Source organism: Rhinichthys klamathensis, unplaced genomic scaffold (genome assembly GCF_029890125.1).
Source record: "Rhinichthys klamathensis goyatoka isolate OS25496 unplaced genomic scaffold, OSU_Roscu_1.1 h1tg000243l_1, whole genome shotgun sequence".
Taxonomy (NCBI): Eukaryota; Metazoa; Chordata; class Actinopteri; order Cypriniformes; family Leuciscidae; genus Rhinichthys; species Rhinichthys klamathensis.
In genome coordinates this window covers 42,001-102,948 of record NW_026606765.1, presented here as the reverse complement: position 1 = coordinate 102,948, position 60,948 = coordinate 42,001, and the positions used below count along the sequence as shown (strand labels likewise).

Genomic DNA, 60,948 nt, shown 5'->3' with positions numbered 1-60,948 from the left:
TCTTGCTAGAAAAAAAAAAAAGAAATGCTTTATATTGAAAACAAGACCAAAATATCGCGACCAGCACCTGCCCACTGTAATATTTCCATAAACTTGATCGCATTACTAACCAAACCCAACAAGCCCAAAACGTGTATAATAAGTGGACATGGCAACACACCAAGAGCGCCCTCTGCATAGCATCCTTAAGGCCAGTTCACACCAAGGACAGTAACTATAAAGATAACGATATAGTTCTCAATATTTAAGAAAACAGCTAAAACGATAACGACACAGAGAAACGATACACTCTAAAAAATGCTGGGTTGTTTCAACCCTATTTGGGGTCAAATATGGACAAACCCAAACGTTGGATTAAAAATGCAATTTAAAAAATGAACCCAATGGCTGGGTTTGTCCATATTTGACCCAAAATTGGGTTGAAACAAGCCAGCATTTTTTAGAGTGTATCATTGGAATCACTTTTCAGAACGATTTTATCCAACTGAGGAACGATAAAAACATTGAAAGCCAATCAGAATCCATCCTGCTGTAACGAGCTCGAGCATTTAAAGTGACAGGCGAGCACACGCTTAGAATAAACAGAGCGATATCGTCCGCTCGTGTGGACGCTAATATAGTTCCCTATCAGTCAGTCACGCTCGACGTTACTTCAGAATTAAAACAACAAATTGAGATCTTGTCTGTGAGCGACGATATATATTATATAATCTGATTTAGATTCTGTTATATATTTTCTTTTCAGGGACGGTGTTTTGTAGGGTTTACCTGCCCTTTTCTTTGAAATCACGTTCGTTCTGTTTTGTTAGTGTATTGAGGGTAATTTGCTTGATTTTGATTTGGATACATTGGATACCTACTGATGAAGGACACGATACAGCCAATATAAAGTCAGGGTTTCATCATGTCTCGATTCTCCCTCGACACAGACCATTCCTGTGCTTTGCGTTCGAGGGTTAAGCATATCAGTACAAAGTCCTCCCCTGCGGGCTGTCCCTGTCGCCTCGTGTCTTCACAAACGTTCTGGATGCGGCCCTTGTTCCTATATATGGTTATCGTTGTTGGTGTGAACGGGCCTTTACAAACATAAACAAAACATGACGCCTCAGGAGATTGTGGTACAGTTAAAATAGCAGGACATAACGAGTCTTTGGTCGCTGTAACATTACATTAGTCAAATTACTTTTGTTTTACTATTTAAATGCGGCTCTCACTCCTGAAAATTTACAGTGTGTATGTGGCCAATGTTTTACATGTATCTGAAATTCTAAAGACGTGGTTGTTGTTGGATGTAATCAAGTGCCTGAATGATATCAATTTTTTTTTATGCATTTCAATGCATGTTTTCTTTAAATGATTTGTAGGCAAATACCAGAAATTTAAATATCATTATAAAATGGCTCTAAAAACACATAAAATCTAAGAGTGGCATTGCATTAGATAATAAAATATCAAACCACATGGGCCATGGCAACTGTAAACAAATGATTCTAGATCTTATCTTAGAGCCAGTGTTATTTTAGTATCCTTGATATACTTTATTTTACATATTTTTAAATTACATTTTATTTGAATGTTTTCTGTTTTAATTTTAAAGTTTTAGTAGCTTTGTTGTTTGTTTTATTACTATTAGTTTAGAGGTTTTTTTTCAGGTTTAGGTTTTACTTTTAGTTTATTTACTTTTAGTTTGATTTATGACTTATATTTAAACTATTTCAGTTGTTTATTTTATTTCTAATAATGAAAATAATGTTTTTTTTTATGCTTTTAGCTTTAGTTTCAGCTAACAATAACACTGCTCAGAGCTAACTTCACATTACTGAGCCGTTTTTGCAGATTTTTAGTGGATGTATAAACGAACTTCTTTTTGTGCTGCTTGGCTTGATTATTTAGTTATCTAATGCAAAGACATTCATAAATATTTGAGTGTGGCTTAAGTGTCAAAATACTTTTTGGAGTCACTGTAGAATTGCCAATTGTGGCATCCCTTTGTGCTACAGCCGGACTATGAAAGATCCACAGCGAAAGGAAACTGTAATGTCCCCAGCTAGACTGGAAACTACAGGGTGTTTTCATCAGCCGTTTGAAATGGTGAGTGTTAATTGTTTCAGTGATTGACAGAATGAATGCTCCGTCAGCGGACCGATTGAAAGCGAGAGTTCCTCGCTCCCGCCTCCCCGCTGCGAGATAAGAACCCTTCTCTCTCGCAGACACACGAGCATCTCCAGGTTCACCGCCACACATGGTCTGAATAGCTGGAGAGGCTCAGATGTGCCTTGCCTGGTCAGCTGTAAACAAACCGGATGGTGCTTTTCTGAAGGCTCCTGTTGAGAAGTGCTAGTCGCTGCGGTTGGATGACATGTGCAGGGGAAGAAGTAGAACAAAAGAGCCGGTCAGTACATGAGATCCGCAGCTCCTGTGCTAACGTCGGACTCTTTGGCCTCCTGAAAGGGGAACTGGATCCCAGCGAGGCGGATGAGCAAGATGTTGAGACCGTGCGTGAGGAAGGCGAGGAAGATGAGCCAGAAGGATCTGTCGTACCTCTCACTTTGGGTTTTGTAGACGAAGCTGACCTCGTTGAAGTTGAAGATGATCTCGGTCAGGTGATGCAGCTTGACCTCAGAGGAGAACAGAATAAGGACCAAGCAGCCACAGAAACCTGGCAGGAGAGAGAATAATACTGCTAAAAGCTGTTCTTTATGGAAGTCTGTTTCCACCACAGAATAAAAAAATGAAAAAGTAATTTTCTTGCAATTGCGAGTTTATATCTCACAATTCTGAGAGGAAATAAGTAAGAATTAAGAGTTTTTAAACTCATTATTTATAAACTCGGGATTGCGAGTATTAAACACAGAATTTCCTCTAGCTCAAACAGTAGAGCATTTGTGCTTGCAACCATAGATATCCATAATAAAGGCTAGATGTCTCGTCCGCGCTGCTGGCCAATGGAGGTCGACGTCCGCACCTGGCGGCCATCTTGTCACAGGCAGCTCGCTCAGTCGTAACATTGTGTTTTAATGGTGCATGTACTTTTTAAATAACCATTACTTGCTCAATTTTCTATCGGTTTTCAAACGGTTTGGTTTGTTATAAACGTCAGAGATGTAGTTATGACACTGCATACTTATGAATAATAAGTGTATAAATAATCATCCAGAATTATAGCCACGTTAATAACGTTTGTAACAAACCAAACCGTTTGTAAATCCGTCAAGATTTCAACGAGATAAGAGTATTTGTGTTCGTGCTGACCACTCATCTTACATCAGGTACCACAGAGCCCGCCAGAAAGCTTGCCTGTGACAAGATGGCCGCCGGTGATGACGATAGAGACTCCGCCGTAAGACATCTAGCCTTTATTATGGATATCTATGCTTGCAACGCCAAGGACATGGGTTCCATTCCCAGGGAAAGCAAGAACTGATAAGAATGTAAATGTGTACCTTGAAATGCAATGTAAGTCGCTTTGGATAAAAGCGTCTGCCAAATGCATAAATGTAAATGTAGTATTGTAAGATATAAACTCGAAATCATAAGATATAAAGTCACAATTATGAGAAAAAAAGTGTTCATTGTGAGAGATTTATTTTATTCTGTGGCAGAACAACGCTATCTCACGACCAATTCGTACGAATTCGTATGAGTGAGTAAAAGGTGGCTAATTCGTATGAATTCATACGATTTGTCTAAACCCACGTGATGCGTAGGTTTAGGGGCGGGGTCAGGGGTAGGTCATTCGTACGAATTCATACGAATTGGGAAACTCGTAAAATATGTACGATTTACCAAAAATCGTAAGAGTGAGGTCGTTTGAATTCGTACGAATTAGCCACCTTGTAAAATTCGTACGAATTGCCGTGAGATTGGGTTGGGCAGAAACAAGCTTCCCTAATTCTTAAAAGGTTAGTTCACCTAAAAATGAAAATTAGGTCATCATTCTCATGTTTTTGAGCTACAATGAATGTCAATGGGGTCCAAAACAACATTGGACTTTTATTGACTTCCATTGCACGGACAATGTATGTTGTTTTGTGTTTCCCTGAAAAAAGAAAGTCATATAGGCTTGTAATGTCATGAGTAAATGATTCATATTTGTGTGATCCATTTAAAGTCACCTTGAAATCAAAATGGACAATTCTTAATTTATTATGGAAAACTGCAATATTTATTATAAATGATTTATCCATGCACATCATTATTAATGTATCCTCGTAATGTTTAATCAAAAGCTTCCCCTCCCTCTTGCAGCTCATTTCTTCTCTTCTCTGATGATGTCACTCACACAGTGGCGGATTTAGCAAATTGGGGGCCCAAGGCGAAGGTAGTATGGGGCCCCCCATCCGATCTTTAAAAGAGAACGAAACTTTTTTTTTTTTTTTGAAAAATAAACCATTAAATGGCACTTTCTGGAGAGTTTTGTGCAAAGAAATATAGAAATAAAGTAGGTCTAGAAAGTCTTATATTTCTGTAATTCACACAGATCAAACACAAATATGCTGACTGAATAGATTGCTAGTTGAGAAACACTGGTTTAATTAATGTTTTTATGATGACTTTGTGAAAGGTTAACTAAACAGCATGAGCCGTCTTCCAGCTGGCCAGTAAGTTATTTGGCAAATTTCATTCATACAGATCTGTATTATGCTTTAGTTTTTGATAGTGTTATACATTTCTTACAGATAATCACAATGTTCATTGCGTTTGTCTTACCGAATGTGGTAGCTTTATGCAATTACAGTTTGTCTATAAGCTTTTTTTTATTAATGCCGACAGTAAAATGTTGCCAGATATTGCTACGAAAAACAAAACAAAATAATAATAATAATCCGAAATAAGTTCAAAGCTTGTGTTTTGGAAATAAGGTTAATATATCACTAACCCTAACATGCAACTTTCCACTTTAATAACTTCCTAAAGTGTCACATTAAATCAGAAAAACCGGTTACGACTACTGCCACCTCTTCATTAGGTGGATCTGGCAACACGGAGGCTGCACCCGCGCCCTCACTCACAGCGCGCTCTCAAGCCCCGTTCACTGCGCTAGCTTCTCGCAGCAACATCAATTTCAAACACTCATATGAGGTGGTTTAAACGGCTAATTAATCATTCAGAGAGCTTGACATTTTTTTTTTAATGTCAAAAAAATGACAGAGTTCAGGACCTCGGTCACCTAATAGCTTGCTACGACCATGGACTAGTAACATATCGTTAGCATTGTTGTCATTGTCAGCGGGCATCACAAAAAAGTTTGTTACCTTCTGCAATTTTTCTGCACCGCTTGGGTAAGCTTTGCTTCATTTTTACTCTTGTGTACTACTCTGTACACTCTGTACACTGTCTGTTAATCACTTATTTTTCTCCGTCAGTTTTTTTTTGGCGCATTACAGCCTTGTCACTTTCGCACGCAGAAAGTGAGATAATGTAATAGTCCAATGTAGTGAGGTGGGGGGCCCCCTCCTGTCTGCGACACTAATGATTTGATGCTTTTTTTCGCAAATGTTTTTTAGAAATATATAATTTGCGAAAAAAAAAAAAAAAGAAAAAGCTTAAGCATAATTTAATGGGGCATTTTGGGGGCCCCTAGGTAGCTCGGGGCCCAAGGCAATTGCCAACCTTTGCCTAATGGTTAAGTCCGCCCCTGCACTCACACGAGATCCACCAATAGCAAACCACGACCATCCAATCAATTCCTAATTGACAAAATCAAGTCCCGCCCTACATTTGTCCTTGTTCGAGAAGCCGTTTCACTACGTCACAATAAAGAAGAAAAGAAAATTACAACTTCCGTTTCATGCTGGCTTTAAATGAAAGAAGTCTCAGAGCCACCATCGTTGAGTTTAGCTGTATTCTTGAAGCTTGGGTTTTTACCACATCCCTTTACTGTAAAGGAACTTTGCTTAACTTGCCATTTATAAGTGCACTTTATCTGGCCAAGTATAAGAGATACTTTATCTGCATTTTACGGTGGCCGAGACAGCTCAACGCGCTGCAACTGAAGCAAACAGACAAAAACGCATGCAAATAGAAAAACACGCGTGCAAATAGAAAAACACGCGTGCAAATAGAAAAAAACACCAGCAAATTAAAAAAACATCTTCATCAGTTTCACAACACACGTGTGCTCCAAATAAGGAAACGCTCTGCAAAAGTTCACAACACAACCAAATACAGAAACGCGCTGCAAATAACACAGACCACAACGGAAATGTTTCCAGGGGAACCAAATAAGTGACGAACCCGGCTGAGACGTGCTTATTGCTCGTGAGCTTCCCTATGCCATACTCCCTTCGAAGGGCAGATTGCAGAGCCCTTTTGGAGTGAGCAAGGCTCTAGTGTGCTGTTAGGCAGCCGTGTGGAGCGCACTTGATGAAGGGAGCAACGAAAGACAACGTGGGATGTTCCCATGACAACGCAGCACGGTGTCCATCAGCTGGTCTTACGACAGAAATATGATGCTGTTAACATAACGGATGCAAATACATTTTTATTTTAGTTTACAAAAAAAAGCTTTTAAAATATGCGTTATATATCTGTCTCAACTTTAAAATTTTGGACCCTACATTACCTAACATTTCTTACGAAACTTTTCTTTATGAAAATGTAATAACATGAAACAATTTGTACAGTGTAACTGATGTATAGATAAATATCTTTCCTTCATGTTTTTCTTCTTTATCTTTTTTATTTATTTATTTTAGTTTCCAGCTCATTGTTCTTTTCTCATTTGTATTCTGATGACATTGAACATATTGTTAATACATTTTGTACATTGTATACAAGTTGTATGTCATAAAAAAAATTAATCTCTGTATGTTTTGCACAAACAAATAAATAAATAAACAAATAAATAAAGTATAATTTTAAGCTGTAAGCACCAGCACGCATAGATTTATGGATATCAATGCCGGCACGTCCCAGCCGGGTTCGTCACTTATTTGGTTCCCCTGGAAACATTTCCGTTGTGGTCTGTGTTATTTGCAGCGCGTTTATGTATTTGGTGGTGTTGTGAGTATTTGGAGCACACGTGTCTTGTGAAACTGATGAAGATGTTTTCTTAATTTGCAGGTGTTTTTTTTATTTGCACGTTTTTTTCTATTTGCATGCGTTTTATTTTATTTGCATGTGTTTTTTTCTATTTGCACGTGTTGTTTTCTATTTGCATGTGTTGTTTTCTATTTGCATGTGTTTTTTTCTATTTGCACGTGTTGTTTTCTATTTGCATGTGTTTTCTTCTATTTGCACGTGTTGTTTTCTTTTTGCATGTGTTTTCTTCTATTTGCACGTGTTGTTTTCTATTTGCATGTGTTCCCTTTCGAAGGGAACTCAACAATACGTCATCGACGTTATGGGGAACGCCTCAGGCGTGACAGGTGTCTGAAATCACTATCAAATCACGTCAATCACATTGACCGGCGACAGCCCGTGAATCATTAGCGTGAATGATTAACATGCGACCTGGAAGTATATAAGGGCGCCTTGCAAACATGACAAATCATCTTTTCGTCTTCAGGGACTGTTTTGTCTGTAACTGCTTTGAAAATCAGGTAATTATGAAATGCTTTCAGAAGTGTGCAGACCCGTGCTCAAGATATCTGAAGCCGGGTGACACACGCGAACTGTGCATTTTTCTGTTTGGGAAGGAAGACGCGCACAGGCAGTTCTCGAGGGAACTGCCTGTACAATTGTGATCGCGCCTGTCCCTCTTCTCGAGAGAAGAGGGTTCAGCGTCTGGATGTCACAGATTAAGCTCGCCGGTCGCCTTGAGAGGGGTGTAATCCTCTCAGACGATGCGGCGGCTGACGAGAAGCTGCAATTGGATGAAGTTTTTCAAAAAAAAAAAAAAAAGGGAAAACTTAGTCCGGCAGCAAGCGCTCTCCCGGACAAACAGGAGATGGCTGATGAGGGTGGTAATAATAAGATATTTTCCTGTATCTTCTCAGCCACCCTGCCCCGTGTATGCTGAGCTGGTTGGTATTATTGAACGCGCCGCGGGCAGGCTGCAGCTGCCGTGGCTGCTCGTTTGGGGAGAAATCGCTCGCGATGAGAGCGGTTTTTCCCCGGTCATAGAACCACCAGCTCAGGTGAGCCTTTCATTTCTTCCTGATCTCATACTGAGATCGAGAGGACATGGAAGAACCCATACTCTGCCTTATCCACCAACATCAGCGGGCTAGTCTCGCTGATGTTGAGAGGATAGGAGAGCGTGGGTATGCGTCGATGGGAAAACAATCGACACTGAGAGCTCAAACCCTGCCAGTTGAATGACAGAGCATACACGTCAGCGGGTCAGGCCGGTGCTAGCCTGCACATCATGGCGGTGTTGCAGGTACACCAGGCCGATCTGCTGGGGGATCTCGACCAGGGGGTGGGGCCCCTGAGGCGGTTACTGAGCTGCGCCGCAAATGAAAAATATATATATATATAGCTCTCCGGGGTGGCGACGATACTGGCCACGGAGAGACATTTGTGGTTGAACCTGGCCGATATCGGGAAGAAAGAGAAAGGCTTTCTCCTCGATTCGCTGGTTTCGCCCTCTGAGCTTTTCGGCACCTCCGTGTTGGCGGTGGTTGGAAAGTTCAGAGAGGCAAAGGCGCGCTCAGCTGTATCCAGGACATATATACCGCTGAGATCCGTGTCCACGCCCAGACAGATGGGAGGGCCTGGCCTATCATGGTCCGAGGACCTTAGATGAGGCCAGAGAGCCAGTGTCACCTCTCGTGCGCCTCCTCCGTGGAGTAGTAGGTCGCAGAGGAGGTGCGACTCCCGCAAGAAGAGGGATCTGAGGGAGGTGATCCGCCACAAACGCACGTTGCGTCGGTCATGGATCATCTTCCCTGAGGGCGTGATTTATATCTTAGCCCTTTCCTCTCTTCCCCGACTCCCCAGGCGCTTCTTACATCAGGCCTGAGGCTGGGCTCATGGTTAGAACAATGTTCTGATGGCCCGCCTCGGCTTGGTTAGTGAGAGTGCCTCTTTCAGGTATGTAAAGGTGGTAGACCCCATGTTCATGAAGAACTGTCTGGTGAGTCTTCACTTCGCACGCCGCAGGTGAGCTGCTGGTCTTTCAAAGAGTATTTTTTGTGATTCAAAAATAATATTTTTCTCTTTACAGACTTCGTTCCCTGTATAGAGTTATGGGGCCATGTCAAGGTAATAAGGTAAGAGAACTTTTTTGGATTATCAGGGCCCTGAAGTTCCCCGTTAGGTGGCCAGAACGATAACTGTGTTAGCCTTCGGGCTATTAGCCACCTCAGGGTAGAGTAGTTGGTCTCTCTCTGATAGAATGTTTTACTTAGAGTGTTGACTGACGCTAGAGCTTCAGATAGATCTTATGTCCGGCCCATGGGACCGTTTTGACTTTTCTGAGTATTTCGCCCCTTGAGCTCTGTTGAGTTTTCATTAGGTTGAGCGTTCTGCAGCCCTTTGTATGGAATAATACAGACTATATTCTTTAGTAGGCTGTGGCTCCTCTGAGCCCTCAGATAGATCTATGCTTACAGGTTGGCCCTCACCAGGGCCGCCTCTGTAGCTGGCCTAGGCTGTGCCAGGGATATTAGAGGCGTTCTGCTAAAATTAGCATTTCTTCCTCTGACCCTTCACTTTGTGAATGTAGGTTTTTGGCATCCCTGTATAATCAGCCTCCTCCCATGGGAGTCGTTAGGCCAAGGCCCGCCCCCTTCTCTGCATTCTGGGGTGACTAGAGTAATGCAGCGTGGTGCAGAGGATGGTTTATAAGGACATGGTAGGCCTCAGTTAGGCCTCCGTGGTATATAAGTCCTTTTGAGCAGGGTTAGGCCGTCTTTCGCTTCACGAAGAAGACTGAGTCTCCTGCCCGACCTTGCCGTGCAGAACTGGCCTACGGATTTAGGCCGCCAGTATGGGCTCACTTACCTCGCTGAGCTACTGCTCGAGCGCCGGGTTGTAGGTGGTTGGCTTTCATTCAAGCCCCACTCCCCTAGGTTGGGCACAGATACATTTCTGTCACCCCTAGAGCCGTTGGCAGGCCCGCCCCCTGGTAACCTCAGGGTGAGGTGTGAGTATTCCCCTGTGATTCAGGGTAGGTCTGAGTACTTCACTCCCAGTTCTGTTTATCCTACCTCGCACCACTATGGCTCGGGTTGAGTATGAAGTAAGCCTTCACTTCTTCTCTGGTCGAAGTACGCTCCCCTGTAGCCAGAGCATTGCCCTGAGCTGACGCCCATGCATAGATGGTAGGCCCCTGACTAACTGGGGCCTCCGTTGAGGCAGAGTGGCGTATGTTGTACTCCCCTTGTTTAAGGGTGCTAAGCTCTCTTGCTGAGTACACTGCCATGGGCAATGTGATTAGGCACCAGGATGCTGTAGGCGCTGTGTAAACAGCTTATCTGCCAACGAAGGCTGCGCCATCAGGTAGTAGGCCTCAGCAGGCCTCCTTGTACGGGCAGCCCCCGAGAGGGCGCTGTAGGCCAGCTTACTTCTCGTGGTTGGCCTTGGTGGTTCGGGCAGTTGACTCACCGAGGTGTAGTAGGCCTTAAACAGGCCTCCTAGGAGGTGAGTCCCAACATTGTGGGACATACTCTGTAGCCGCTACCAGGTAGTTAGCCGTATTAGGCCTCCTGTGGGTGGGCCCAATAGTTATGTTGGTGTAGTGTGCTTCCCAACAGTGTTCCTTTGTAGCAGAATTGACTTGCTATCAGCTAGTAGGCCCAACCAGGCCTCCCTGAAAGGCGAGTCCCCAGCTGGTTGGCCTTAGCAGGCCGCCTTGGAACTGTCACCCGAACTCAGCTACCAGTTGCTATCAGGTAGTAGGCCACTCAGGCCTCCCTGAAGGTGAATTCCCACTTAAGATGGTTATCAGGTAGTAGGCCTCACCGGCCTCCTTGAAATACGAATCCTCACCGACATTGGCTATCAGGTAGTAGGCCTCACCAGGCCTCCCTGGAGACAAGCCCAAGGACAGACAACTGGACAGCTAGCCTGACTTTCTATCGGGTAGCAGGAAAAGCTCCCAGATATTATGGCTGTCAGGTAGTAGGCCTCACCAGGCCTCCCTGAAGACGAGTTCCCACATGCTGTGATTATCAGGTAGTAGGCCTCACCAGGCCTCCCTGAGGGTGAGTTCTGCACGTACTATCATTATCGGGTAGTAGGCCTCTCTAGGCCTCCCTGTAGGTGACCACATACTATTGCTATCAGGTAGTAGGCCTCACCAGGCCTCCTTGTGAGTGGTTCCCTAGCGGTGCTGGGTTCAGGAAGCTAGTGGCCTCTTGCTATCATTTCAGCTGGCCTTATCAGGCAGCTGCTGAAGGCGAGCTTGCGCCCTGGCTCGACTAAAGTGTTCATTCTCTGCTACTGGTTCCCTCTCGGAACCTCTTTCCTGCCTACAGCCTGGTTTTGCCTACCAGGGGGACCATATGCTCCCCTCATTGAGGGTCACTGTGAGCACGCGGACTCCTGAGTCTGGTCAGACGGTCGTAGGCCTCTCGTGAGGCCTCCCAGTTAGATCAGTCCTTAGGCCTTCACAGGCCTCCTCAGTGTTTTGAAACACAGACACTGGGTTGATCCGTGGATCGAGTAGAGAAACTCCCCTCGCTAGCAAGGGTTGGAAAGCACTATGCTGAGTCATACTCTCCGGGATATCCCGTCTCTGAGATCCGGGCCGAGTGGTTCACTGCCAGCGTCGCAGTCCCTCGGGTTGGATGCCTTACTTAAGGCTTTTTTCCAGAGGCTCTGTCTTCGGACAGACAGGAAGTGGCCAGACTAAGTGTCTATGTATCTGACGCCAGGTCAGGCCGTCCTGGTGGCATATCGGGGTGAGTACGTTCCCCTGAATAGTGACTGGCTGGGGTTCCTTCGGATTCCCTAGCCACATTCCCTAGAAGGGGCCCCTTCTAATTGAAGTTGTGGTCCTAGGCCTTTGAGCAGGCCCAGGTAGGCTTTCATTTAACTATGTTTATGGAGGTTTTCCTGTTAGGCTTATAGCTTGGGCTATGACCGTAGGGAATGCTGTCACTGACAGCCCAGTGTGACCTGAGGGTGAGTGGTTCTAGCATTTCATTTGAATTTGCTGGTTCGGACAGTTGTCACTGCCTGAGGGCATGCACTCCCCTCAGCATGGCGGCGTGGGTATATCGTTCCCCATAACGTCGATGACGTATTGTTGAGTTCCCTTCGAAAGGGAACGTCTCAGGTTACAAATGTAACCTTTGTTCCCTGAGAACAGGGAACGAGACAATACGTCTCCCTGCCATGCCTCGGGGCTTGCCTGCCGTACAGTCCCTTCAGACGATAAGGTGATTTGTCATGTTTGCAAGGCGCCCTTATATACTTCCAGGTCGCATGTTAATCATTCACGCTAATGATTCACGGGCTGTCGCCGGTCAATGTGATTGACGTGATTTGATAGTGATTTCAGACACCTGTCACGCCTGAGGCGTTCCCCATAACGTCGATGACGTATTGTCTCGTTCCCTGTTCTCAGGGAACAAAGGTTACATTTGTAACCTGAGACGTTTTCTTCAGTTGCAGCGCGTTGAGCTCTCTCGGCCACCGTAACATTTAGCCTTTTATTAGAGCCTTCAATTACAGCCCAAAACAACAGTTCGGTCTGTTCTTTTTCATTCAATGCTAGTGATTTATACTGCCAGTCTCCAAAAAGGGCAGAAAAGTACCTTAAAGGTGCCCTAGAATGTTTTTTTAAATTATTTTATAATGTTTCCTGGGTTACCCTTATAATGTTAGTATGTTTTTAAGATCAAAAATAGTCCTAATTTAGAAATAAAAGGCATTTTTCCTAGCCTGATTTTAGCCTCTGATTTGAACACTCTGTTTGAAGGGGCGTGTCTGCTGTGAGAACCGGCCTCTGCTGTGATTGGCTGACATGCTTGCATATGAAATTGCTATGTACATGTGAAACTCTCTCGAATACTTTTACTACAGATATTATACGTTTTTACAGCTATCGAGATTAACGAATCGTGAGATGTTTTTAAAGTATTTAGATCTATTCCCATCACAAAATGTTGCCGTGATGAGCATTGAGCAGATGACAGTCTGTTGATCGCGGACTGAAGATCTAATCATTGCAAAGCAGTTTCTGCACTCTCTCTAAATGCTTTCACCAATGCAAACACGATGATGTAAATACAGTAAGAGCTTCGTTGTGCAGTAACGTGCGTCATTGATTTCATAACGAGTTTGGCAAGTGTCCAGATAAACTCACGGTGTGTGGAAAGATTGTTCTTTGATCGCTTTCTGTATATATTTTATTCACTATAAAAAAAGTTTGTTTTCATCCAACTAAAAAAAACGATGTGAAGTTGATATTTTAGTCACTGGTTTGACTTACTGATGCATAAACAGTATTGAATGATTTTGAGAGAAAGATTACCTGTCTGAACTTAAACAATTACACATCAGAAAGTGTTGCTTGGTAGCTCGATCCGAGGCCAGCTCTGTATTGGCCCAAGTTGAGGAAACCGTCGTCGGTGAAATGTTTGGAAATTTCAAGAGAAAATAAAATTAATTGTTTCTTCAGAGGCTCGGATGAAGGAACTAAAAAATACTTTTGTGTTCATGTGTACATCCACACTGAGCAACTGCCATGCTTCAGCTGCGCAGATCCGCCCTCCGCCTGGCATTGAGGGCTGGCATATGCAAATCTTCGGAGTCGTACATATTAATGATCCCGACTATTGCGTCACAGTCGGTATTATGTGGAGATTCGCCTGTTTTTCAGGGGTGTTTTTTAAAAACGAGATTTAAATAAGAAGGAGAAAACAATGGTGTTTGAGACTCACTGTATGTCATGTCCATGTACTGAACTCTTGTTATTTAACTATGCCAACATAAATTCAATTTCACATTCTACACAGCAAAATCCCCAGTGTTAAATTAACACTCTGAGTGTGGACTCATATAAACACTGAAGCAGTGTTAAAGTTAACACTGAAGCAGTGTTAAAGTTAATGAGATAATTGAGTGAATAATTGAGGGATGATTGAGCATCATTGAAGACAGCTGATGATAACAAGCAGAATCACTGAAGGAGAAAACCGTAATTTTAAGTCACCATTATGGTGATCAGTATTTGCTTTAGTTGGGCTCTCGGCCCTTTAATCATTAACTTCAGATTTTGTTTGGCTGCTGTACGTGAGTTATAACAGCCAGATGAACATATAGAAAAGGTGATCTGATTGTGTTGGTTGTGTTTTAACATAATAATTATTTCACAATCATTTGACCTGAATTACTGAACACATATAGAGCCCAAATTAGGTTTACTTTATCAATTATAGCAGCACTATTCTTGCACAGCATAGTGTTTTAAACTTTTACAAAGTAATCCACAGAAATTCATTTTATACACGTCTCATATACAAAAAAAAAAAAATTCATTTATTTGATACAGTTTTTAGACATCAAGAATCAGCCTGTGAATCTCAACAATGGTGACAATTATTAAAGCATGTTGCAGTGCATTCTGGGTGCCACCAATAAAAACTCATTCATGGCTCCAATCATGCATTGCTGCATGAATAAATAATGAGCTTATGTTCAGAAGTGATCGGTTTGTCACCATTGCTGAGATTCATATGCTAATTCTTGATGTCTGTGTGTGCCAACATAAATAATTTTTGACGTTTTTTTTTTTGTTGATCATTTGGTTTCATTGAAAAGGCTAAAAATATGATGCCATACAAGGACAGTGCTGCTATAATTAATAAAGTAAACCTAATTCAGAAATTGGCCTATATATGAGTTCAGTGACTCAGGTCAAATGATTGTGAAATAATGATTATGTTAAAACACAACCAACACCATCAGATCACCTTTTCTATATGTTCATCTGGCTGTTATAATTCACGTACAGCAGCCAAACAAAATCTGAAGTTAATGATTAAAGGGTCAAGAGCCCAACTAAAGCAAATACTGATCACCATAATGGTGACTTAAAATTACGGTTTTCTCCTTCAGTGATTCTGCTTGTTATCATCAGGTGTCTTCAATGATGCTCAATCATCCCTCAATTATTCACTTAATTATCTCATTAACTTTAACACTGCTTCAGTGTTAACTTTAACACTGCTTCAGTGTTTATATGAGTCCACACTCAGAGTGTTAATTTAACACTGGGGATTTTGCTGTGTAGGGCACCTTTAAGAAGTTCATATGACTAACACAGATAAGTCTTGTGAAGAATAGTCCAAATCATTACTTACTGAAAGTCTTGCCCTTTGGAGTTGCTATTTAATGCTTTTAATGATCAGTCATGAGACACACAGACGCGGAACAAATGACATTTACCGTCATTGATGTCTTGGTGCAACATATTTAAATGCACACAAGGTTTTCAGTACAATTACTTCACTACACTATTGACAACCGACAACGGATATTTTTTGCCTGCAGAATTTCGCTAACGAAACCAAACCATTACGGTACCTTTTGACCCTTTTGGAACTCAAAGGTAGAAATCATCATCCACTTTCATTGCATGGAAAACAGTAGCCAATATATTCAACCACACATCTCCTTTTGTTAACTTCATGGACAAAGGGTTTAGAAAAACACAAGGGTGAGGAAATCATAACAGAATTTAAATAATATTAACATTTCACAAATTATTTAATTAAAAGAGGTACTGAATGGGTTCAAATTATACTTTGAATGGAATATACACTCAACTAAAGGATTATTAGGAACACTTGTTCAATTTCTCATTAATGCAATTATCTAATCAACCAATCACATGGCAGTTGCGTCAATGCATTTAGGGGTGTGGTCCTGGTCAAGACAATCTCCTGAACTCCAAACTGAATGTCAGAATGGGAAAGAAAGGCGATTTAAGCAATTTTGAGCATGGCATGGTTCTTGGTGCCAGACGGGCCGGTCTGAGTATTTCACAATCTGCTCAGTTACTGGGATTTTCACGCACAACCATTTCTAGAGTTTACAAAGAATGGTGTGAAAAGGGAAAAACATCCAGTATGCGGCAGTCCTGTGGGCGAAAATGCCTTGTTGATGCTAGAGGTCAGAGGAGAATGGGCAGACTGATTCAAGCTGATAGAAGAGCAACTTTGACTGAAATAACCACTCGTTACAACCGAGGTATGCAGCAAAGCATTTGTGAAGCCACAACACAGCAGAAGACCCCACCGGGTACCACTCATCTCCACTACAAATGGGAAAAAGAGGCTACAATTTGCAAGACCTCACCAAAATTGGACAGTTGAAGACTGGAAAAATGTTGCATGGTCTGATGAGTCTCGATTTCTGTTGAGACATTCAGATGGTAGAGTCGGAATTTGGCGTAAACAGAATGAGAACATGGATCCATCATGCCTTGTTACCACTGTGCAGGCTGGTGGTGGTGGTGTAATGGTGTGGGGGATGTTTTCTTGGCACACTTCTGGCCCCTTAGTGCCAATTGGGCATCATTTAAATGCCACGATGCCATGGTGGCCATAAAGGGATGGACATGGTCAGAAACAATGCTACCTTAGCATTGTTTCTGACCATGTCCATCCCTTTATGGCCACCATGTACCCATCCTCTGATGGCTACTTCCAGCAAGATAACGCACCATGTCACAAAGCTCGAATCATTTCAAATTGGTTTCTTGAACATGACAATGAGTACACTGTACTAAAATGGCCCTCATAGTCTCCAGATCTCAACCCAATAGAGCATCTTTGGGATGTGGTGGAACGGGAGCTTCGTGCCCTGGATGTGCATCCCAGAAATCTCCATCAACTGCAAGATGCTATCCTATCAATATGGGCCAACATTTCTAAAGAATGCTTTCAGCACCTTGTTGAATCAATGCCACGTAGAATTAAGGCAGTTCTGAAGGCGAAAGGGGGTCAAACACAGTATTAGTATGGTGTTCCTAATAATCCTTTAGGTGACTATATATATATGCTGTACACTACTTCAGAATTGCTATTAATCTCCAAAGTCTAACACAGTATTCTCTCTTCCCATCACTGCAGGTGATCCTGCTTTATTTTTGGACTTAATGGTTTAATTGTGTGGACAGGTAAAATGGCCTCCATCAGTACAAACACAACAGAGGCACCTGACACTAGAGATGGAGTGGAAATCTGGCCAGTTCCACCAAGCGCATTCATTTCCATCACTTTATTTATTTATGATGTCATTTATCAATTCTCTCTCGATGGTATAGCTGAGCTCACTTTCTCACTACTAACAGATAAACAATCGCAGAGGCTCGTTCCTGTCGTGGTTCAGTATAGACCCAGTGGATGTATGTGTGAAATATTCATCACATACTGTCTTCAGGATCTGGATTTTCTCTCAAGACAAAAGAATTCAAGCATCTATTGACCTGGTAAAAAAAAAAACTAAAAAAAAACTTTACATTGCTAATGACTTTCTAAATAAAATAAAAAAATGTGTAAATGGTGTAATTTAGTTTTATATTGTTTAATATTACATATTGTTTTTCTTATGAATTAAGTAAATGTTTAATGTTATTATATTTACTAATTAATTGTATTTACTAAATAAATGTATTTACTGTTTTTTTTTTTGTGTTGTTTTTTTATTGAAAAAGTTAAGGGAATCTGGCATCCCATGACGCTTACAAAGCATCCCGGGATGAACTTCATGGAGTTTGTTGAGAGAATGTCCAGAGTGAGAATCATGTGTGTGTGTGTCTTACAGGTTATCATGTTCCAGAGGTAAAGGCCCTGGGGTCCATGCAGCGTCTCATATGGGCTTCCGAAGGCATTGTAGAAGAAGAACCCACAGGACACCGAGGAGAAGACGATGAGCACTGCGCAGAAGAAGATGACGCTCACATGTAGACTGGCTGGAACCACGTCCATCAGGTCAGGAAAGACTACAGAGTAAAGAGATTTCTAGAGTTCAAACTGTAGGTGAGGGTAAGAATCATTATGATTCATACAGGAGTAAAATGTGCGGTGAGACAGTTTTTCATTTGTCATCATCGTCTACAATCTTAGAGACTGTTGCATGTGTTTCCTTTTGAGTGATCATTATAAGATTCAGTGAAATTTTCACTCAGAAATTGCAAGTAAATTTCACAAATAATTACAAAGAATTTGCAGGTGAAACAACGAATTAAACATGACATTTTGAAGTAGAAAGACTTAAATTTGTATTCACATTTTTTCATATGTGGAAAACTAAAACATTTCTTAAAGTTATTTTTTACAGTTTGAGTGTGTATGAAATGAAAATGATTCAAAGTAATCTCTGTTAATTTAATATTAGCAGTATTATCTTTTTAATATTATTGTGGGATGCTTGGACATGTGTCAAGGAATTATGCAGTTGATTAATTCGGTGTTTGTGTCGATATGTAAGAATTTATTTATGGGATAAATTTATGGATATATGCAAAACCAGAGTCAAAGACAATTTACTCTCTGTGACAAACAGAATGGACAATAAAATTAAACTTTCTGTCCCCAATTTTTATGCGTCTCCTTGTGAGTAAAAAAAAATGTATAATGACAAAATTTTAAAGGTGCCAGTCATGGCCTAATGGTTAGAGAATTAGACTTGTAACCTGAAGGTTGCAGGTTCGATTCTCAATGCAAGCAGGAAATGACAAACACCCCACCAATCACTCCTTGGGTGCCACAGCAAAAATGGCTGCCCAGTGCTCCGGGTGTGTGCTCACGGTTTGCAGTGTGTTCACTACTCACTACTCCTAATGTGTGAGCACTAACTTGGATGGGTTAAATGCAGTGAGATATTCTGAGGTTGCCATACTTGGCTTTCACCTCACTTCACTTTTGTTCTGCTAAATGTTTGGCTCTGGTATCTGGGCCTTTTCCAGATCTCATTAGGAAAGAATGCTGTTGTACATGAAGTGTCATAAAAGATCCATCAGTTGAGCCCCATTCAATGAGACTAGTGCCTCCCAAAACTCAAAAAAACTGAAAAGCTACATATTACTTGGTTCTAAATGAATCAGATGTCTCTTAAAGCCGCCCCTTTGACTCTTACATTACAAGTACTTTCAATGGGATTTACTTGCTATGCATGTGTGATGACTTTTGGAGGATGCAGGAACGATTTTCCAAAGCATTAGGTTGATGACTGAAAAGGTGGTGTGTGTGTGTGTGTGTGTGTGTGTGTGTGTGTGTGTGTGTGTGTGTGTGTGTGTGTGTGGCCTGGTAAACCCTACATTGGTTTACACAGTTTATTTGGTCCCCATGAGAAAAACAGCGTGATGTTTTTTGAAAATGTAAAGTTTTTTGTGATGGCAAGAGTTAGATTTAGGGGAAAAAATTTGGCCTACAGTTTCTACAGTATAAAAATAAATATGAAAGTCCCCGTAAAACATGAAAACACAATGTGTGTGTGTGTGTGTGTGTGTGTGTGTGTGTGCGCGCGCGCGTGTGTGTGTGTGTGTGTGTATGCGCACACGTTCATTTAATTGTTTATTTTTGGTGGTGTTGTCTTTATACTGGGACAACTGATAGTTTATATAATTTGAAAGAGGTGTGTTACATGTCAGTGTCTTTCTTCTATAGCACACAAAAGGAGACAATTTGAATAATATATTGGTTGCTCTTTTCCAAGCTTTAATTTGGATCTTTTAAGGCTTCAAAAATAAAATAAAAATCATAAAGGTAGTCCATATAACCCATGCACTATATACCAGCCTTCTGATACCATATAATAACTTAAGGGGAGCCACATTCAAAAAGATATAAATGTCATTGCATTTGATACAAATTCACAAATAACAAAAAAAAAGTGGAACCTGCAAACAAATGATGCAAGAGCTTTTCTTATTATGTGCAACTGCAACCACAAAGACTTCCTTTGTTTTGTACAGCATATCTTTTGTTTTATGATTTACCAAATATTTGTGAATTGTTATAGGCTATAAAGGCATTGGTAGAATTTGAGAGTCCGAATACTTTTGAAGGCTCATGGCAATTTGTCTTGTATTGCATTGCAATGAGAACCCCTAAAGAACTCTTTGTATTTCTGGTGTGTTTTTTAGACTTTTACTGTCAGTATCTTGAGATGATTAAGTTACTCACAAGAGAAATAAAAGCGTCTGTCTCCCAGACCACACTGTTTCATCCCCTTCCCGTGGAAAAGCCCGTAGGTCGCGCTCCCGATGAATTTCTCCAGCTCTGCTCCCGACGCGTTGACGATCTGTGCGCCCGTCTGACACAGAACAGCCGCTTGAACCCAAAACTGAGTCCCCATCGCAGCTGCCACGACCAGGACACAGCCAAAGCAGAGCACCCCTGCGATGGAGAATATGATTTTCTTCTGACGGCTAGGCATTGTGTTTGGACACGGCGACGAGCACAGACTCAGTAATCAATGGATATCCACACGTCAATCTTCCCGTAATCCAGTATGGGGAAAGACATTGTGCTGTTGTCGACTTCCCCTCATGTCTAAAACATGAATGCTATAAAGTGACCTGAAATGCTCAAATACACATGTTGAGAGAGTAAAGTTGTATCCCAATGTCTTCTCTGGATAGTGTTACGCCAAGCGCGTTCACTGCACTCCGTCACCAAGCAACGGGGTTGAATGTCTCGCACCAGTGATCGGGCATGATGTGACCTTACACTGGATTGGTTACTGGATCAACATCTCTTTCGCCAATTAATAAAGCAATTTCACTGCTACAGTTGAACTTTAAATGTGGAGTTCATCGTGTGTGATATGATGGATGATTTAAGAGACTGTACATGGGTAAATTCATTTAGTTAAAATTAGTTCCCATAAACTAAAAATAAACAATAGTTCTACAGCATTTATTCATCTTAGTCCATGTTCATTTCAGCAAATAGGCTACTAATATTTTTTTTTAAATCAAGTTGCATTTGTTGACGTTAGCTAATCCATCTGAAATTAACAATGACAACAAACAAACAATGAACAATTATATAATATAATAAATGCTTAAAAATTCAAAATTGAATTTTGTTAGCTAATGCATTAATGTTTGATATATATATATATATATATATATCCTCCTGGGACCCAAGAATAGACTTTTGTCCACTGTAGTGGACATTATATTTTAGTGAATTTCTCTGACATCATACATGTCACATGACACAACCTGGGTGTCCTGTAAAGAGCACATTCAGGACTTTTCAGAGATACCAAATGTTTGGAGGTTTCACCATGAAAACAACTTCTCCTTGGTCTTTAAAAATGTCTGACATTAATTTAGTGATCAAATGTAGCATTCTTATGGAAATATGATAATATAGTGTAATTATAATATAAATTGGACTACTTTTCAAATTGTATTTCATAAAACAACATCTCAGGAAAATGTTAAGGGGTTTAAAAAAAAAAAAAAACTTTCTGTTACAGAACAGGGCATTGATTTCAAACGTGTCCACTGTAGAGGACATCAGGACTAAAATCATGTTTATCAGGCATTCTGGGAGACACAACAAGTGAATATGGAAATAAATTATACATCAATATTCCTATGAAATGTTAGATATTATTATTAAAATGTTGCCAATTATTACTCCAATTATTACCCTTTATTCTTTCATTAAATGTTGCTCCCAGAACACATTAATGTGCAAATTAGATACAGTGTATAGATACATTGCATTGAATGGGAATATTAACTTATGGCCATTTTACCCACATATTGCAAAAAGTAAAATGGTGTATCAATTCATTCCATTATTTCTTTCATAACATAGGTGAGAATAATCTTTATACAAATTTTGGTTGAAAAAATCCTGAAACCCCAAAATGTATTGGTGATTGAAAAAAAAATCCCATTGTTTTTGCCTATACATATAATTTCATGTCATTTTATTTTTTAAACAACTTAGTCCTGGCGTCCACTACAGAGGACATAGCATAACGTATGAATAAAATATTATTTTATATATATGTTTTTTTACCATTTGTTTATTGTGCTCTAAACAGTGTGATGACATGGAAAAAAACTAAATTCAAAAAACTTTTTTTTTCTGGGTCTCAGGAGGTTTTATATATATATATATATATATATATGCGACTGTTGCACTCAACTGAATATATACTGTATATATATATATATATATATAGGCAAGATAAAAAAATAATCGAGATAGCATTGTTCCTCCTCCTTCCCCTCGAATACCTTTTATTTCCAGGCCAATAACCCTGGATAAGGTTTCTCCGATAACATTAGAAGATCTCACTAAACTAATTAGCTCTAAGCTCCTCTAGTCCTCTGGATGTGGTAGCCTACCCACTGATTTTTTATAAAAATGTTATCGACACTTTTAGCCCTTGTGTGCTTTCTATAATTATTAATTCACTAACATCTGCTCAGGCTCCAATTTATTTTAAACAAGCTGTTGTTCACACTTGAACCAACAAAAATAAAGTTAGAGGTCAGAATTATGCCTCATCAACCGCATCCCAGGGTCCTGTTTTAGCCCCTTTGCATTATATTTGCTGCCACATGAAATTATGAAATTGTCTGTTCTTTTCTATTGTATAAACTCTATAAAAGTTTGAATGGCAAAAAAATGAAATACTGAAAAAAACAGAAGCACTTATTTCGGATCCTGCTGGTGTTTTCCCTAAGGTAAGGGAAAGTTTCGGCGCTTTATCTCTCTCTGTTAACCTTACCCTTCATAATTTATGTTTTGATCAACAAGCTAACTCTCTGGTTCATACCAGTTTTTATCAGTCGAGAAACATTGCGAAACTGAGGTCAGTCTACAGTGGAGATGGAGAGGATCGCTTTCATTTCCTCCTGCCTTGATTATTGTAATTCTCTTTTTACTTATCTTCTTAGTAATTCATCCTTGAAACGATTACAAGTGGTTCAAAATGCTGCCGCTACGCTTTTAACTAAGTCATCAAAGAGATCACATGTAAGACCAATTTAAATGTCCTTACAATGGCTCCCATGTCAGATTTACAATTCAATATTCTTGTGATTGTGTTTAGAGCATTGCAGGGCCAAGCTCCCTATAAAAGAGTTGTTTTAACCTTATAACTCCAGTAGGAATCTGAGATCCTCCAAACTGGTCTTGCAAAACACATTGTGACGTTTGTGTGGAATCATACACAAAAACATTCTTTCTTGTCCATGTTTTGACATAACCTTCTAACTCAGCCTACGCTAGATTTACTGACACAGTCATATCATCAGAGACATGACTCACAGAACTGACATCAATGGCCCCTCTTTCACTCATTTCTGGGAATAATGAGGTAACTGAAAATACAACAAAAAAAGGTCATTAATCAAATAAGAGACAAGACAGAGACATTATTAACAATGGTAACATTGATTTATTAAAAAATCTTAAAGTCCCCCTGTGGTGAAATTCAAGCTTTTAATGTTGTTTACCTGTCTATGTGGTGTTTTTAATATGCTTTAAGACAAACCATGTGTAAATTAATAAGTCAGCACCATTGCTGAGTATTGTCTCAAAAACGTGGTTTGAAATCGCTGGTGTTTCTGATGTCACAAACTAACCAATCAGGTCAACGTGTGATTGTCAACAAGTGGATCTCTGAGCTGGTGTGAGTGAGTGGAGGCGGGGCTAATTTGCATATTTATAGAAACGCATATACTAAATGAGGCAAGGGTGTAAAGTTACATTCAAGCTAAAAAACATTTAAATATGCTATTTTGGTGATCAAATATAAGTTTGAACGGGATACAATTATTGACTACAGGAGGACTTTATGAGTTAAAAGAACCCTTACAATTTAAATGATTCTTAATTTGTAGATTTTTATTAGGAATTTTGGATCTGGAATACAATTTACTCTGAATGATCAATGCTTACATAAATAAAACTTTAAAACAAATTTAAACATGCTGTTGCCCTTTGGATGATGCAAGTTCAAGTCCCGTCACCCATCTTTTCAACGCATTCTCATCCCAAGGCGTCATAAACTGACGCTTTTGACATTTCGTCTAAATCCAACGCACATGGCACCCTTTAGCGTCAATATAGTTATGGGTAGGTTTAGGTCTGGGGTAGGGTTAAGGTTAGACCACTAGGAGGCGCCTTCTGGCCAAAAAAAAATGATGAAATGTCAAACGAAATGAAATGTCAAAAGCGTCCGTTTATGACGCCTTGGGATGAGAACGGGCTCATCTTTTCCCCCACTTTGCTTCCTAACAGTTGTCCCAATATTAAGACAAAACATGGGTTTTCATGTTTTATGGGGACTTTCCATAGTCAATTATTTGTATACTGTACAAATCGCCCTAAATCTAAACTCACCATCACAGAAAACTTTCTGCATTTTTACATTTTCAAAAAACATCACTTTGATGATTTACAAGCTATAACCAAAATACAGTACAAACATCATTGTATAATCAACCTCTGAGCATTATTGTACAGTCCGTCTCCATAGCTTTAGTCATTTTAGAAGGCTTATGTTTAAATATATACATATTTTGCTAAAAAAATGTTCATGTACTTGTATTGCAGTGACTTTTTCAACTGAAATTTTGTGCAATTTTTGGCCAAAGGTCTTTGTGCATTCTTCTTTCCCCTAGTCTTTAGTCTTCTGCTTTGTTCAGCTTTCTTGCTTTTCCTACATTACCGATCTGCAGTTCAACAAGAAACTTTCTTCACCCTATATTCAGATTCAACAAAGGATTCTTATACTTGGTGCGTATCTCTCCTCCGATGGAAGTTTCACTCTGGATCTGCATTTGGAACGGCGCGTTTGATTGAGAAGGTCTTCGTGATCTGATGCCTGAATGCACGGCAGATGACGAAGTACAGCACAGGATCAAAGCATAGGTGCAGGATGGCGAGAAGTAGAGTAGATTCTTTGCCCAGGAAGAGAGTCTTCCTCAGCGTGCATTCGGTGATGACCTCTATCTGTGTAAAAGTGTACGGCATACGCACAGCGTGGTACGGCACGAAGCACACCACGTAAGCCAAGGTCACCAATGCAATGTTTATGAAGGCATGTCGGGCACTAGCCTGTTGCTCAGGGTCGGATTCACGGCGACCCCAAAGCTGCTTCAAGACCAGGCCGTTGGACAACAGCACCGCTACTGAAGCGTTGAAGAAGATAGCCATGCCCAGAAACACAGACAATGCATGCCAATGCTTGCCCAAATCATCTTTTAAGTCAGAACATGTTAGCCCAACTTTGTCTTCGACGTTTTCCTTGATAGGGATGGCCATGTTAGGCACATTGATGAAGAGCACGAGGAACCAGACCACCGATGACATCAGAACCGCAAAGCCCACCTCCTGCAATCGCAGAAGTTTGGAGCTGCGAGTGATCTGGAGGTAGCGCTGAATGCTAACAAAAGCTAAAAAGATGATGGACGCGTACAAGTTGATGTAGATGAGCGGCGCACTCACTTGGCAGTGGAAGATGGTCAAACTCTTTGAATCATTGCCCAGATCTTTGGCAATCTTGACAGGTAACGCCAGCATGAGGAGGAAGTCGGATGTCAGGAGATTGATGAAGTAAACATTAATGCACTTTTTAGCACTTCGGCTGGTTATGAAGGCCCACAGCGCCACCATGCTGGCAGCAATTCCAATTATGAAGATGAGGATGTAGAAGGTGGCGAAGGGCACCATGTTGTCGTTGACCACGCAGTTGCTGGTATTTGAACTCCCCATTTTTTGGGATCTGGACTGTGTAAGCTCTAAACAAGGTCTATGTAAATAAATTAAGGCTGTCGAATAAATTCTTTTTAGTTCTCCTTTTCTTCACGTGTCTACTTTTTAACTCTTGTCAGACCACCGAGAATAACAAGTACTTTTGATAACAGTTCTGTCTTTCACTTCACCAGAAAGTAATAGGTATTGGAGGAGGAAGTGGTAAATCCCCTGTTCAAGCATGCAAAAGCATTTTCCTGTTTAGCTCGCACTTAGATACGATGTCACCTATCAGCATTAGAGAGTAAATGGCATGCCGAAATCCTGGAAAGAGACAAAAAGAAAAAAATATATAAGTATTTATTTATCCATGGTTCCTGTTTTAATGATGTTTCACAATTAGATATGAACTATTTATATGATACATTATGAACTTGCTTAAGCTGGTCTAGATTTAAACTTCTAGTTTGCTTGATAACAACTTGTATCAAGGAAACTGCAATCGAATGATCAATTCTAGCATATTAAATCAAGACAGGAATACCAGACAGTGTGTTCTAACGCTTTGCAATAAGGTTTCATTTGATAACATTAGTTAACTACATTAGATTCCCTTAGAACTAACAACATAAATCCTTTTAAAGAATTTTTTAAATCTTAGTTAATGTTCATTTCAAAATGTATAACATGATTCAAATGAAAGATGTGTCTTTTCGCATATTATTTAATGGACCTGTGCTCATGAACTAAAAGTGAACAGTAGTAAAACATTAACAATGAATAAATACTGTAACAAATGTATTGCTCATTGTTAGTCATTGCATTTACTAACATGAACTAATGGGACCTTAAAGGGACCCTATTATGAATTTGTTGTATTTTTATGTAGTGTGTACTGTAAAAAATGTCTGTAATTTTAACAGTAAAAAACTGTAAAAAAGCAACGGAAAAGACATGTTGTTTGCTTAACAGTATGTACCCTTACTATACAGTGAAAAACTGTAATAGCTCTCACGGGACATTTCATGTAATTTTTACAGTAAAATACTGTTAAATGTCCGGATTTTGGAAGTACATTTTTGGAAAAAAAAACTTACCATTGCATTTACTGTACCTTACCTTAAAAAATATGGTAGAAATTTTTATTTTACATCAATGAACTAAAATTTACGGTAAAAAACTGGCAGCTGTGGTTGCCAGTACTTTACCGTAAAAAATACGGTAGAAATATTTATGTTTTACGGCATTGAACTAAAGTTTACGGTAAAAAACTGGCAGATGATTGCAAGCGATTTACTGTAAAAAATTTGGTTGTAATATTTTAGGTTTTACGGCTGTGATCTAAAGATTGCGTAAAAAAACTGGCAGCTGTGGTTGCCAGTACTTTACCGTAAAAAATAAGGTAGAAACATTTTAGTTTTTACGGCACTGAACTAAAGTTTACGGTAAAAAACTGGCAGCTGGTTGCAAGTGCTTTACCGTAAAAAATATGGTTGTAATATTTTAAGTTTTATGGCATTGAACTTCAGTTTATGGTATATATATATATATATATTTATATAAAAACTGCCAGCTGTGGTTGCCTGTAGTTTAAAAATATTGTATTACAAACCAATTTGAAATAAAAGTTATTATTGAGAATTACCAGAGGTTTAGACATTGATTTTTTATTGAAAATAATAAAGTTTGAAATCACCAATAAGGAGATGAGTGTTTGCTTTAGTTGGGCTTTTGACCCTTGCCTTTTAGAATTTCTCTGATTGCTTTAATTGTGTGTTTATAAAGCACATTCGTTATGTAATGAAAATCAGAGAGAAAGTGTGATCAGGTGTTGTTGGCTATTTATTGATGATGACATAATAGTCATGTAGTGGCCCACTGATCTCATAAAGAGTAGCTTTTATTGTAGGAGGAATTTTTATACTAATATGTTTCACATGTTTTAGTATAATAGCTCTGAGACCCTACCATCCTCAAGCAGACAGTGACTGACAGATAATCTGAAGAACTTTAAAAACACATGGTGTACAAATAAGGTTTTGAATTACTGTACAATTTAGACCAACACAGACATCAAGAATCAGCGTATGAATCTCAACAACGGTGACAATTAACAAAATAATCAGATAAAACTCTGAACATCACAAAACAAGCTACTAAAAGTTGCAACAAAAACAACAGCAAAAATAAAAGCAGATAATAATAATAAAGAAAATACTAAGACCATTCAGCATGATTTATTCATGCTGCAATGCATGCTGGGAGATATTGATGAGTTTTGATTGATGGCTCCCATCATGCACTGCACTTTTATCATCACCATTGTTGAGATTCATATGATGATTCTTGGTGTCTGTGTGTGTCTGAAAGATACAGTAGTCACAACCTTTTTTTGGGCACAATGTCTTTAAAAGTCTTCAGATTATCACATCACTAATTGATTACTAAAATCAATAATGATAAGATAATGATTCTTATAATCAAAGTTGAGACTCTACATGAGGTCAGTGAATCGGGCCACTACATGATGATTATGTCATCATCAAAAGATAACCAACATCACCTGGTTCATATTCTCTCTGATTTTCTCACAATAACCAAAGCATCATGGAAACACAGAGTTATTGCAGCCAGAGATTTTATAATGTTACTAGTTAAGGGTCAAGAGCCCAACTAAAGAAAACACTTATCACCATCATGGTAACTCTAAATGAAACAATAAATCATCAACATCTACACCTCTGTTAATTCTCAAACAGAACTGTAGATGTCTGGCAGAAATAAATTCAGTCTGGTTAGTAATAAGTGAAGCTGGTAATGTTGTTTGTGGAGTTGTTTAATCCTCTGATGAGATCTTGCAAGATTTAATGTCTTCTTTTATCTTCAGTTGATCTAAGGCTGTGGCTGAAGTCAGTTATAGGTCTGTGTTTCTGCTCGTCGCTTCTCTTTTTTCTGTTCTTGTTGTTGACTTGCATGACACTTCACATTTGATGTTATTTCATTTAAACAATTATCTTTCTTTATTAATTATTCTTAGTTTTTGTTATCAGTTATGCACATTTGGGGTTTATATTACATTATATATTGTTTAAAGTGCGTATGTCAGGTTTAATTTGTAGTTAGGGGAAATACACATTTGACAAGTTGTTGTATTGTTTTGTATGATTTTCGATAGCTAAAGGCAGAATATAAGATGAAAAAGTTTGTTATTTTCAGTACTCACTGAAAACTGCTCCTCCCCTCAAACGGATCGCTTTACGTCATAAGAGGGAGACGTCTCCCCAGGTCGCTGAGAACGTGAGTTTTTGTGAGCTGTGTTAAAGTCCCCATGAACCGGAAGTTGCAAACGATTTTTCTCCAGTGTTGTGACGTATTTCCGAGAGAAGGCAGACTAGTGGGCGTGGCTTTTTTTCCAACTAGCACCTGATTGGATCTAGAAAAGTAGGTGTTGTCATTCAGCCTGTCTACTGTCAGTTGAAGGGGCGTGGTTGCGGATGTTAAGCAGACACCCAAACCGTTAAACCTACGTCATCAGGGAAGGTCCTCCAGTGCAAGGGGGAGGGGAAATTTCAGAGATTTCGAAGAAGCCAAATTTTTTTTTTGTGTGGATTGACTTGCATGGATGAATTGTTCACCACAGAACGATCAATTTAGGCAAACAAAGTAAGTATGGTCAATTTTGAATTCATGGGGACTTTAATAATTGTACGAGTGATAGAGCGAGAGAATTAGTGATTAGGACATTTATTTATTTAGTTAGCTATTTAAGTTAGGTAGTTAGTTAGGTATACGCAGGCGTATTTTCACAATGGTGAATTACTGCGTTTGTGCTGGGTGCTAAAAACACAGTTAAAACCGGTCACAGAGTCCACTTTTTCCCAAAAGCAGGTCTGTGTTCTGTGCCTGGGTCAACTTTGTTCGGACCAAACGCGCTGACTTCACTTCAGTGCCGCCTCGGTATCCAAGACTTCGGTCATTTGCAGCGCACATTTCTTCCAGTTTTTATGTTTTCCACTGTTTCCACTGTTCCTCTCTCTCTCTCTCTCTCTCTCTCTCTCTCTCTCTCTCTCTCTCTCTCTCTCTCTCTCTCTCTCTCTCTCTCTCTCTCTCTCTCTCTCTCTCTCTCTCTCTCTCTCTCTCTCTCTCTCTCTCTCTCTCTCTCTCTCTCTCTCTCTCTCTCTCTCTCTCTCTCTCTCTCATCAGGAATTATTTAAATGTCTGTTTGCCTCCTCATCTGTCTCATGCCTGGGAGGCTCAAAAGTACAGTGGCCGAGACAGCTCAACGCGCTGCAACTGAAGCAAACACATGCAAATAGAGAAAAACGCGTGCAAATAGAAAAAAAACGCATACAAATAGAAAAAAACACATGCAAATAGAAAAAACACGCATGCAAATAGAAAAAAAAACACCTGCAAATTAAAAAAAATATCTTCATCAGTTTCACAACACACGTGTGCTCCAAATAAGGAAACGCGCTGCAAAAGTTCACAACACAACCAAATACAGAAAACGCGCTGCAAATAACACAGACCACAACGGAAATGTTTCCAGGGGAACCAAATAAGTGACAAACCCGGCTGAGGCGTGCTTATTGCTCGAGTCGTGAGCTTCCCTATGCCATACTCCCTTCGAAGGGCAGATTGCAGAGCCCTTTTGGAGTGAGCAAGGCTCTAGTGGGCTGTTAGGCAGCCGTGTGGAGCGCACTTGATGAAGGGAGCAACTAAAGACAACGTGGGATGTCCCCATGACAACGCAGCACGGTGTCCATCAGCTGGTCTTACCACAGAAATATGATGCTGTTAACATAACGGATGCAAATACATTTTTATTTTTATTTTACAAAACAAGCTTTTAAAATATGCGTTATATATCTGTGTCTCAACTTAAAAATTTTGGACCCTACATTAACTAACATTTCTTACAAAACTTTTCTTTATGAAAATGTAATAACATGAAACAATTTGTACAGTGTAACTGATCTAAAGATAAATATCTTTCCTTCATGTTTTTCTTCTTTATCTTTTTTATTTATTTATTTTAGTTTCCAGCTCATTGTTCTTTTCTCATTTGTATTCTGATGACATTGAACATATTGTTAATACATTTTGTACATTGTATACAAGTTGTATGTCATACATTTTTTTTATCTCTGTATGTTTTGCACAAACAAATAAATAAATAAACAAATAAATAAAGTATAATTTTAAGCTGTAAGCACCAGCACGCATAGATTTATGGATATGCCAGCACGTCCCAGCCGGGTTCGTCACTTATTTGGTTCCCCTGGAAACATTTCCGTTGTGCTCTGTGTTATTTGCAGCGCGTTTATGTATTTGGTGGTGTTGTGAGTATTTGGAGCACACGTGTCTTGTGAAACTGATGACGATGTTTTCTTAATTTGCGGGTGTTTTTTTATTTGCACGCGTTTTTTTCTATTTGCATGCGTTTTTTTCTATTTGCACGCGTTGTTTTCTATTTGCATGTGTTTTCTTCTATTTGCATGCGTTTTCTTCAGTTGCAGCGCGTTGAGCTCTCTCGGCCACCGTACAAAAGTGTATGGCTATGGGGGGATTTTGAGGGGGATTTTGGATCTGCTCAGACTCAAAACTCTCCATACTTGAATAGAACGTTTTTGGCACGTCTCCCTCTTTTGACGTCACAGCTCAGCTGTGTTTTAAAAATATGATCTTGACAGAAATGGCTATAAAGCTTACTGTAGGGTAATTACAGTAATAATTTTAATGATAATTACATTTTCACTCAGACATCTAACCCTTATTTAATATATCTAAAAAAAAAATTAACCTGACATAAGACACTTTAATGAATATTAATGGCATTATTTTGGAGTCATGTGTGTGTCACCATGATGGTGTTTTGTATTTGTGTGTATGACACTGTTCTTTATATTAATGTGTGCCAAATGGAGGTGAACTCTGAATCGTCATGTGGTCTTCTATTTTACGGTCTGTATTATTATGGTGGTTTTCAGTATATTATAAAGGTATGAAGCAGATTTGAATACTTAAGTGAAATTGAATGATAATATTTATCGGCTAATTTTTGTCCTGTAAAGATTACTACTGTATTTTTATGGTAAATTACTGGGAACCACAGCTGATGTTTTTTTTACCACTCATTCTATCATTCAAGTCCTTCTGATGTTTATTTATTTATTTTTTGCCGTAAGTCCAAAGTAAGGTTACAACCATTTTTTTTTACGCTAACAGAATAGCATCCAAGCTGACGTTTTGTTACCGTAAATTTCACAGGTTTTCTTTACATTCTGTTTTTTTTTGCTCGTAAATTTAAGTCCCGTAAAATACAAAAGATTGCCACCATATTTTTTATGGTAAAATACTGGTAACCACAGCTGCCGGTGTTTTAACGTAAATTTCACAGTTTTTTTTAACAGTGTAGCTCTAAATGAATGAAAACATCCTGCAAATTTTTAAATCTGAAAGTGCACCATATATTAAGTTTTTGTCTTTCAAAAGTAAGAGTCGACTGTGAGTCAATGAAATTAATCGTTTTTCAAACTAGTCATAAGCCGTTTCGTCGTGACGTCAAGACGAAATATTTGCATATTGCCCGCCCACTTATTGCGCGTGCAGACACCAGGGAAAACTTGAACCTCAAACACTGCAGCTGATTCCTGTGGATTCCTGTAATTAGTAACAGGATCATGTCGAGAAGACACTGTGCTCTACAATGTGAAGGTAAAGCCAGTTTTTTTTCCACATTTCTTTCAATTTTTCATCATCGGACTTGTGCTCGGATTGATATGGTAAAATCGACGTCATCATTCGTTACTACACGGCAGACCAAACACAACAGACTGAGCTGTCTGGCCAATCAGAGCAGAGTAGCTCGTGGAAAGGAGGGATATAGAGAGGTTGATTCATTTGACGAGTCGTTTGAGAATCATTGAAAAATGTGGTGATGTGCAAATGTATATTATAAGAAAATGTAACAGTTTTTTTTTACCTTTGATGCATATAAACCTGTTGTAGGAGACTCCAAAACAACATTAGGAAATTTTAAAATAGCATAATAGGGGCACTTTAATGTAAAGTGTTACCAGTAAGTTTAGACCACCTGCCAGTCAACTTGTTGTCTAGTAAACATTCTTGTCCTCAACGTCCATAAAAGCAGTTATTGAGGAGTCTTATAAGAAGGTCCCATAAAAGCTAATGGACACCTCATAAGAAGAAAAAACAAAAAACTTTGGGGGCCTCATTCTGTTTCATTTAATTACAAAGAATAAATAAAATTACAACTGTGAATGCGCTTATTTGCAAAAGAAACATAATTTATCTAAAAAATAATAAAAGTTATACAACAAGCAGGTTTGGGTAACACTGCAAGTGAAGCTGCTGATTTAGGTTTAGATTAATTAATATCAGTATCACTTATAAAAGAGTATGAAATCATGCTCATGTCACATCTTCTTGAGCATTAATAATATAATAATTGGGAGTTCTTAAAGTATATCATTTTTAATAGTTGAGAAGGGTTTTGTGGTAATAAAGCCTTAATTGTACGTTTTTACTTGCTATAAATATGACATAAATATCAACTATTTGATTTTACATTTTTCAACACCTTTTGCACTCAAGAGATCACAATTTAAACACCCAATACCTTAAATGCCTAAAACCATATTTCTGATAGTCAGAGGCCTATTTCGGTCTCCTTCAAGTCTTCGTTTCACTTTAATGATTCCTGAGCAGTATCATTTCAAGAAAACAAAATACAACTTAAAAAAAAAACGGCATCTTTCTCAAACTAATCCACAACTGCAATACAATCTTGTTTGGATCTTGTCAGTTGATTTCAGGCAGACCAGAACAAATAAAGGACATGTCTTTTCCTCAAAAATCATCATTTTAAACTACAAATTGAGACTGGATTATGATGGGCAGACAATTTTATAAGGTTTGACAAACCAGGACTCTTTTTTTGATTATTCTGCAAATGGTGATAAGAGAGGAAAACCCTGAATTGTCTACATACATGTATTTTTCTTTAGGGAAGTGTGTCAGATTGTGGTCATTTAATGTGCTGTAAAAAGGGAAACTTATCTACATTTATGGACAATAAACTACAAGTGGAACTTGGAATTACTGTATATCTATTATTAAACATTAAATATTATTTGTTATTTGTCTGAATTCAAACTGTTCTTGTATACTTTTGAATAAGTCCAATTACACATAGCCTTAGCCATAGCCATATTATTTATTGCTGCATTCCTTAAAGGGTATTTTTATGCCATTACTCCCACCCGTCTCTCCAGGGTGAAAATATTTTTCTCTTTACTTTCAGTACATATTAAAGGTCAGTCCTCAAATTAACATTTTTAGAAACCTCCAACTAATCGGATTCATAAAATATCAGACAAGAAGAAACAGACACATGGCGCTTCATATCAGAATTCGAATTTGAGAACTTACCTCATCAGACTCTCCAAGAGACATCAGATCAGACGGTGGAATAATGCAATTCTGCTCTCTAGCTCTACATTGGTCTTGTTGAACCCCTAAACAGCTATTGAGATACTTGTTCGAAGAGGTCCTCATTGGTGCAACGACAGTGCATTGCAAATCCAGCTTCCTCTTTTCTTAGGGGTTTGGTTTTAATTATATCAACCAATGGTGGAAAGCACGTGGTGCAATGACGCACTGGAAACCTGAACTTTTCAGAGTCGCTGTCTGTAGACAACCACAAACCACTAGTCTAAAATGACTGTTCACTCTTATTTGCATGCGCTCTCTGTGCTGTCATTTCCTGGTTTGACGCTCAATTTGTTAAACATTAAAGTTGCAGTGGGCAGGTTCACACAGAATGCGGTTTTGCTGTTAAAAACGCTGGTCAGCTGAACAAGAAAAGAAAAAAAAAGGTCTAGAGCAGGGGTTCCCAATCACGTTCCTGTTTAGTAACCATTCTTTGCAAGTGCAAACCTGAGTGAAAATGTCCTTCTGTCTTGATCTAGCCCAGAAAAAAATTGTTTGCTGGTGTGAAGTCAAGTTAGTTAGTTTATCCTTTATTATCTCCCTTAGGATACATTTTTCTTGGGCAATCGAGAGAATTACACAACACCCAACACATTACACATCTACCCTTGCCACACAGACGCCAATAATGGAATTAGAGGGAATTTATACCTATTCAACTTACAGGTTGGTACCAATATCTCCTACCAGATCAGTTCATATTCCTTTATGAAGAATATGACTTGGATCCCCAATAGTTTTTAAGGGTCTGCTTAGCTTACAGACCTCTCAAAAAAGTTGATTCGGTGAAATTAAATCATGTTTTTCACTTAAAATCAGTTGATTCGATTGTATTTTGACCACCAACTGGAACAGGAATGGGCAACTTCGGTCCTGGAGGGCCACTGTCCTACAGAGTTTAGCTTTAACCCTAATCAAACACACCTGAACAAGCTAATCAATGTCTTCAGGAGCATAGATATCCATAATAAAGGCTAGATGTCTTATGGTGGAGTCTCTATCGTCATCACCGGCGGCCATCTTGTCACAGGCAAGCTTTCTGGCGGGCTCTGTGGTACATGATGTAAGATGAGTGATCAGCACGAACACAAATACTCTTATCTCGTTGAAATCTTGACGGATTTACAAACGGTTTGGTTTCTTACAAACGTTATTAACGTGGCTATAATTCTGGATGATTATTTATTTATACACTTATTATTCATAAGTATGCAGTGTCATAACTACATCTCTGACGTTTATAACAAACCAAACCGTTTGAAATTCGGTAGAAAATTGAGCAAGTTATGGTTATTTAAAAAGTACATGAACCATTAAAACACAATGTTACGAGTGAGCGAGCTGCCTGTGACAAGATGGCCGCCAGGTGCGGACGTCGACCTCCATTGGCCAGCAGCGCGGACGAGACATCTAGCCTTTATTATGGATATCTATGTTCAGGAGTACTAGAAAGTTACAGGCAGGTGATTTTTTCAGGGTTGGAGCTAAACTCTGTAGGACAGTGGCCCTCCAGGACTGAAGTTGCCCATCCCTGAACTGGAATATCAGAGGCAAAGAAGGGTGCATCTGCTGCCTTCAAAAATCGATCAGATGAAGTATCTAGGAGACAGGAAGTGAAGCTAACATTGGATTTGGACGTGCCTTGATGCCTTTCTACAGTTTAAAGCATCCCCCGAAAGCAGCATTTATCAGCTTTCGGACGCAGCCAACATGTTTTGCATGTCTCCTTATTCAAACACACCTGATTCAGATCATCAGCTCATTAGAGACTCCAAGGCTGTGTCTGAAATCGCCCCCTAGGCCCCTATACCCCTAATACACTAGTTGAGGGGAGAGACATTTGTAGGGGTGTCCGAACCCATAGCGGATGTTGCTGGATCCCAAATGTCACACTTCATGTGGACTCGCTGTCTCGGGGCCTTAAAGGGTTAGTTCACCTAAAAATGAAAATTATGTCATTAAAGGGTTAGTTCACCCAAAAATGAAAATTCTGTCAGTAATTACTCACCCTCATGTTGTTCCAACCCCGTAAGACTTTCGTTCATCTTCGGAACACGAAATAAGATATTTTTGATGAAATCTGAGAGCTGGATCACTCCTCCATAGGCTTCTTCAGGGATTGAACTTGCCGGCCTCGAAAAGTTATTAAAGACATTGTTAAAATAGTCCAAGTGACTACAGTGGCTCAATCTTAAGTTTATCAAGCGACGAGAGTACTTTTTGTGCGCAAAAACAAACAAAAATAACGACTTTATTTCAACTATTCATGTCCATCTCCTTGGGCCTCGAGTCAGTTCACTAGTGTAATAGCGTAAGCTTCTGTTGTTGTACGTCACACACATGACCAGAGTCGGCCAATAGTGAGCCTACGTGTGACGTAGCTCTACGGAATCACACTACGTTAACTGACTAGAGGCCCAAAGAGAAGGACATGAATAGTTGAAATAAAGTCGTTATTTTTGTTTGTTTTTGCGCACAAAAAGTATTCTCGTCGCTTGATAAACTTAAGGTTGAGCCACTGTAGTCACTTGGACTATTTAAACAATGTTTTTAATAACTTTTCGAGGCAGGCAAGTTCAATCCCTGAAGAAGCCTATGGACTAGTATGGAGGAGTGATCCAGCTGTCAGATTTCATCAAAAATATCTTAATTCGTGTTCCGAAGATGAACGAAGGTCTTACGGGGTTGGAACAACATGAGGGTGAGTAAATACTGACAGAGTTTTCATTTTTTGGTGAACTAACCCTTTAATGACTCACTCTCATGTCGTCCCAAGCCCGTAAGACCTCCGTTCATCTTCGGAACACAGTTTAAGATATTTTAGATTTAGTCCGAGAGATTTCTGTCCCTCCATTGAAAATGTATGTACGGTATACTGTCCTTGTCCAGAAAGGAAATAAAGACATCATCAAAGTAGTCCATGTGACATCAGTGGGTTAGTTAGAATGTTTGAAGCATCGAAAATACATTTTGGTCAAAAAATAACAAAAACTACGACTTTATTCAGCATTGTATTGTCCTCCGGTTCTGTTGTCAATCCGCGTTCAGTGATGCTGATGACGTAAGACGCTGCTGTCAATAAAACATCTTGTGAATAATATCACTTAAAGGGTAACTAAACCCTAAAACAACTTTTTTTATTTAACGATCTGTAAGACTGGGGCTTTATCCATTGATTCAAGTAATTTTTTTTTAGATTTGGGAATAAAGTGTTTTAATTCTACAATATTTGGTGTAAAAACGTCTGAGTGCTGCCCTCTTCAGGTTGAACGGTGGCTACTGCAGTTGAATTTTCCTATTGGAAGTTGTGGTGCCCTGTGACGTAAGCAGGTACCAGATCACCACGCCCTTGCCTACAGAGAGACCTGTCTCAGGTGCACGCCCCCCTCCGCTGGGCTCTGCACCCTATTCCAGCATTTTTTCAAATATTGCCAGTGGGTGGAGTCAGGCTCTGACCAGGGGTTAGTTACCCTTTAATGTTGCATTTACCTCAGGAAATTCATCCATTTGTTAGTTAGCTTAAAAAAAAAACCTAGAGAGCTTTTATTGTTCATTATATATGTGTAATGGTGTGAAAAATTTATAATTCATCAAACTTTGTTAAATAGATTAGTTGCTCTTCAATCAGATGCAGAGAGAGATTGAGCAAGGAATGATCCACATTTCATTAAGGTGGGGGAAGTTGGAATATTAAATCAACACCAGTATTTAATTTAACATACAGCAACCAGCATTTAGTCTTTGTGGTTTTCAAACATTATAATTGCACTACTGCCCTGTACTGCATGAGTTTGATTGGAAAGATGTGTTGTGTCCTTTAGTGTTACTGAGTTGGTATGATCCCCCCTTTATCAATCAATGGTATATTCCTCGCGTGTTGCACTCTTCAGTTTGCGGGAAACACTCTGAAGAGAGGTATGTGTGTCTCCGTTAATGGACAATTCAAACAAGGTCTTAGAGCATTAAACAGAAGTTATTATGAAATCAGAACGAAATATGGTGGTAATACTGTTGTTGACCCTGTTGTTTGTCAAATAGATGGTTCTTCATGTTTAATATAGTACATAAACTTTATTGCTTTAAACGTGCGATTGTGTCATATTTCTATGAATGGTATAACCATTCATTAACTCTCTCTTTTCCAGCACTTTAGACGCAGTTGCTCCGTTGCGCTTAAAGAAGATTAAAGAAAATAGTCCAACGCCGTGGTACAGCGAGCACACTCAGGCCCTTAAGAGAGCAGCCAGAAAAATGGAGCGCAACTGGAAGAAAACTAAACTAGAGGTATTTCGGATTTCGTGGAAAGAGAGCTCGATTGCTTACAGAGAGGCTTTAAAAGCTGCTAGATCTGCTTATTTTTCAAACCTATTAGAAGAAAATAAACATAATCCTAGGTATTTATTTGAAACAGTGGCTAAACTAACGAAAAAGAAAGCTTCAAGCTCAGAAGTGTCAAAGCAACACGGCAGTGATGACTTTATGAACTTCTTCACTTATAAGATTGATAATATCAGGGACAAAATTATAACTATGCAACCGTCTACCACAGTATCGCATCAGGAAGTGCATTGTAGTGTCCCTTAGGAAAAATTTGATTTATTTGTTGCTATAGGAGAGGAAGAATTCTGCAAACTCGTTAATTCATCTAAATCGACAACTTGTATGTTAGATCCTATACCGACTAAGCTACTGAAAGAGATGTTTCCAGAGGTCATATATCCTCTTCTTAATATCATTAATTCATCTTTGTCTCTAGGATACGTACCAAAAACCTTTAAACTGGCTATGATAAAACCGCTTGTTAAAAAACCACAACTTGATCCTACAGAATTAGTCAATTACAGGGCGATCTCGAATCTGCCTTTTCTGTCAAAGATATTAGAAAAAGCAGTATCTTCACAACTATGTTCCTTTCTAGAAAGAAATGATATCTGCGAGGATTTTCAGTCCGGATTTAGACCGTACCATAGCACTGAGACCGCTCTCATTAGAGTCACAAATGATTTGCTCTTATCATCCGTTCGTGGTTGTATCTCTCTATTAGTGTTACTCGATCTTAGTGCTGCATTTGACACCAGTGACCACAACATTCTTTTAAATAGACTAGAAAACTATGTTGGCATTAGTGGTATTGCATTAGCATGGTTTAAGTCATACTTAACTGACCGTTATCAATTTGTAGCAGTAAATGAAGAGATGTCTTATCGATCAAAAGTTCAGTATGGCGTACCACAAGGCTCAGTACTAGGACCGCTGCTGTTCACTCTGTACATGCTACCATTAGGAGATATCATTAGGAAACATGGAGTTAGCTTTCACTGTTATGCCGATGATACTCAGCTGTATATTTCTTCAAAACCCAACGAAACTTACCAATTCACAAAATTAACGGAATGCATAGCTGATATAAAAAATTGGATGACTAGTAATTTCCTACTACTAAATTCGGAAAAGACAGAGATTCTAATTATTGGACAAAAAACTTCCACACGTAATAACCCAGAATACTGTCTAACACTTAATGGCTGCTCTGTCAAGTCTTCGTCGTCGGTTAGGAACCTGGGTGTGCTCTTTGATACCAACCTTTCTTTTGAAAGCCACGTGTCTAGTATCTGTAAAACTGCATTTTTCCATCTTAAAAATATATCTAAAATACGCCATATGCTCTCATTGGGAAATGCGGAACAATTAGTCCATGCATTCATAACCTCAAGGCTAGATTATTGTAATGCTCTACTGGGTGGTTGCCCTGCACGCTTAATAAACAAACTACAGCTAGTTCAAAACGCCGCAGCTCGAGTTCTTACCAGAACCAGGAAATATGACCATATTAGCCCGGTTCTGTCAACACTGCATTGGCTCCCTATTAAACATCGTATAAATTTTAAAATATTGTTGATTACCTACAAAGCACTAAATGGCTTAGCTCCGCAGTACTTGAGCGAGCTCTTAACGCATTATAGTCCTTCACGTCTATTGCGATCTCAAAATTCCGGCCAGTTGATAATACCTAGAATATCTAAATCGACTGCAGGCGGTAGATCCTTTTCCTATTTAGCACCAAAACTTTGGAACAGTCTACCTACCATTGTCCGGAAAGCAGACACACTCTGTCAGTTCAAAGCTAGACTAAAAACACATCTCTTTGACCTAGCATACACATAATACATTATAGACTTCTATAAATTCAATGTTAGGCTGCATAGATTAGGTCAGCCGGAACTGGGAACACTTCCCTTAAATCTTGATGTACTCGCTACATCATAAGAAGAATGGCATCTACGCTAATATTAGTGTCTTTGTTTATCCCGAGGTTTTCCCGCAGCCTGCCGGATTCAGGCAGTGTCCAGATCTGACGAGGGAGCTTTGCCTGGACCCGATGACAATGCAGTGCTGAAGTATCCACTATCCTCTCCCTATGGAGGATCCCTTTCCCACTCTACAGATAAAGCGTTGGGAATTCCGGCTCGCGTACCCCGAAGTGATAAAATAAAACAAAATTCTGTATCAAAATTTATAGGCAAGAAAAGTAGTTTGTTTAGGCTGGGTTGTATGAATTACAAACCTGCGCACATATTTTAAAAAGCACATAACTATAGAATTCTGAATGAGCATGTGAACGCCGTCTGCGTTAATCACAGGTTCGCGTTTAAAGTCTGATCATTTCGACGGTGGTGAATCAATCAAAGTTAACTTTAGCTGGAAGTAACATTATTCAAGAACCGCTATAACGCCAAAACAATCTGTTACCTTAAATTATATGTTTATCTCTGTAAAGCTGCTTTGAAACAATCCATTGTTAAAAGCGCTATATATATAAATAAAGATGACTAACACTTAAAGTATCAGTTAATGTCCTATGTGGTTTTCATGGGTATGAGGATACTTGTTAATGTTGATCTGGGTTTCACTTAATTTCATTTTGATGACATGAGTGGTTAATCTGTGCTGCACCGAGTGAAATGCGCGCCAGTAATCAACGGTGCATTCTGGGTAATGTAGTTCATGATTTAAAGCATGTTATGTGTGTTAAGAAGAAGCTGAAACTACGAATTGTTTCTTTGATATTGTAAGTTGCCTGCATATTAGAAATATGGGACAATGTACTAACTGAATGATGTGTTTGCAGATTGTCAATCCAGAACAGATGATTGATTGTAACACTGTCCCATTTTACGATTGCAGGTATGAGTTGTATTCTTTTGTTTCATTATTGTTTTATTAATTTTCAGAATTCATATCTTATTAGTTCTACATAAAAAATATGCCTTTGGTGTTATGCATCTTATTAAATGGAACCACTTAAAGACCCACTCCGATGAAAATAATGTTTTTCTAGGTGTTAACATGTTCTTGTGGCATTTTTCTTATGTTAGAGGACATATCTTTAGAAAAATAGGCTCAAAGTTGTATTTCTGAGTATTTCTACATTCAAATGGCTGTGAATCAGTAGCAGACGCAAAAATGCCGTTTGAAATAGACTGGAGTTGTGACGTAGTAACTCCACTGGGCGGGGCCACAAGCTCATACTGTGCTCTATAAGTAAACTTAAATTTAAACTTGATTCTGCAGCACTATGATTTATTCTTTGTGTGATAGCTATGAAAACTTCAAAAAGGTTAATCTGACTAAATGTTTGGAGCATGTCCACAAACATATTTATTTACTAACATGTTATTAGGAGTTATTGGCCTGAAATAGTCAATTCAAGAGATTACAAAAACAATAACGTTACCATTCTGATACATCCACTTGTAGACGACTAGATCTATGTACGTCCTCTTGTTCCTCGTCCGAGCTGGCATCTGGCTCAAAACTGTACGGCTGGATAGCTCCAATATTGTTCTCCATTTTTGTTGCACCGGTATTGACAGGTTGGGGATGTAAGCTAGCGGGAGAGTCGAGACAGAGCTCTCAGCAACGGGGAGGGGGAGGGTCGTCCCCGTGCCTCCGTGCCAACGGCTCCGCCCACAACGCAGAGGCGAATTTCTAATGAGCTACTGCCGCTCTGTTGAAGCGAAGTCCCAGAAAACGGCACAGGTTTTGTGATTTTGGCTAAAAATGGCATAATCATAATTTAAAGACCACTGGGAATGTTTAAAAATAGCTAAAAAATATGATCGGAGTGGGACTTTAAGATAATGTGAAGAAAATACATCTTGTAATACGAGTTTGCGGGAAACACTCTGAAGAGAGATTGTCAATCCAGAACAGATGATTGATTGTAACACTGTCCCATTTTATGATTGCAGTAAACACGCAAAAGCGAAAAGACGTTGCTGGTGTTTCTCTTTATTTGGGGCTGACCCTGTGGTGCATCTATTGATCCGCTACATATGTATGTTTGAATAAATTTGCCATGAAAAGTGACAAGTGCTTATGAAAACTACCTTATATGTGTAACAAACATTTCAGCTTTTATTTGAGTGTAAATACATCTGGAACTAAATATATATATATACAGCAGTTATTCACTTCACTTCATGTTCTCAAGATACAGTACTTCCATTAAAAGGGTAATACATTTAAAAAAAAACAAGTAATTCCAAACCTGTAATGCTTCATTGTTTACAAAACAAATCCACCTTTTTAAAATAAAAATGCAATAAGGAATTAAAGTAAACAACAAGTAACAATAAAAAAAGACCTTTTAAGATAAATGTACAGCTTTAATATTTTATTATTATTCAAATATTCATTTTAAATGCTGTATTTTTCCATAGCAAGCAAGCCACATGTCCACAGATCATATTTTAACCGTATAAATACTGGGAACTATTCTCTGAAGGCGAAGCACTGCTACTTGGGCGGAGTGATAACCGCAGCACCTGAGACCCGCCGTGGTGAGGAGCAGAGAGCGCGTCTCAGGTGCTGCGGTTATCACTCCGCCCAAGTAGCAGTGCTTCGCCTTCAGAGAATATAGTTCCCAGTATTTATACGGTTAAAACATGTCTGTGTCTCATGTGACTTTGTTTTTTGTACACTCTGTGACTATACAAATCACAAATCATACAAGTCACTTATTTGGATTAGTATGCTAGCTGCAACCATTTACATCCAGTCTTTGTGCTAAGCTAGGCTAGCGGTGGGTGCGTCAGATAGAGTTACAGCACGCACGGAGATGAAAAAGGTATGTATGGACTTATCTAACTCTGGGGGATAAGATGAATAGGCTAAAGTCCCAAAAAGTCGGAGTGTTCCTTTAAATACCAATATTAAATACACGATTATTCAAAGAGTTTGGTAAGAATTGTTTTTTTTTTATGTACGGTATTTGAAAGAAGTGCGCACCAAGGTTGCATTTATTGATCAAAATACAGTAAAACACTAATATTTTGTGAAATTTAGTCACAATTTTAAATTACTTTTTTTCTTTTTGAATATATTTTAAACTGTAATTTATTCCAGTGATGCAAAGCTGAATTTCCAACATCATTACTCCAGGCTTCAGTGTCACATGATCCTTCAGAAATCATTGATGGATTTCTGTTTAAGAAACATTTCTGATTATTATCAGTGCTGAAAACAGTTTGGGTGAAATTGTGATACATTTTAGTAGGAATCCTTGATGAACGAAGAGCATTTGAACGAAGTTCAAACGAAGAGCATTTGAAGTAGAAATCGTTTTTGTAATATTATGCAATAAATATATTTAGTGTCGCTTTTGATCAATTGAATGCATCCTTGACGGAATCAGTTCGTGATGAATCTTCAACGTTAATTTCTAGCAACAAATGCACTATTAGATCGCTTTCAAGCTGTAATCTAGTGACAGTGAAACTGAAAATTATATGTTGTGCAAGATAAAAGGACAAAACCTCAGATGTGCATGATTTTAAGATGAACTGCTGCTACATGTGCAATCTAATGATCCTTCATCTACATTGCACTCGTTTTGTTGTGGTTTACTAAGTAAACTGTCATCCTTCCTGACAATCGTCTGTGTTAAATGACACTTTCACGTCTGAGTGTGGATATCTTTGTCTCGATGTAGGTCAACATGTTGCTCATTCGTCTTTGCTGTCCTCTATCGTCGCTGTCTCTCGTCGAATCTGTTTTCTTTCTGAGGCACAGCTGGGCTCTGAAGGCCTTGCAGAAGATGAAGTATATAAGTGGATCCAAGCAAGCATTTAGCACTGATAGTAGGACAGTCAGCTCCTTCAGGACGTAGAACGCATGGGCTGTGCAGAGTTTCGTCTGAGGTTTTATAAACGCATAAGGCAGTCGCACCAGATGATAGGGCACAAAGCACACACAAAAAACAAGCACTAGAACTAGCATGTTGCGTTTAGACTTCCTGAACTTATGGCTGCTGGATGTGGCCTGTGTGGACATCTGAGCTTTTCTGACTTTTTTCAGAGTCCCCCAGTAAAGAGCAATCAGAGACACCAGCACAAAAATGAAGAGCACCATAGACACACTGTGAGTGATTTTGTAGGCCACACTGAGCGAAGGACTGTGGAAAGCCTCACAGCCGATTTTGTCAGGCTTATGAATTTTACCCCAGGAGGTCAGGAGGAAGAGGATCAAGTAGATGGAAGATGTGGCTAACAGCGAGACCCAAGTAGCTGCAGAAATGTGGCGGGCGGTTCGAACCTTCTGAAGAGAATGAGTCTCCAGTGGCCGGACAATCTTCAGGTACCTGAGGTAAAAAAAACAAAAAAAAAAAACATCTAATACATGTTCATGCTTGGTTTATTTCTGAAGAAAGCTGTAATATCATGGTTTCAATAAAAAATGATCCTGTGATCGAAGCTGGATTTTCACCATCATTACTCCAATCTTCAGTGTCACATGATGCTTCAGAAAATTAATATAATATGCTGATTTGTTGGATGTAATTGTTGGATGTAACATTCATTATTATTATCAGTGTTGAAAATAGTTGTATTTACCAGTAAAAATTGGGCTAAGTAATAATAATAATATTATTATTATTCATCCAGGGCACATCAAATTAAACATAACAAATACTTGAAATGTCTAGACAACTATATTAGGCATGCAACACCTGTTTTTAATACTGATAATGAGAACCATTATTAATAAACCAGTACCAGTAATAATTGATAAGCTCCAACTCATTTTTATAAATACATTAAAATTGAAAGTTACTTTTTAAATTGCAGTTAAATTGTCTGTTAATGTTGTTTTCTCTTGGCTGTTTATTAGTTTCCACACACTTGTTTCTTTTCTCCTATACATTTCCTGTGTGTTTAAGCCTTGAGTTCTTTCTGTTCAGTGTCTGGTATTGTCTATGTTAAAAGTGGTTGTGTTATGTATTCTCCTGCGATCTCCTGAGTGTTCCTTGTTTATTTTATTAAAGACTCTCTTTGTTCTCTATCACTTTCGTCGTGTGCTGCATACGGCCACAGATCGTGACAATTTCACAGCATTACTGTTTTACTGTATTTTTAATCAAATGAATGCAGCCTTGGTGAGCACAAGAGATTTCTTTTAAAAATACTACAAAATCTTAATGACTCCAAACTTGGAGGTCAACACAAGTAGGTGTTAGTATGTGTTGCATACCTGTTTGCAGCAATAAAATCCATGAAGAGAATGCTTGCATACATGTTTATATAGAAGGCTGTTGCTCCAAAGCTGCAGTAAATATTACGCATCATCTCTGAACTGCTGGCATAATTAGCAATGCGCAAAGGTAAACTAAGACAAAGGAAGAAGTCAGCTGCGGCCAGGTTCTTCATGTAGACCGTGACGCTGGACTGGACACGCTGATTAGTGCAGAAATACACACGCATCGTGATGCAGTTCAGAACCAGACTGACAAGAAACACTAGTGAGTATGCAAATGTGAAAACAGGATGAGTTCGGATCCTTGAAAATTCACAGGAGGTGTTTTGTTCTGTGTTAGTGGTGTTTGCTGTGGTGTCATCCAGGCCAGTGGTGAAGCTGGTTAGTGAAACTGCGGACTCCATCTAGATGCACAAGAGAGACAGATTAGTCACCAAATGTACCAGTTTAGCAAATTTAAAGACATTTACATTCATTGCATGGATGAATTTGTTCATTTGTGCAAAGTGCATCTTCAAAGTGAAATATGTTGTTACACATCATAGAATGCAAAATCTTCACAAGTGTAAGATTATGTCTATAAAGCATTAAGATTTATTATTAAATATATAGCTTTTTGGCGAGACAAAAATTATTCTAAACCATTAAACCTATTTGAAGGCCAACTGAAATGCCTTGAAACGCGTAGCATTATTCAGTGTGTTGGCGTAATTTCCACTTAAAGGTCCCGTTCTTCGCAATTCCATTTTTCAAACTTTAATTAGTGTGTAATGTTGCTGTTAGAGCATAAATAATACCTGTAAAATTATAAAGCTCAAAGTTCAATGCCTATAGCGAGATATTTTATTTAACAGAAGTCCCATTTCAAAGCATACAGCGAACGGCCGGTTTGGACTACATCTACTTCCTTTTTTAATGACGTAACTAGAATAGCTTTTCGAATAATCTCCGCCCACAGGAATACACAAAAAAAGGGGGCGTGGTCTTGTTGCGCTCCCACGGAGAAGAAGCACTTCAGCTGCGCATGCATCTCCAAATTATGGTAAGAGGCGTGACCTTTCCGTGCAACGTGCGATAAGCTGCTGTCGAATCACAACACAGGAACCGCTGGCACAATCAGAACTCGTTACGTATTTCTGAAGGAGGGACTTCATAGAACAAGGAAGTCATCAGGCCGTTTTTTGGACAGTGAAAACAGCGGTATACAGATAAGTAAATTGTGTGAAAAATACTGTGTTTTTTTACACGCGAAACATGAACACATGTTATATTGCAAACTGTAAACACAATCAAAGCTTCAAAAAAACATGAAGAACGGGACCTTTAAACAGAAAGACAAAGCTGGACATATCGAACAGCTCCTCCCCTTTTTAAAGTAGCCAATAGTGTTTCGTTTACATATCACATCTCGCCAAAGACACAGTTTCCTCCTTATCTCTAACAGTTTCTCCTCTTGATCTCCTCCATATCGCTTCAAAATATAGCATTCTGCAGAATTTAAACGGGTCTGATAGTTTTTTTTTTGGTTTGCATCGAAAATCAAAAAGCAAACTGAGTGTGGGTGTGGGTGTGTGTGTGTGTGCGTGCGTGTTGCGACGGTTCGCGGGACACTAACGAGAAACCAGACTTCAGTCGCCACAATGGAAAGCATATTTAAACTGTCATCAAGACGCAAACATATAGTGCACTGTGTTCCATTCACTGTGTAGAAAATAGTAAATTTGTGAACAAGTGACCGATTTTAACCGCAGCTTCTGTGTATAATGTAGGGGGCGGGACGCTTCAGATTCTAAAGAGCATTTGACTGGAAATAGAAAATAGTAAATTTGTGAACAAGTGACCGATTTTAACCGCAGCTTCTATGTGTATAATGTAGGGGGCGGGACGCTTCAGATTCTAAAGAGCATTTGACTGGACAGAAAATCTGATGACAGGCTGAAGTGCAGAGTGATGTCATCAAAATCATTAATCCATATTGGCGGAAGTGAAAGACTGTAAGTTGTATCTTCTAAATATGAATTTTGTCATTATCTTGGAGCATATTAGCTTATAAATAACCTTAAGGCTAACATATTCATACTGTAATTAAAGCAAAAAAAAAAAAAAAACGTACATTTTGATTTCATGGGGACTTTAACCATGAACATGTTCTGTGTAAGTTCTTATTACGCTGTCACAGAAAACGCCTGTGCATATTCTGGTAAGGTAAGTTCATGGTAAAAAAAGATAGCAAAAACTAAATACATACTGAATGTTCTATACTGTATACACTCACAATAAAAAAACACTGCAGTGTTCTGGGAATGTTAGTTTATATTTTTTGTTATAAAAATAAAAAATAAAAATAACATTTAGAGAACATTCTGTCAAGGTTCTCTCAAGGCTCAATTTTCGTACCTCTTTCCCTGTGATTTCTTGCACTGCGCATACAAGATTTTTTTGTAGCCGAAATGCGGTTGTCAATTAACCTGGCCCTAGCCAGATGAATTTCGCTCCGCCTAGCTTCACTCACATCCATCTGGAACCTCTTCCATTGAGAGTGATTTCTCCAACCAACTTTATGGTTTAGCCAATCAGGACGCAGGGCGGGAGTTTCATAGATGTGACGTAGTGGAGAAGCGACCGTGAGACTGTTTTGATTCAGACAACGATGGAGGCTCGCATCGAGGAAGCAAGCGTTAACATTGATGCTGCTATTTCGTCCGTGTTGTCCAATCTACCTAATATTGTTTCATTAAAAGAACGGCTCTTAAGGCTTTTGTTGGTGGAAACGATGTTTTCGCCCTTCTCCCGACCGGATTTGGCAAGAGCTTGATCTACCAAATGGCTCCTCTGGTAGTGTGAGTGGTTGAAATAGCACGTCGATAAAGATGACAGACAAGTGGCTTATCCAATCATATGCAAGGATTTTTGATAAGGCCCAGCCTTCTGAAACGCCATTTCAATGGATCGGTTCCAGATGGATGAGTGAAGCTAGGCGGAGCGAAATTCATCTGGCTAGGGCCAGGTTAGTTGTCAATACCTGCATTTTTAATTCAATTGTAGAATGCAGTTGTCACTCCCTAAAATTGCTGAACGGTGTGTATGTACAGAACGGGATTCAGTTCTAAAATGTGAAATGACAACCGCATTTGGCTATATTTTAATATAAAATGATTACTCAGAGAGAAAGCTAGAAGTGACAGAATGTCTTTCTTTTTTTTTTCTTTTTTTTCTCACAGCACACATTCTCCATCTGGGTAACAAACCACAAGGAGGATATTCCCTTTTCAGTCTGGGATGATTGGTCTAATCTGAGCCTTATCTGCCCGTCAGTTACCGTGCGGATAACTTGTGATCTGTTTGTTAATTGTTAAAAATCACCAAATATATGTATATGTATCCAAAATAGCTCTGTAACAGGCGGTTGCAGGAAGGCACTTGAAGAAGATTAGTTCCAACATGAAGTTTGATACAGATCAAACAGACAGAGCAACACACACTAAATGTGAAAGTAGACCGAACAGAGAATGAATGTGAGGGATCAATTTTTATAGCAAACACAAACGTCCTGGTTGCGTAAGCAACCCCCGTTCCCTGAAGGAGGGAACGGAGGACGTAGTCGACGTTAACTGAATGGGATCATGCCAGGGAGCCAGTCATCTTCGAGTACTATTGAACAAGCCAATGGAATTGGCGTGCGTGATTTACATCAAACACTCCGCCCCCCGGAAGTGTATGCATGCACTAGTTGCTTTTTCGCTGAGGAGCCGAGTGTAACTCGGAGTCAGTGGTGGTCCAGCAGTAGTGGCAAGGGTACTACATCCTCCGTTCCCTCCTTCAGGGAACTGGGGTTGCATACGCAACCAGGACGTTCCCTTTCAGTCGAGAACGTCAGACGTAGTCGACGTCGACTGAATGGGATCACCAATTGAAAGGGGCACTAGTGCTGCCACCTTCCAGTGCCTAGACAAAAGCCTCCTGAACCTTCTGCAACTTGAGGCGAAGATGGAAGGGCTTAGGTCAAGGAAGTCACTGCTGTTCCACAGGACCACTGGGAAAGCGTACCCCATCAATGGAAGGAAGGGACACTGCGGAAACCACATCCTGCCCGAAGGAAGGTAACATGTGGAGAATACACATATGGACTGGGCGGATGACCGGGCAGTACAACATTTGGAATGTCACTGGGATGACTCCAGCCTATAACAGGGTCAACCAACAGTGACGGCAGAGCAGAGCAGGCTCTGCTGAGGGAAGATACGGCCTCGTCGGAGGGAGCCGTACCGTGGAAGAATACACATATGGGATCACCGTAGGGATCACAACATATGGACCCTGCCTAACACAGGTTCCAGCAGTGCATACGAGTGATAGGCCTGGCTTCGGACGTTCCGCCACGTCCGTTGCCGAAGGGTATGGAGGAACTCGACAGGCTTCGGCTAATAAGGGGAACTCAACTGGAGCAAGCATTGTGCATGTATCCAGTCCATAGGAAGGGAATTGCGCAACCTGGGAAATTGGGGAGACCAGGAACCAAACCTTGTCCGCATCCGCCATATCAACCAGGCTGAGCCAACAATGGTGCTCCTGAACCACTAAGGTGGACATCACCAAACTGATCGCGCACGCCACGACACTCGTGCCCCGGAGGGCGAGGTCGGATGCAGTGGTGCTCACTTATAAGTGCACGGTCTGGGCTACCCTCGTGCATGTCCATGGGTGCCCTGGCCTGATAGACCTGCAACAGCGACCATGGCACGCAAGAGGAGGCGGCTTGCCCACAGACTTTGTAAGCTCTGCCCGTTGGAATGGATGAGAATTCACAGGCCTTAGGTGGGAGACGAGAATCCTCCCAAAAGGCAGCGGCCGCTGGACATAGGTTCACCTGTGTCGTGACAGACCGCTCCACTAGAGGGATAGCCTCACAACCCTTCACAGCTCCTCCATCAAGGGTAGTGAGGGGGAAAAGCTATTCAGGCAGTTTCTGGCAGAGAAAGGTGCCGTCCACAACCTGGTAAGCTTTCCATGCACTTCGGAAAAGAAAGGCACTGGGGCGGCGAGCTGAGAACCAGTGCGGCCCACCCCGAGATACCAATCCTTCAACCGAGACTGAACGGGACACGGTGGAGGGTTCCTCGGCAGCCCGTTTCAGCATAGCTGACATTTCTGGATCTGGCTCGGGCAACGTTAAACTCCCAGAGGGCTAAAACACAGCTGAGTCGTCATCTCCAGAGGCCAGCTCACCCTCCGATGCTGCTATCGACATCTTATCCTCTGGGGGAACCCCAATTGAAACGGCTGATCGGTCCATTACAGAGGGACCAGCACGTTCAACAGGAATTCCATCTGCGGTGTGATGGAGGAGTGAGGAGCCCACAGGGAATGGTTACCGGGCGAGACCTCCATCACTATCCTCCGATCACCCATCCCACACGGCACCACCCCCGTCAGAGAGGAACAGGGAAGGACCGCATCCAGAAATGCACAGGTGGAATGACATCTTGAAAAAGACGCAAACGCACCCGTGTTGCTCTTTCAGGAAATAGGACCCATCACCAGTGCCGGAGCACACAGGCGAATGACCGCGTTAACACTGAACAGTGAACTGAAACAGTGAATCACTCACTTTTACGTCCTCTAACCAGCTGTCAACACACACAAACATTTAGAAATGTGTTGCTGTTAAAACAGCAGGTGAGAGCTCAAAGCTCGCGATCACCGCTGCAATCGCGCTGTAGAAACCACTGGGAGAGTCTTCCAGAAGAACACAGACACACTCGCTCATTGTAAACAACAGCAAACGATCGGCTCCGAAGCGAAAGACAACTAGTGCATGCATCCACTTCCATATTTATACCCGCGCTGCGGGGGCGGAGTGTGTGATGCCAATTCCATTGGCTCGTTCAATAGTACTCGAAGATGACTGGCTCCCTGGCGTGATCCCATTCAGTCGACGTCAACTACGTCTGACGTTCTCGACTGAAAGGGAACGAGGATTATAGAACACAGCTGAAACCAAGAACACAAACGAGGATCGAGAACAAAAGAACAATGATGATAATGAAAACTAACTAAAAAGTCCATGATAATGAAACTAACAGAACATAATGGTGACAAGCTCCTTGTTGCAAAAAAATAAATAATAATAATAATAATAATAAAAGGTGCAGCAAAAATTTGAAAGTTGCTCAATTTGGTGACAAAATCCACAAATTGGCAACACTGTTTGCAGGCCAGTGATTGAGCTCATGAAAGTGCAAAAAATAATTATATCAACACATTTAATTTGTTACAAAATCAGATTTAATCTCTGTTGTTGTCTTGCAGTGCTGAGAGCTGCATAATATGACATTTATCAAGTTCAATGACTGGTCTCTTTAACAAAGGTCAGTTCTGTTCACAGGGGGCACTTTAAGGTGTTTAAGGTGTTCAAATGTTGATGCTGACACTGACACTGTTATATATAATCCAAAGCATTCAACAAAAATTTTCATTAATAGCATAATGTATTATCAAGTACATATCAGACAAAGTAAAGTACTCAAAATTGGACAAGATTTCGTTGAAGGAAGGACAAATAAGCATTGTAATCTACTCTAGTTTACTCAAGGACTTTTCTTGATGTTTTGTTTCACACGGTTTATTGAACCAAATAACCCAAAATGGTAAATGTAGTAAGTTGGGATTACATTCATACTGTACACATTCATTCATACTGCACACTATGTATAAGTTGTGTCATGGTAATTGCACATATTACATGATGAATATATTTAAGAAGTTTACATAATTTTTGAGTACACTGAGAAGTAGCTAAATTATGTAAAATAGAGACATCAAAATGTTTTGTCTTACTTAACAATTAATGCATGATATAAAAAATATGCAATTTACTTGTGCATTGAGAAATTACCAACCTTTTCCTCAAACTGACCCAACAACATGAACAGTTTATGGTAGACCCTTAATTGCAATTAACAAATTAGCTAATTATATTTAACTTACTTGAAATCCACTTGTACCCAGGCTGTCCAGTGAGCTTTGATCTAGATGTTTCGTTCTTTTCATTCACTTCCTTTATAACTTCCTTCTGTATCATATAAAGAGGAAATGGAGTTTTGTATGCGTGTGTGTGTGAGATAATGAGTCTGAAAACATGAGAAAAAAAAATGCAAAAACAGGTGGTTGGGTTATGACGTGTTGGGGCGATTTTGTGGTAACACATGCAAGACTCTGACAGAGGGCTCTGTCTCGATCGTGACAGCACTATATTCACACACGCAAATGATCCACTATCCAACTGTGTTCATGTTTTTCCTACCCTTGGGTGCACACTAGGGTCAGGTTAACACTCCAGTTGCATACATAACACACACATATCCACTCCATTACAACATCTTTTCCCCATATCCCATAATAAACACACAAACACCAAGTTCATCAATACATGTGTATTGTACTTATCTGCACGTTATGTCTCACTCTGGTAACTGGACTGTCTTAAATGTTGTTTGTTTGGGGTTGAGTTAACATATATGTATGATAATGAAGATTGTTTATGCATATATAGATATATAAATATACAGTGGTTAAATTGGCTTTTGTAGGAAGGGGGAGCCCTTATTTACGGTGAATGGTCATCATTCAAAATCCCGCCGTAAAATGATTTAATGTGTTTTTACACCAAAGGGGCTATTTTTCCAGTATTAATGTGTAAGATAGGGTTGAGTAGTTATTCAAAACTAATGAGTGGAATGAGTTGTCTTTTTCTCTGTTAACGTTGGGATACTTAGCTTAGTTTGCTTTTTGATTCTGGCAGACTGAATGAGTGCTAGGCTGAAAGTGGGACATTCTAAAACACTTAACGTGAAAAAACTAAACGCGGTATAATGTACACATTTGGTGATCACTGATCGTTGTTTAGGTACATTAAACCACGTTAAGCTTTTTCCTTACAATAGGCTCTAATGAAGCAGAAACGCTTAATGTCAGATAACGTCCATAATAATTGGACTTTGCATTCGATTTTATGACAGTTTTCAGTGGTTATGAGGAGCAATATGAGAGAGAAATTTGGTAATCATTGTTTAGGTCAATTAAACCACGTTAAGCCTCTTCCTCGCCATAGGCACCAATGAAGAAGGAAACGTTTATGGGAGATAACTTCTATAATCGTTGGATTTTGGTTTAGTTTTTTTTGACAGGCTTAACTGTTCATGACATGACCATGAGAAATTTGGTGATCATTGATCGTTGTCAATGTCCCAGCCGTGTTCGTCACTTATTTTGGTTCCCTGGAAACCTTTCTGTTGTGGTCTGTGCTATTTGCAGCGCATTTCTGTATTTGGATGTGTTGTGAGTATTTGGAGCACACGTGTTGTGAAACTGATGAAGATGTTTTCTTAAGTTTTTCTGTTTGCATGTGTTTTCTTCAGTTGCAGGGCGTTGAGCTCTCTCGGCCACCGTACTAAACTGTGTACTACAGTAATATTTTTATATTTTTTAATTTTTTGTCATTTGCAAGTCAAAGTTGTTTGGTTCTTATTTAGTTCTCAATATGCAAATTATTTGCTGTAGCTGTGGGGCATCCTGAATAATAAGCTACCGTCAAAGTCTCAGTCTCAGCCAAAGAACCTCACACTGAATAATGTTCACTAAAATTGCAAGAACTGAATAAAATCTGTCATTTCCAATCTGCTTTAAAACCTTTGAGACTGTTCACTTGTGAGAGTGTCAGTGACATTGCTTGGGGGTCCAATAACTTCTGTTGTATACATATTGCCGTGCTGATTTGCTGCCATCTGTTGGAGTCTCTTTGAAATTACACCCGTTCAACAGGTTAGAGCTACAGTACTTTAATGTAACAAAATAACCCAGCATGAAGAGTAGCCATTTAAATGGTTATTTTGGCCTGGACGATCTTGGGTCTGACCTTAACTGTATCCAACAACTGGACTCTGAAAAGTGAAAATCAGCCTATTTAATGTGCTTTTATTGCAAGCCAAGAGATTTATATATTACCTCCCGAAGTGGCCAGGGCCAAGCTCCAGGAGGGAGGAACAAATAGTAAGGGTGGCTACTGGAACCCCCATCGTAAAGATAGGAGGGAAGTATGTTCACTCTGTCCTGGCTGCCCAAGGCGAGATCAGATTAGAAAGAGGTGAACTCCTCGAGGGCAGCCAAAAAGAAAACCTGATGCCTTTCGGCCCTGGTCCTTAAGGGTGACCCCTCCCGAGGGAGGTCTGTGCACACCATGCCATCTTGTGCCCGACTACTAATCCCACCAGCGCAGGTGATTCGGGAGGTAGAGGTGTCCATCTTCGCTCATCATCAACTCTTTTTCTTGGTCAGTTCAGTCAGTCCCTGCCAGTCAGCTGTTTCAGGCCCCTGAGCAGACCAATTTCTATCGAAAAAATTACTCTGTCAGAATGTGTGGCAGGCTACGTTTACATGCAACCAAATAATCTGTTAGTAATCGGATTGACGGCTCAGTCTGACTGAAAAGCCTTCATGTAAACACCTTAATCAATCTGATTGAGCTCGATCCGAATTAAATTTCGATCGGATTGAAAGGGGTGGTTTATTACTCTTTTCTAATCCGATCGAGAGAAGATCTGATCGGATTGAAAACTGAAACTTAAAGGACTGCACATGTGCAATGCCTTGGAGAAATAGTGTAATGACGTATGACGCTCGGAACGAGCTGTTGTTCCTGTTGAATAAAGTGTCATATAAATGAGTGTCCCGTCATTCTAAAATTATCCTTTCACTCAGCGTCTGTAAAGTGGAGCAGGACAACGTCCCACCAGTCCTTGTTTCGGATTGTCATCCACAGCCGGTTTGGTTTTTGACATCAACCCGATCACAGTTTTAGCGTTCATGTAAACACTACATTCAGATCCATCAATCAGAATGAATTCAGTCCGATTGAAACAAAAGTTGTGCATGTAAACGTAGCCAGTGTGGCAGCCACTGTCCAATGTCTCTCAGTGGGTTCTGAATACTGTAACGAAAGGTCACAGGATTCAGGTAGCTTCCCATTCGCCTTGTTTCAATGGCGAAGTAACAAAAATTTTTGCCAGGAAAAAAGATTTCTTGATCAGAGTCTGTGATTTCTTCTGACGGAAGAATCCATAGGAAGGGTATGCAAATGTAAGTGAGATGCACGGTTCCATCCGATTTTGACCCATAGGCCTTCGGACATACAGGTTTTAAGATGCAAACCGGCATTCGAATTTTGAGGCTATATCTATAATCCATTGAATAAAAGTCTTGCTTTCCATGCTGCTAAAAGGACTGATGGCCAATTACACGCTGCAAAGTTTTAGGAGGGACATCTGTCTGTAAATGCAGGATTCACTCTTGAAATTGCAATTGACAGTGAAACTAGCATGTGACAAATATGGAATCATGTCAAAACAGATACGCAGACTGAATACAGACTAATAGATTACTAGAAAAATATTACTATCAATATAGTATAATATACAGGTCCTTCTCAAAAAATTTGCATATTGTGATAAAGTTAATTATTTTCCATAATGTAATGATAAAAATTAAACTTTCATATATTTTAGATTCATTGCACACCAACTGAAATATTTCAGGTCTTTTATTGTTTTAATACTGATGATTTTGGCATACAGCTCATGAAAACCCAAAATTCCTATCTCAAAAAATTAGCATATCATGAAAAGGGTCTCTCAAACGAGCTATTAACCTAATTATCTGAATCAACTAATTAGCTCTAAACACCTGCAAAAGATTCCTGAGGCTTTTAAAAACTCCCAGCCTGTTTCATTACTCAAAACCGCAATCATGGGTAAGACTGCCGACCTAACTGCTGTCCAGAAGGCCATCATTGACACCCTCAAGCAAGAAGGTAAGACACAGAAAGAAATTTCTGAACAAATAGGCTGTTCCCAGAGTGCTGTATCAAGGCACCTCGGTGGGAAGTCTGTGGGAAGGAAAAAGTGTGGCAAAAAACGCTGCACAATGAGAAGAGGTGACCGGACCCTGAGGAAGATTGTGGAGAAGGACCGATTCCAGACCTTGGGGGACCTGCGGAAGCAGTGGACTGAGTCTGGAGTAGAAACATCCAGAGCCACCGTGCACAGGCGTGTGCAGGAAATGGGCTACAGGTGCCGCATTCCCCAGGTCAAGCCACTTTTGAACCATCTGCTCTTTCTCCGCACTGCACCTCTACACCCATCTCTCTCAAAGTATCCGCGGCGTTTGACAAATAAAATAATTTAACTCCAAATGTACAAAGTTAAACAAAAATAAATTTGCAACCTGCCTTAGATAAAACAAAACAATAACGTTATGAACATAGAACAGAACTTCCACATTTCCAGTCAGACACAGAGAATAATCCTCCTTATCTTCCTCCTGAATCATAGCCTTCAAGTCAGCTATCGCCAACGTGTTGGTTCTCCTCCTCTTCGCGCTGATGTTCCATCCTTCAGTTAGTTTCTCCTCGATGCGCTCTTTCTCCGCACTGCACTGCAAGAAAACAGTCAAGGACATACACAAACAACACAGCCCTTTGAGTGCTTGGAAAAGACTGTGACAGATATTAAGGAGCAGCTCGGTGATCATCAGCAGAGGATCGGTGAGCTGGAGGGGAGAGTGAGCGATGTGGAAGATGCAGGGGCAGGACAGCACCGGGTGATACGGTACCTGTTTCAACGCGAAAAACAACTCACAGCTGTTTGTGATGATTTACAAAACAGGCTGAGGAGAAACAACCTTCGAATATTTCAAATACCAGAGGAGAGTGAACATAGAGATGTGGTTGAGTTTGTGAAAGCCCTGCTTCCCAAAGTACAGACGTTACCACCTAATTTGGACATTAAAATTGAAAGAGCGCACCGCTCACTTCAGTCCAAACCGACAGATCCAGCGGCTCCCCCCAGATCAATCATTGTGAGATTCCTCGACGCAGCGGTGAAAGATGTTGTTTTGCAGCAAGCACGGAGCCAAGGAAAGGTGATGTTTCAAGACAAGAGGATTTTCTTCCATTAAGATTACTCTCCTGAGCTACAAAAGAAGCGAGCTAAGGTTCACGCAGTAGTCAAGCAGCTAAAGCAGAGTGGTATTCAGGCAAAGTTCCTGTATCCAGCACGACTGAGAATCAAGATGCACTCGGGAGAGAAAACTTCTCCCTCGCTGACAAACGCCGCGGATACTTTGAGAGAGATGGGTGTAGAGGTGCAGTGCGGAGAAAGAGCGCATCGAGGAGAAACTAACTGAAGGATGGAACATCAGCGCGAAGAGGAGGAGAACCAACACGTTGGCGATAGCTGACTTGAAGGCTATGATTCAGGAGGAAGATAAGGATGATTATTCTCTGTGTCTGACTGGAAATGTGGAAGTTCTGTTCTATGTTCATAACGTTATTGTTTTGTTTTATCTGAGGCAGGTTGCAAATTTATTTTTGTTTAACTTTGTACATTTGGAGTTAAATTATTTTATTTGTTTTTGTCTAACAGATGCTTATGAGAGGTTCGGGCAGTGTTACATGAATCAGTATAAATACAATGATGGCATTACTTAATTTAACTACCTCCAACATAAAAGTAATAAACAACCCAATTAAAAGAAAAAATATACTGGGACAGTTGAAGAAAATGCAGTGCTCTATAGCCTTACTTCAAGAAACTCACCTTACAGAAACAGAACACCAAAAATTAAAAAGAGAATGGGTGGATCAGGTTTACTGCAGCTCTTATGGGAAACGTAAAAAGAGAGGGGTAGCTATACTATTTAGTAGGTCTGTGTACTTTCATTGTGAAAAGGTTTTCCAGGATACAGAGGGTCGCTATGTTATGGTCAGGAAGGATTGCTGGGTTAAAATGAACTATTTTGAATGCCTATGCACCAAATGAAGATTGTCCAAAAATTGTCAAAAAGCTTGCACATCTGGTAGCAGATCATGGGGAAGTTTTTTTTTTAATTGGGGGGGGGGGGTTGGGGGGGGGGGACTTAAATTGCGTACTGAATAATAGAATAGATAAATTACCATCATCCTCAAAACCTCAAAGCAGAATGTCGAAAAGTCTAATGTCTAATGAATATGATGAAGGAATATGCTTGGCGCTACCTTCATCCAAAAGAGAGAGACTTCACCTTTATGTCACAACTTAGTGCATGGGCTACTCACGGTTGGATAATTTTTTGGTGTCCAAAAAGGACACATACCGAGCTAAAAACTGTGTTATTGAGCCAATAACCATTTCAGATCATAGCCCAGTACAAATGACACTTGATTTGGGATTAGAGCCGTGTATGAAGTATTGGAGAGTCAATGTTTCATTATTGACAGATGTTAATATAAGAGAGGAAATAAGGTCAGCAATAATGGAATATTTAGCTTTGAACGACAATGGAATGGTATCACCTACTGTTTTATGGGACGCAGGAAAAGCCAATAAGGGGGAAAATAATATCTATAGGATCAAAGTTAAAGAAAGACAGACTTAAAAAACAAGTAGAATTAGAAACTGAAATCAAGAGATTGGAAAATGAACATAAACGAAGTGGAAAACAAGAAGTATTTAATAAACTTAAAGACAATAGAGCCAGATGAGATTCTGACCTAAAGGGCAGAGGGTGCCCTTAGGTTTATCGATAGAAAATACTATGAATTGGGAAACAAGGCTAGTAGGTTATTATCATTTCAACTACAGAAAGCACAAGCTAGTCGAACAATTCCTAAAATTAAACAACCTCATTCCAACGATGTCGAAAAGCAGTAGCAAATACCTTTGCCAAATATTATGAACAATTATATAAGGATCAACATCAGAAATTGAAAGAAGAAAAAATGCATGATTTGTTTAAAAATCTTAAATTAGACAAGCTGACGGCGGATGAAGCCTCTGCGTTAGTAGAGCCAATTAGAGAAAAGGAGGTGAAAGAAACAATTATCAAATAAAAAAATAAAAAAAACGCCAGGAATAGACGGGTTTGCAGGAGAATATTATAAAGTGTTTGTTGATGACCTCATTCCGGTATTATGTAAGTTATATAATTATGTGTTAAATTCAGGGAATCCTCCAGAGTCATGGTCTGAGGCTATCATCACAGTCCTGCATAAGGAAGGAAAAGATCCATTGCAGTGTTCTAGTTATCGACCTATTAGTCTCCTGTGTGTGGATTATAAAATATTAACATCTATTTTAGCAACTAGAGTACAAAAACACATTAGGAAATTAGTAAAACCAGATCAGACGGGGTTCATTTCAGGTCGCCAAAGGACAAATAATATAAGGAGAGCATTAAACCTGCAGTCACTCATGGCAAAGGATACTCAAACGTCAATGCTTCTCAGCTTAGATGCTGAGAAAGCATTTGATCGGGTAGATTGGCAATTTTTAGAACAAACATTAACTGAGATGGGCTTCAGTGAAAAATGTACCTTTTGGTTTCGGCTGTTGTATAAGAATCCCAGATCAAAAATTAGAGTTGACGGACATTGCTCTGACTTTTTTGATATAGAGAGAGGCATAAGACAGGGTGATTCTCTCTCACCCAATCTCTTTGCTCTCAGTATCGAGCCTCTAGCGGAGGCAATAAGACAGGATGTATAGATTGGGGGGGTTGTGGATGGTGACGGGAAAGTTCATAAAATTTCCCTTTTTGCTGACGATATCCTGCTCTTTATAAAACATCCCCTTACTTCAATATTTTATTACTGGGCAGCTCAACTAGCAGCAATTGTGACTTGGATCAGGGGAGATGAGGAAGCAAAGTGGACTCAAATAGAGCAAGGGGAAGTTAAGGGTGCACAACTGTCTGCCCTACCCTTTATAGATCTAAAACATGTCAATAAAATGAAAATTGAAAATGAATGGATAAAACATACAATAAAGGTATTGTCACGTTTTCAGTGTGTTTAGTTCAGTTTTGTAATCTTGTTTCCCCCTGTCTTTGTGATTTTGGTTTAGTCCTGTTAGTTTTTCCCGCTCCTCGTTTGTGTTCAGTTTCTTCACCTGTGTTCAGTTAATTATCCCATTAGTCCCAGTTCTTTTAAGCCCTGTGTTTTCCCTCAGTGTTTGTTGGTCGTCGTCCTTGTATGGTTGTGTTTTCCCTGAAGTTCCTGGAGTTTGTTATTTCGTTCCTGTATGTTTATAGAAGTTTATTTTGTAAATAAATCAGCTATTTTTGGAAGTCCTCTTGTCCTCGTCTTCAGCTACCTGCACACAACCCTGACAGGTATGGGCAGAAGTAAAGAAAATGCTTAAGGATGTTGGAACAATTTCTCGAGCTATGCCCACAGTGGGTAATGTAGATTTTCCACCTTTAAAGTGTGACCATGGTTTTTAGGAGA

The 60,948-nt window shown here is 39.8% G+C and overlaps 3 protein-coding genes across 3 annotated transcripts; all 3 read right to left on the bottom strand.

Moving 5' to 3' along the window:
* Positions 1 to 2,150: 2,150 nt before the first annotated feature.
* On the bottom strand, positions 2,151 to 20,558 carry clrn1 (clarin 1). Its single transcript, XM_056266022.1, has 3 exons — positions 20,031 to 20,558; positions 17,666 to 17,845; positions 2,151 to 2,659 (listed from the first exon to the last, which is right to left on the bottom strand). Exons 1-3 carry the CDS (start codon positions 20,281 to 20,283, stop codon positions 2,394 to 2,396), a joined length of 699 nt encoding a protein of 232 aa, XP_056121997.1. The 5' UTR covers positions 20,284 to 20,558; the 3' UTR covers positions 2,151 to 2,393.
* Positions 20,559 to 24,137: 3,579 nt separating this feature from the next.
* gpr171 (G protein-coupled receptor 171) lies at positions 24,138 to 34,219 on the bottom strand. The gene is made up of 2 exons (XM_056265985.1): positions 34,038 to 34,219; positions 24,138 to 25,904 (listed from the first exon to the last, which is right to left on the bottom strand). The coding sequence occupies exon 2, from the start codon at positions 25,599 to 25,601 to the stop codon at positions 24,651 to 24,653; it is 951 nt and encodes a 316-aa protein (XP_056121960.1). The 5' UTR covers positions 25,602 to 25,904; positions 34,038 to 34,219; the 3' UTR covers positions 24,138 to 24,650.
* A 9,616-nt stretch (positions 34,220 to 43,835) lies between these two features.
* On the bottom strand, positions 43,836 to 46,021 carry LOC130100493 (P2Y purinoceptor 14-like). Its single transcript, XM_056265964.1, has 2 exons — positions 45,630 to 46,021; positions 43,836 to 44,739 (listed from the first exon to the last, which is right to left on the bottom strand). Exons 1-2 carry the CDS (start codon positions 45,857 to 45,859, stop codon positions 44,043 to 44,045), a joined length of 927 nt encoding a protein of 308 aa, XP_056121939.1. The 5' UTR covers positions 45,860 to 46,021; the 3' UTR covers positions 43,836 to 44,042.
* Positions 46,022 to 60,948: the final 14,927 nt, after the last annotated feature.

Excerpts from the sequence above, each read along its gene's own strand:
- LOC130100493 (XM_056265964.1), bottom strand. The coding sequence starts at position 45,859 with ATGCGTGTGTATTTCTGCACTAATCAGCGTGTCCAGTCCAGCGTCACG. Across the intron at positions 44,740-45,629 it reads GATTTTATTGCTGCAAACAG|GTACCTGAAGATTGTCCGGC; the intron begins GTATGCAACACA and ends TTTTTACCTCAG.
- clrn1 (XM_056266022.1), bottom strand. The coding sequence starts at position 20,283 with ATGCCTAGCCGTCAGAAGAAAATCATATTCTCCATCGCAGGGGTGCTC. Across the intron at positions 17,846-20,030 it reads CAGACGCTTTTATTTCTCTT|TCTTTCCTGACCTGATGGAC; the intron begins GTGAGTAACTTA and ends TTTACTCTGTAG. Across the intron at positions 2,660-17,665 it reads CCTCTGGAACATGATAACCT|GTTTCTGTGGCTGCTTGGTC; the intron begins GTAAGACACACA and ends CTCTCCTGCCAG.
- gpr171 (XM_056265985.1), bottom strand. The coding sequence starts at position 25,601 with ATGGGGAGTTCAAATACCAGCAACTGCGTGGTCAACGACAACATGGTG.